The sequence below is a fragment of the Podarcis erhardii genome (genome assembly GCF_964252035.2).
Source record: "Podarcis erhardii genome assembly, chromosome: Z".
Classification (NCBI taxonomy): Eukaryota; Metazoa; Chordata; class Lepidosauria; order Squamata; family Lacertidae; genus Podarcis; species Podarcis erhardii.
Window position 1 is genome coordinate 5,965,515 of NC_138504.1, and position 72,089 is coordinate 6,037,603.

The following is a 72,089-nucleotide window of genomic DNA, read 5'->3' on the forward strand; positions in this document are numbered from 1 at the left end:
CTTGGTCAGTCGGAAGACAGAACAGGGAATGGACTGTGCTGGATGCACTAGCACTCTGAAGACACAGTTTCACATTTCCCATTGCAGAAAATGCTCCTGAACTCAGCTCTGAGCTTGGACTCAGCCCTAAGCATGGCTGCTCAGGTTTCTATGGTGGCCAAGAGTGCATTTGGACAGTTAAAGTCTGATTTGGCCACAGTGACATGTGTTTTAATTGAATCCCATTTTGATTACTGTAATGCACTCTGCATAGGTTTGACTTTGGAAAGTGCTTCAGCCTACTCAAAGAGCTGTGGACCAGGGCTGGTTATAGGGAGAATATGATTCCTTTGCTAGAACAGCTCTGCTGACTACCAGTCTGCTTCCAGGCACAATTCAAAGTGTTGGTTGTGACCTATAAAGCCCTACACAGTGTAGGTCCTAGCTAACCGAAAGACTGCATTCCCTCATTCAAACCTGTCTGGGTTCTGAGATCTTCCAGAGAGGTCCTTCCCTCAGCCATGCCACCCCATGGGAGATGACCTTCTCAGTGGCTGCTCCCAGACTTTGGAACTCCCTCCCTGGAGAAGCTAGACCAGGACTGCTGTATATCAACAATTTACGTCACCTCAACAATTTTGGGATTTGTCTTTAAATAGCTCAACAGTTTCAGTGGTTTCCTAGGAAAAAGCTCAACAACTTTTGGGGAGTCCTCGTTTTTTCTTTTTGAAATATGGCAACACTAAGTGAAGACTTTCTTGTTCCAAAAGGCCTTTGGGAACTGGCTTCTTCTAATGAAAGGGCTGATGCCATGCTGTTTTCATTGTAACCATCTGTATAGATTTTGTGTAGATATATAGTTTCACTTCTATTTATTTAATCAGTATTTAATATTGAGATTTAATATTGAGATTTAATGGCTTTTTAATTATTGCTTTTTTCTATGTTCTCATTTCTATATGTAAGCCACCTTGAGTCCCATAAGTAAAAAGGCAAAGTATAAATAAATATGCAATAATAAAAAATAGGGTTGTTGAATGCATTACAATTCCAAATGCTGATATTTAAAAAAAAAATATTTTGAAAACAAATCTGCGAAGGTTGCAGAATTTACCTTTTCTTGGCATGGAATTGAAGTTCCCATTGCAGAAAATATTTTATATATAAAGAGCAATGCATACAGACTTATCAGGCGAGCAGTAATTGTAACTCTGTGATACACCAAATAACGTAATATGGGAGGAGAAATCTTCTGGGGCAAAGCTTCTTTAACATAGACTGGGATTTTCTGCCCACACTGGCACTTTAAACACTTGCTAGTGGATTTGAGAATGTAAAAATAATTTTAAAGAATATGAAGATACATCTAAAACAAAACACATGTTTTGAACAGGTACCGCAAATACTAATGTAAATTGTTAATAGGGAGCAATTTTAACAAAAGATGGACGAAGCATGCTGGCCTTCCAATAGACACCTATATGTGTTTCCTCCCAGATTTTTTTTTTAATAAAAAAGAATAGGGTGGAGAGAATGAGAAAAATTTATAATAAACAAGGGTGCTTCGAGCTGCTTAAACACACACACACATATTTTTGCAACAAATGAAGTTGAATATCTGTGTAAACGAAGGCCAAGTTACCAATGCTGCCTATTACAATGTATTTGATTATTATTTTTAATGCAAAAAAAAAAAAAAAATGCAGATAATCTTGTCCTGTAAAAATACTGCATTTTCAAATTCTCCGGAGAGCTGACAAGCACCCTGGGTCTCTTAGAGCCAGAACTAGTACTGAGCCTGTGCTTCTTGTCAAAATTTAATGAGAGGACCAGTTCTAAAATAATTGAATTTTCATATCAGAGCAAGCCAGGATTACTCAGACAATAAAAATGCTGAGTCCTGTACTGTTACCGGCAAATACCTTTTGCTTTGCTCATGAAATCAGTATGTAAATGTTCGGGGCTTGTATTTAAGGCGTCTTATGCATTTAGAGTTGTAGTACCAGCAGTAATTTCAAATGGTACCCTTGATAAGTAGCTGTGCGTTTTCTCCCTTCACCAAACCCCTTCTTTTGCTTCATCTTCTTCCTTTTTTATAATGTTCCAGCTGTAATTTGTTTGGCGATTCGGGATAAGCAGCGGGTTTATATTTTATATAAATGTTAATGTAGCTGCAGTTTAATTATGTTTCTTAACTTTTTACATTTCAAAAGGGGGTGGGGGAGAAGGTTTAGAATTTGAAGGCGGCCACTCCATCAGATCTTCAGGCATGTAATAAGTACTTAAGTGAGGAACCGTCCCTCCTCCTGACAATCTTTCTTCCACGCCAGGGTTTTAAAGGAAGGTAGAACTGTCATTAAATCCAAAGAAGGAATCTGAAGGGTATCTGACTCATCCCTTGCTTCAAGGACTCAAGCCATATCATACTGGCATCTATGTGGCTTGCAGAGCTGGCACTATTACCGGCGCCACATAATATTCACTCCATACTTAGAAGAAATTAATATTTTGCTACACTTTGGAACTCCCAGCTGCTTGGCATCTGGGAGGGGTCTGCGCTCTTCTCTTTTTGGCAATGGCGTGAAACATTTTATTATTTTTATTTTTAGGCAAGCCTATCCAGACATGTAGAAGTAAACATGTGTTTCCTAATCCCTTTTCATCTTACTGTTGATTTTAATTATCTTTTGAAACGTTTTTGAATATGCATTTTTATTGATAATCATAATTGTTTCTGTAAACTGATTGGTGTTTTTATTACAATCAAGTGGTATGTAAATTCTGTGAAACACATAAATAAGACCACAAAAAGTCGTCGTCCCCCCATGGATCAGAGTAATGTAGTGTATCATCCTGTTTTTGCTGGATAGCAAGTTTCACATCTAATGATAATTGTTTTTCATAATCATTTTAACGATTTATTAATTATAATTTATATGCAGTTTAAAATATTTTCTGGATTTTAGCTGTTACCTACATCTTTATTGTGTGCACCACTAAGGCCCTCTTTAAGCAACTTGTAAAGCTTTCTAAAAAAACACCAACACACCAACATTTCCCCCCAGATTTTACTCCGTTGGGTATATCCAGGGTCATTGTTAGGAGGCCCATAAAAACCAACTATTTTGCACTGACCCTCAACCTCCTGTCTCTTTCTGTCTTGAAAACTTCAGCATACAGGGACATGGGGAGTTGATTTATACCCAAGGATTGAACCTGGGACCTTCAGCATGCAAAACAGATGAGCTATGATTCCCACTCAAATAAACAGGAAGGGCATTCGTTCATTTTGCATCATTGGCAGACGGACTGCCACTTCCTTTCCCCCACCACTCACTGCAGTCAGAGCCGGAGAGGCTGACTCCCCCCCCCCCCCCGCCTTTTCCCATTTCACCATTGACACAGTTTGGAGGACACCACTATGCATATCTCTCCTCCCCCCGCTTTTGCAACGTTTTGGAAAAGTAAGGTCACCTTTGGCATGATCTGAACACACCTGGGTTTCCTCTGCGTCGCCGGTGGAGCTTTCCACCAGAGTATTGCCCTTCTTGCAGTTTCCCCACTTTGTCCACCAGAGCTCACTTGACCAGTTGGCTTTCCAATGCGGCATAATTAAAACTGCCTTCTTCACTCTTCAGCAAAAGACAAATAACTTATTTGCACAGTGTATACTTAAACAATGGAATTTGCTCCCACAGGAGTCAGTGATGGCTAGCAATCTGGGTGGCTGTAAAAAAAAGGATTAGGCAAATTCATAGAAGAGAAGGCTATCAAATGGCTGCTAGCCACAATGGCTATACAGTGGTACCTCAGGTTAAGTACTTAATTCGTTCCAGAGGTCTGTTCTTAACCTGAAACTGTTCTTAACCTGAAGCACCACTTTAGCTTATGGGCCTCCCTCTGCCGCCCTGCCGCCATCATGCGATTTCTGTTCTCATCCTGAAGCAAAGTTCTTAACCCGAGGTACTATTTCTGGGTTAGGGGAGTCTGTAACCTGAAGTGTATGTAGCCCAGAGGTACCACTGTATTCTACCTCCACAGTCAGAGGCAGTAATACTAGTTACTGAAAACCATAAGCAGGGAGTTTGCTGTTACACTCGGGGCCTGCTTGCAGGTTTCCTATTGGGGCATGTGGTTAGTCATTCTGGTAACAGGATGCTGGGCTAAATAAGCCTTTGGCATGACCCAGCACTGAAGCTTGTCTTAGGAACTTATTCCACTGAAGGTGTTTTGATGATTACATGTACCTATTCTTTCGGTGGGGGGGGGGGTTAATCTCCCAGATTTATAATGCATAACCGTTTAAGATCTGCTTTACAGGTCACGTCCATACTATGTACATTTCAAACATATGCCTTCTCCCAAATCATCCTGGGAACTGTAGCTTGTCTGGGGTGCTTGGAAGTGTAGCTTTGTAAGGGGTTAGCTTTGTAAGGGGTTAGCTGTGCGGGTGGTGCTGTGGTCTAAACCACTGAACTTTGGGCTTGCCGATCAGAGGGTTGGTGGTTTGAATCCCCGTGACGGGGTGAGCTCCCATTGCTCGGTCCCTGCTCCTGCCAACGTAGCATTTTGGAAACATGTCAAAGTGCAAGTAGATAAAGTGCAAAGTGCAAGTAGGTACTGCTGCGGAGGGAAGGTAAACGGTGTTCCGTGCGCTGCTCTGGTTCGCCAGAAGTGGCTTAGTCCTGCTGGCCACATGACCTGGAAGCTGTATGCTGGCTCCCTCGGCCAGTAAAGCGAGATGAGCGCCGCAACCCTAGAGTCGTCCACGACTGGACCTAATGGTCAGGGGTCCCTTTACCTTTACCTAAGGAGTTAGCTGTGGTTCCCAGAATTCTTTGAGGGAAGTCATGTGCTTTAAATGCATTGTGTGGATGTGACCAAAGTCTCTCTGGTGCCAGCACTAGCCTAGAATTGGCCTCCACAGTCACTTACTGGCTCATTGTTAAGACCACATTTATGGAAGACAATCTTACTCAGCTATGAGTGATTGCCAAAGAAGAAAAAGAAGTTGTCATAGTGCTGTTGTTTATAGCTGTCTCCTTTAGTTTAACTGCACATTTGCTGTTCTTATGCTTTCTGTTGATCTTATGCTTTCTTCTGTAAAAGCTATTAAAAAGCAGGGTGTGTAAAATAAAGTAAATAAGCAGGACATAATTCAGCTTAAAATTTAAAAAGTACAGTAGCGGGAGGCAAGTGCTGCCTCTCCTCCAATGGGCACATGTAGGATGGTGAAAGTCAGCCTTTGTGGTTGACCTTACCTGACACACCTGACATCCCTTCTGTTTTTGCTGGCTTTTGCTTATGCTACCTCTGAGAGCTTAAGGCCCATCATCACCAGTAATTAGGTGTGACTGGGATGAGTGAGTGCATGTGTGAGAAAATCCTGTTGGCCCATTAGCTGGTGCTTTGCAAGTAGGCTAAAGTCAAGTATGCCTTCAGGTCAATTAGCAGCTTCTTGATTTATTCACTGGGAAATGTGAAGTTGCTCTCAAACAGAAGCTGAGCTGGTTTGTTGTTTTTTTAACCTACCTTTTGCAAACCTGGAACCTGTGTGTGTGTGTGTTTCCCTTTGTGTTTGTTTGTACGTATATAGCTAAATCGTTTCTTTTCCCCTTCTGCAAAATAGGTGGTCAAAGTGCATAACCACCCATCATGCACAATAGTAATGCCTCGTGGAGAATGTCCACATAATCTGTCCATGTCTTTGCCAAGGGGCTGGATAAGCAGCTCTGTGAGGATCTGGAGCACCTGAAGAAGACCTGGGTGCAATAGGGTCTGCACCACTTCTGTGGGCTCCCTGTGGCCAGCACACCAAAGCTGCTGGTTGGTTCGCCAGGTTTTTATCTGGAGGTTTTGTGCTGCATGGTGGAATAATGGGTGGTACGCCAGGGGGATTAGTGGGGATGGGGTTGGGGAGAGTTTGCCTATTTGTGTTTTCCATGCTTTGAGCATGGTCTGTGTGTACCTGTTAAGTGTTGTGGGAATTTTCTTTAGTTTGTTTGGGAGGAGTGGGTATGTTGTGGTGCAGGTGTTTTCAATTGTGTCCCTCTCTAGGTGTACCCATTGTTTTGTCTCATCTTCTAGTATATATGGGATTATATGGCGTATTTGGTTGGCATTGTAATATGCTTCTATGTTGGGGATTCCCCATCCTCCTTCTGAGGTGGGGAGGTGCAGGTATTTGGGGCTTATTCTTGGTTTTTTATGTGAGAAGATGAAGGAGTGTAGTTTTCTCTGCCAACTGCGAAGTTGTGTTGAGGGGATCCAGATTGGGAGGGTTTGGAATAGGTAAGTTAGTTTTGGGAGTGTGATCATTTTGATCATGGCTATTTTGTCTGAGAGAGTGAAATTCGTGTTATTCCATCTCTTTAGGTCTTTGTTAATTTGTCGCCACAGGGGCTTGTAGTTGTGGAGGTACAGTTTATTGAGGTTTCTGGTTATTTGTACCCCTAGGTATCTGAACTTGGTGTGGCAAAGTTTTATTTTGGTGACCTTCGTGAGTTCTTTTTGGGTGTGAGGAGGGGTGTTGAAGCACATAGCTTCTGACTTTGGAAAATTTACCTGTAGGCCCGACACCATTGCAAATGTGTTGAGTTCTCTGATTAGGGAGGTTGCTGTGCTTATGGGGTCTGGTGTTGTGACCATTAGGTCATCTGCAAAGAGCCCTAATTTATAGGTTCTGCCTTTTATTTCCACTCCCTTGATGTCTGTGGCTGCTCGGATGCGGATTGCTAAGGGTTCCAGAGCCAGGATAAATAAGAAGGGAGACAGTGGGCATCCTTGTTTTGTGCCTCTTTGGATAGCTATAGTATTAGAATCCATATTGTTAGTTCTGCATTTTGCTGAGGCTTGGGAGTATATTTGTTTGAGGATTTGTAGGAAGTTGGGGCCAAATTTCATGTTAGTTAGTACTGCTAATATGTATTTCCACTCCAAGCAATCAAAGGCTTTGAGGATGTCTAGGGACATGATTGTCAATGGGAGTTTCGTTGCCTTGCTGTGTTCGATCAGGTTCAGTAGTTTCCTGATGGGGTCTGTTATATTGCGGCCAGGGACAAAGCCAGTCTGGTCTGGGGCTATTAACTTGTGTAGGAAGATTTTTAGGCGGTTGGCCAAGATTGATGTGAATATCTTGTAGTCTTGGTTTATTAATGAGATTGGGCGGTATGATTCTACTTTGAGGCTGTCTTTTAGTGGTTTTGGGATGGAGACTATTTTGGAGTGGGTCCAGGTTTTGGGGATGGGGGCCCCTTTTATGATGTCGTTGAATAGGCGGGTCATGTAGGGCATCAAGGGTTCTTTGAATTTCCTATAGAATTCTGCTGTGAAGCCATCTGGGCCTGGGGCTTTGTGTGGTTTCAGGTTTTTGAGGACCGCATCTATTTCCTCTGGGGTGATAGGGCTGTCCATGAATTCCTGTTCCTCATCAGTTAGGGTAGGCATGGTCAGTCCTGCTAGAAATGTTCTGATTTCCTTCTCTGGTGGGTTATGGGAGGTGTATAGGTTGGCGTAGAATTCTGCAAATTCTGAGGTTATTTCTTCGGGGGAGAATGTTATGTTGCCGTCTTTTTTGGTGATGCAGTGTATTCTTGTTTTGAGTGCTTTTTTCCTACATCTATTTGCTAGTAATCTGGAGTTTTTCCCTCCATATTCGTAGAAACGTTGTTTAGAGTATAGAATGTTGATCATTGTTTTGTTAATTTCTAGGGAGTCTAGTTCTCTCCTTTTTTGTTCTATAAGTTTGAGGAGTTTTTTAGATCCTGTTTGTTTGTAGCGTGATGAGAGGGCTGTGATGTCTTGTTCTATTTTGCAAATTTTTGAGGAGGTTTGTTTTTTAAGGAATGTTTTCTCTTTTATGCAAGCTCCTCTGGTGACCGCTTTCATTGCGTCCCATAGGAGGGGGGTTGTTATATTGTTTACATCATTTTCCTTGAAGTAGTTTTGGAGGGTTTTTGTGAGACTCTCTCTAATTTGTTTGTTTGTAGTTAGGATGGGACTGAAGGACCATGATGGGGTGGTTTGTGTTCCTTCTCCTATTTTAACGATGACTTCTACTGGGGCGTGATCTGTGATTTTAATGTTACCTATGTTTGTTGATTCCACTGAGGGGATCAGACCCTGTGTGAGTAGAATGCTGTCCAGTCTGGACACTGTATCATGGCGTCCTGATTGGAATGTATGGCTGATGTCTCCCGGGTTTTGCTCACCCCAAATGTCGTAGAGACCCCTGTTTTTTAGCATTTTTAGTAACTTGTAAGAGTTCCTAGTTGTTGGGGGTTTCCTTCGGAGGAAGGTTGCCCATGGGGTTGTGGGGTGGATATCTTTCAGGGATAAACCTTTCATATTTAGATTGAGGTCCCCTCCTAGGATTGCTTCCCCTTCAGAGAAGGAGAGGAATTTGTTTAGTGTCTTCTGGAAGAATTCTAATTGTTTGGTGTTTGGGGCATATATGGAGCCGATTGTCAGTTTGATTTTGCCATCTAGTGTCCCTTTAGCGAAAATGAATCTGCCTTTTTTGTCCTTGAGGACTGTTGTGGCAGTGAAGTTCAGGTCTCTACTGAGTATTATGGCTACACCACGAGCTTTCCCTGAGCCTTGTGCGACCCACTGTTGACTGAAGCGGGGGTCGCTCAGGCTTATATCGCCTAATAGACTTTTATAAAAATAACAAACCCTTGTCAACACAAGAAATACAAGACAAACTAGAAGACACCCAAATGACCTGGTTAACACAACACCAACTACATGCCTTCTTAAACAACCCAACAGTAAAATCAGCAGCAACTAGGCCCCTGACAGCCTTCGAAAACCTCCTCCTAACAACAAAGGGAAACGGTAAAGGGACAGTATCCGCAATATACAAAATACTACTCCAAAATCCCGCAAATCCCCTAGACACAATCAAAAAACAATGGGAGAATGACATAGGCTATGAGATTAACCCCACTCAATGGACCAGAATGTGGTCTAAACCCCCCTTTAAATCCCTATCAACAAAAAGAAAAGAACTCACACTGAAACTCACCTACAGGTGGTACCTAACACCAAGGAAACTAGCGCTAATACACCCAGGAACCTCACCAAAATGCTGGAGAGGGTGCACCTCCTCAGGCACATACCTCCACATGTGGTGGGAGTGTCCCAAAATTCAACTATTCTGGACAACAGCCATACGAGAAATATGTAAAATAACTAAGCAAGTAATAGACCAAAGCTGCTGGTTGATGTGGCAAAACTGTGGGTGTCTCAAAGAAGATGGAAATCTTTGTGCAAACTTCCCAGTCAATAATCTTCAACAGATCAATACACAGTTCACCTGGTCACATTCTGTTTCTAAGCGAGTTCAGAATTTGTATTTATAGATATAAAGTAGCATACACACATTTTATGCAAATCTGTGTCCTCTTTTTGGGGTATGGATTTCCCTTCCCACCCCCTTTTTTTGGCAAATGGTCACCTTAGTATTCACTTATATGTGGCCTTCTGTCTTTTTGCTGTCACTCATTCCACCCACCTATATATTTTCAGCCAGGCTTGCTATGCTAAAGGAGGTCTAAGGCAGCTCCATATTTCTCTAGGCTTTCTCCACTCACCAAGGCCTTCCTGTACTCCAAGTAATAAGATATTCAATTTTATTTTTGAAAGCTCCATTTTGTACATAACATTTTGGGGTTTTTTTTAAAGTGACTGCCATCTCAGCACAGACAATTTAGGAACATAAGAACCTGCCTCATACTGAGCCAGACTCAGTTGGTCACTCAGGTTCAGTACCGCCTAACTCTGTGTAGCAGAGGCTCTCCAGAGTTTGACAGAGAGTGTCTCCCAGCCCTTATCAGGATCATACCAAGGATCATACCTGGCAATCTCTGCAAGCGAGGTTCTGCGACTGAAATATGCCTCTTCCCCAACATAGATGTTGGCATGGCCCCTTTTAGCTTACCATTGTGGTGTCATGGTTAGAGTGTTGGGCCAGGACCTGTGAGACCAGGGTTCAAATCCTCACTCATCCATCAAGCTCACGAGGTGAACTTGGGCCAGTCCTTGGCTCTCAGCCTAACCTACCTCACAGGGTTGTCATGGGGATTAAACAAGAAGGTGGAGAGCCAAATACACTATCTTGAGCTCCTTGGAGGAAGAGGTGAGATATACAATCAATAAAACATTCTAATATTTCTCTGATAAAAATAGAGGTGTCCAATTCAATAATAGTAGAAGTAATAGAAATAATAATAATTTCATTTGTAACCCGCTGATATGACAGTGTTGCCCCAGCCACTCTGGACGCTTCCAACATATATAAAAATATATTAAAACATTAAACATTTTAAAACTTTCCTATACAGGGCTGCCTTCAAATGTCTTCTAAAGGTTGTATAGTTTCTTATCTCCTTGACTTGGCGGGGTCGCATAACTCCATACCCTTCAACATTTCTCCAATGAAAATGGGGACATCCTAAGGAAAAGCAGGACATTCTGGGATCAGAAACTGGGGTGGCTTCTGAAAAGCTGGGACTGTCCATGCAAAATAGGGACACTTGGAGGGTCCGATAAAGGTATATATGCTTCTGTGAGCTGTTTTCCTAATGTTCCTCGAAAGTTTCTTAAGAAGTGTAACTCTGTTTTGGACACTTGGAGAGAGATTTGACCATTCCTAATATATGCATATTTTTAGAAACCCTGGTATCCCTTATAGGCAGGTCTCATATATTTGCATGGAGGTTTTTCCAGTTTGTATTTCCTCTCCCCCTCCCAGTAGTGTTCTTATAAGTGATTGCTAGCAACATCTTATAGTCTTATCTTGGCTTGTGCAGCTCCTCATTAATATTCCGTACATATGGAAGAGTTTTCTATATCATTGTCCATTAACAAGGCGGATAATCACTCATTCAGTTATCAGTTCGTCAGCTACAGCCCTCCCCTTCAGCCCCATGGAGCAGGGAATGCTGGGAGATCAAAGAAGGTTAAATGTGTCCAACATTGTGATCGTTACATTTTTATATAATTATACGTCTATAATAAAGTCGATCGAAGATAAGGAAATGGTATTAAAGTCTTTTAGGCCCAAAAGACCATATTAGCGACTCTTTACCTTTTGTGGTAATAGGACACGGGAGCTTGGGGGGGGGGCGCGGCGGAATATATTCCAGCCGATGTATTTGAAAAAGAGAGAGAGAGAGAGTGCACATTATTTCACAGCAAACAAGGAAAGGTCAGAAGTTTACAAGTAAATCATGTATTGTTTCCAACATGCATCTGTAACAGTGCAAGACCACGTGGTGTGGACAGGAGATATGTTTGCACAGTGAGGTTTACAATAAGGTTACCAGATTTTTTTCCAATGAATCCAGGGACACTTTTCAACTTCAAAGGATTTTCTATGGGGACTGATTTGTAAATCCGGGGACTGTCCCCGGGAAACGGGGATGTCTGGTAACCTTTTTTTACAATAAATAAGCAGAGCTGAGCTTTGCAGGCTCTGCTCTATAGAAATGATAGGGGAAAGTGGTGTGTGTGTGTGTGTGTGTGTGTGTGTGTGTTCATGTCTATCTGTCTGTCTGCCTGTCACATGTGAAGGGGACATCTGGCTGAGCAAGGCAAGAGGGGGTGGTCCCTGCATAACCATGGAGGGGGCAGTACTAAGAGCACTCTTCAAGAAACCCTCCCTAATTTGAAAAATCTAAGAAATTACTGGCCAGTTAGCAGTCTCCCCTTCTTGGGCATGGTTCTTGAGTTGGTGGTTTTGGACCGCATCCAGGCATTCTCAAACGAAATTCATTTTCTAGATCCATTTCAATTGGGATTTAGGCCTGGTTTTGGCACAGAAACTGCTTCGGTCACCCTGTATTATGATCTCTGTCAGGAAAGAGACAGGGGAAATGTGTTCTAGTTAATTCCAGACTCTCCAAGTGTCCCTATTTTCCAGAAACAGTCCAAGATTTACAGAAGCTATCCCATTTTCTGATTTGATCCTGGAATGTCCTACTTTTCCTTAAAGGTAAAGGTAAAGGGACCCCTGACCGTTAGGTCCAGTCGTGGCTGGCTCTGGGACTGCGGCACTCATCTTGCTTTTCTGGCCGAGGGAGCCGGCATACAGCTTCCGGGTCATGTGGCCAGCATGACTAAGCCGCTTCTGGCGAACCACAGCAGCGCACGAAAATGCCGTTTACCTTCCCGCCGGAGCGGTACCTATTTATCTACTTGCACTTTGATGTGCTTTCGAGCTGCTAGGTTGGCAGGAGCAGGGACTGAGCAATGGGAGCTCACCCCGTCGTGGGGATTCGAACCGCCGACCTTCTGATCATCGGCAAGTCCTAGGCTCTGTGGTTTAACCCACAGCGCCACCTGCATCCTTAGGATGTCCCTATTTTCATTGGAGAAATCTTGGAGGGCATATGATTCTCCTCAACCTCTCAACCATATCTTTAGGCTCAAGGCAAAAACATTCCTCTTCTCCCAGGCCTTCAAGCGAGTTAAAGAATCTATGGTCTTTTAAACTGTGTTTGTCTTGTTTTTGTCTCCCATTGTGTTATATACTTTTTGTGTTTTTATATTGCAAACTAACCTGTGATACTCAGATGAAGGCTGTTATAAAAATTAAATAAATAATAAAAAAGGATAAATAAATAATACCTAAATAAAAAGGTAAAGGACCCCTGATGGTTTTAACATTACAGCAATAGCACCAAATATCCCCAGCAACTGTTTTTCAGATGCATACTGCCTCTCTTACGGGGAGGTAATAAACAGCCATCATGACTAATATCCTCAATGAATTTGCCTAATCCCCTTTAAAAGCTACCCAAGTTGGTGCGCATCACTACATCAATTAGTTCCCTCTTGATTCAGGCTTCAGCAACTCTACTCACTGGATGGCAGGCATTGGAAATAATTTTTCCTGAGATCCCAGACAGCACCTGCCAGTCAAAGTTCTTTTTTAGCATGAAATATTTTATTGTAAATGATCCTGCTAATACAAATCCCAAAGCAAGATTGATAGGAGTTGTTCCTGAGAGACTGTTCCTTAAGACTGAGTTGTTCCTTAAGACTGCCTTGCAGTATAGTTAACACTGAGTATTACATGTCAGGCTTGGAGTGACTTACCACAGCCCTGCAATACTGTCCTATCGTGGCAGACCACTATTGTATATTGTAGATATACAATACAACACTGCAGTGTTATCTGTTGTTTTCATTACCACATTACACCGCAACCTGGCAGTATAGTTCATTTCTCCTCCTCTTGCAGGTTGTAGAACAGTACTGAGAGGGAGGGAACTTCTATGTTACAGAGCCATTGATTTGTTAAACTGCTCTAGGAACTGTAGTTATATGAAGAAAGGAGGGGGTCTCCTAAAAAGTCTCAGCACCCTAAACCAGGAGTTAGCAACCTTTTCCAGCCACGGGCCAGTCCACCATCCCTCAGATTATGTGGTGGGCTGGACTATATTTTTTGGGGGGGGAAATGAACGAATTCCTATGCCCCACAAATAATCCAGAGATGCATTTTAAATAAAAGGAAACATTCTACTCATGTAAAAACACGCTGATTCCCGGACTGTCCATGGGCTGGACTGAGAAGGCGATTGGGCTACATCCAGCCCCCGGGCCTTAGGTTGCTTACCCCTGCAGGCCTAAACCAACTACAGGTCTCAAGATTCTCTGGGGAAAGCTATGATTGTTTAAAGTGGTATGATACTGTATTAAATGTTCAGAGCAGATGGGGCCAGAGTAAATTAACCTCTATATAACAGAGAGTTGGGCATTCTTTAATTGCTCAAAGCTTCAGGAGAGAAAAATGCAATTTAATATAATAGACTGGAGAAGGAAATGCTACCACTAGAACTATTGCTACTAATGCTACTACTGTTACTACTACTCCTACTTCACCTACCCCCACATGGAACTATCTATTAATTATTAATTATTATTAGCTGGGAGTGCCCAGCACTGCCAAGGAATATTTAGGAACCAAAAAAATACTGTGATTTTTAAATGGATAGAGTTTTGACCAGTCATGCCAGAAGATCAGATGAAGTCACACCAAAGTCACATTTTGGTCCACCATCTTGATTCAAAGTGGTGCCTTGCATCTAAACAGCAACAAAGTCTTTGGACTTCCGGGTTAGCGCCATCGCCTAATGGCGGATTCCCTCCGAGCTCCGGAGGGAATCGGCTCAGTGGGAGACTGGTCCTGGCGACGCGGGGACCCTTAGAAACCACAGGCGCGGAAGCCTGTGGACCTGGTGACTCGGCGGGCACCATTTGCGCCATCCCCGACCCGAGAAGGAGCCTTTTTAAAGGCTTCGGAACGGGGGACGGGGGGAGGCGTGGTGCTGAGAGTCGACTGCTACTCCTACTGAGGGAAGCCGCATGCCATGGTCGGAGAGCGCTGACTTCTTTCTTTGAACATTCGGACTCAAAGTAAAAGCCTGTGAGTAATACGGAAATTGGATCTATAAAAGAAAGATTTTTTTCTGAATTTGGTACGATCAGGGAAGATGCAAAGAGGAAGTCCGTCTCCCCGCCTTGTAAACAACTTGAAGCAAGGACTAAATAATTAAGGTCGAGAGAATATCTCCTTTTTATTGGATAAAACTATTAATTACACGGATTGATACTATAAGTAATTGTGCTGGAGGATAAGGGCTAACTTTGAGAGCTAAAGGTCCCCCCCCCCCCGAGACCCGGGAGTGATCCACGAGAGGAGCCTGCTGAGGAGACATAGAAGATTTTGACAGCTGTCAAATTAGCTGTCAAAGTGGGGAAAAATAGAGAACTTTGTTTCTGATGTGTTTGCTGGTTACATTAGCTACAATATAGTGATAAATTCTTGAAAATAAAGAAGAATTGAAACAAGTTAACTTGACTTTGGGGCTGGAAGTGTAAGGAATACTTAATAACCAGAATCCCTCTAGAGGGGGTTCAGGGACACTACAAGAATGGAAATAGGTCAGAAAATACTAGCTGACCTGGACGAGGTTGCTTTTCTTGTGAGAAAATTGGTAGAGCAAAGTTATGTTTTGTCTACAGTCCAGGCAGCTGAACAAGAAAAGAAACTTGAGAAATTTGAGGAAGTGGAGAAAGAGATATCTGTTGAACAGGAGCAGCAGGAAGGAGGGGCTGAAATGCTGCAGAAGGCAAAGGAGAGCCGGAGGCCTGCCAAGATGGATATAAAAGAAAAAAAGGACTGGATGATGAAAATTTGGTTTGAATTGAAGAAGGAGGAATGGAAAGATCTCCCTTTGTGGAGATCTGAAGATTTTGGGACATTTGGACCTAAAAGGATCAAGAAACAAGCTCTGAGCTCCACCTTTAAATATGGAGGCCCGGCTGGAAGGAACATGGACACTTTTGGGACAGAGCCCTTCCGAGATTTGGTGGTTAACACAAAGGACTATCAAAAAAACCGGCAGATAGGAACTGAGAGAGAATTAAGAGCCTCTGACGTGAGGAATCCAGGTTGATAGCAGATGGACTAATGGACAATGGTCTAGGGATTGAAACCGGGAAAGGGAGGGTGGGGTTTGGGAATCCGAAGGGTGTACACAAATATTCTGATTCTTTCTATTATCTTTTTTTGCTTTGTTATTAATATAAAAATGGGGAATTCGTGGAAGGGAAATTGGGTCGATCTTAGAAAAAGTCTTTAAGCATAATGATCAATGTACATAAGTTAAAATATGATATATAAATTAAATTAAGTATAATAACAAACTAGGGTTAAAAATTAGGGATAAGAACTTGTTGAACAAATATTTGGACATGGAATACAAGAAGGGGAGGCGAGGGGAAGTCGTAGAAAAAAGTTATTGAAAATTAGGATTGTAAATGTTGAATGCTTTTTAATTCTGTCTTTTCTCTTTTGTTCTTTTTTTCCTCTTTTTATTTTCTTTTTGGAAAGTTGTTTTTGGTTTCTGTGTATTATTTGAAACTACAATAAATATCATTTAAAAAAAAATAAAATAAACATCAACAAAGTCTTCATCCCCATGACTTGGAAATGCTCATGCTGAGTTTAGCAACAGTATATTTAGACACAGCTGAACCCATGCCAAAAAAAGGGTGAAGTCACACCAAAGTCTTTTTGCAGTCTACCATATGGATTCAACATGGTGTCCAGTTCTCAAATGAAGTCCACTGCCCTCACCCTAAGGACTCTTGTGCTGGTTTGGGTGACAGTATTGCTAGAGGCATCCAAACACAAAATGAACAAACAGACAAATGGACAAGCCGTTTGCCAAAACATTTATTAGAATTATTTATTTTATTGACTATATATCCTGCCCTTGCTACCCAAGGAGGCCAGGGTGACAAACAGATTCACAGTTTAAAAACCAACAAAGCAAAAACATTCCAAAACAGTTAAAATATTCTACAAACAATTACAAGGAAAAACACCCTAAAAGCCGACTAGCAGTTGAAAACATTCTTCCATCCAATGGTTTTGGGGTGGCCAGGAACTGTATTCTTCAGCACTAAATGTCAGGGTGAACAGAAATGTTTTCCAATTGCTCCTGAAAGTGAATAATGATGGAGGCAGGTGCACCTCACTAGAGATTGGATCTTCTAGTGTTTTTGCATCTTGCGATTGTTCCCTTGAGGAAACTGCCTGCTGTTGCCTGTACTGTACCTATTAGAAGGCTCTGGCCTTCAAGCTTTCTCAGCCTGTTGCCTTCCTTTCACAAGCACTTCAACTGGCTTAATTAGTGGGAGAAGAAGAGGGAATGGGAAAACAAGAACTTTTCCTAACATTAAATGGCACTTAGATTTGCACCTTCACCTCTTAGCATTGAATGATGTCTTTCTCTTGAAGTGCCTTAATGTAACCACACAACAAAATATGTGCATTAGTGTAAAGTGAAAGATTTAGCAACATTTGAAATTAATTCAGGGTGACGAGCTAACTGCTGTTTCAAAAAAAGGGAGAGACAAAGAGAGATCTCTGTGCCCCTTTGTTTTTCTCTCCATCATCTTAGGAATTAAAGAATTGCTTAAAGATATTTTTTTAATAAGTAAGTAAGTAAGTAAGTAAGTAAGTAAGTAAATAAATAAATAAAATTAAAAATACAGCAGACACAACAATAAGGAGAGATCATAGTTGCAGTACTGTCCAAATAATGGGATTTACCCATGAAGTTTTAATTTTGGCTTGTTGCTTATGTCTAGGACTGCTATCCAATTTACAGTGAAATCCTGTGCATGTCTGATGAGATGCAAGTCCCACTGGATCTTCTCTTAGGGGAGAGTATATAGGATTGCACCCTGAAAATATTTCTTAATTGTGTTTTAGGGCACAGAGCCCTCTACATGAAATCCACCAGCTGAGGGCGTAAAGGATGTGGCAGAATACACATAAGCTGGTGAAATGAAATATATGTAGCCTAGACCCTGGACAGTTGGTCAGAGTGTGGTGCTGATAACACCAAGGTTGCAGGTTTGATCCTTGTATGGGGCAGCTGCATATTTCTGCATTGCAGGGAGTTGGACTAGATGATCCTCAGAGTCCCCTACCCACTCTACAATTCTATGATACCTCTCCACCATACACCTATGGCAGTAGACCCAGGCCCATCTGGTGGGGTGGAGCTGCAGCCACCCTTCTGACATTGGCTAACACCATTCATCAAGCTGGATGTGAAGCAATGTGAGAGAGGGTGGTGACGGGGGAAAAAGCTCTCTTGGTACTGAAGCCATTAGTAAAAAAAACATGTTTTCTGTGTGAATTTTGATTTAGGCAATTAAAGTTAACTAAAGTGCTCTGCCACCCCAGTGCACTTTGAATAAGAGAAAGGCTTCTTGCAATTAGGAAGGTGACACGGAAATGCATTGAAAACTGTGGGACAAACGAAACACCCCAAAATCAAATCAGGATGAATGCTCATTGTTGTAAAACATTCCTGCAAACAAATGCCCAGCAAAGACCAGGCTGTTTCCAGATGACCTGTTTTTTGAACATCCATCCTGATTTGTTCACAGGGATATTGTGTTGGCTATTTAATGAACATTCATCATGATATGTTTGTGGAGAGGTTAGATGCAGCTGCATCAAAGCAAGCATCATCCCACACTTTCCAGGGCCTTCCTGTGTCATTTGTTGCAAAAGTCTGATCCCTGGGGAAAGAATGTTCATTGCGCATATCCACCTATCAATTATATATTATATCAATTATAATTGTGCGGCTTGAATTTGCCGGTATGGGATTGAATCCTACCCCCCAAAATAGTTAACAACCTGTAAACTTCCAAAGTCTTAACCCAATGTAAGCTTTGTGCAAGTAAATCAGGATGAATGTTCAGTAAACAGGTTGTTTGGAGGAGGGCCTAAGCTCTTGATAAGCAGTTAAGAGGTGACACGAGAGAAGTGGACAGAGAAAAGTTTTCCTCCCTCTTTCAGAGCACTAGAACTCATGGACATCCAAAGAAGTGGAATGCTAGGAGATTTGGGACATATGAGAGAAAGTCCTTCTTTATGCAGCTCATTATTAAACTATGGAACTTAGTCCCACAGGAGAAGATGGTGGCCACCAGCTTGTATGGCTTTAAAAGAAGATTGAACAAATTCATGGAGGGGAAGAATATCTGTGGCTACTATCTGTGATGGCTCTGCTCTGTTTCCACACTCAGTAATGCTTCCTAATTCCAGTTGCTGGAAATCACAAGTGGGGAGAGTGATCAGGTCCAGCTTGCAGCCTTCCCACTGTTGACCACTGTGAGAACAAGATGCTGGACTAGATGGACCACTGGCCTGATCCAGCAGGGCTCTTCTTATGTTCTTAAAGACAAAATGTTGTTCCCATTAGAAAATAAATAAGCAAACTCCCATTTAATTGGCCCAAGCAGGAGGACATGACCCAGCAAAAAAGTAACTTGAGTTAGTTCAGGGTGCCAGTGATAGGTGCAGCGCTTAAGATTAAAATGGGTGAGTGGCTAAATGGGTGTTTTGCTTTCACACAAAGCGCCCTGCTACTTGCAATCCAAACACTGCGCTTCATCTCCTTCAAGGTGCAATGAAGAGATATAGCAGTTTAGTGTTCTTGATGTTGGCAAAAAGAGCCTGGGGAGATGGGGTGGGGGTGGGGGGAGAAACATTATCCAGGGAGAGCCAATCTTTCCATAATAGTTGAATAGTGCTTGCTTTTGATGATAAAGGTTTGGGTGAAAAGATGAAGTGAGAGAAATGGGTACCTATAGCTGGCTTGAGCAAAACATTCATTTTCTATAGCTCATTTCTCTCTCGCTCCCTCCCTCCTCCCCCGCCCCATTTCTCTTTGACCCCCTTTTGGAGTGTATATTCTGAATAACCCATTTGATGCTTTAATGCAGCTCAGTGACTGAATGGAACAGTCTGTGTAGCAAGAACTTTGGGACGACTTTGTCTATGAAATGATGCACAAAGGTTTTGTCGGGTTACGCATTAGTCCCATTAATGTCTCTTTCAAAGATAATGTGTGCAGTGGCAGCAGGGCAGATAAAGACTAGATAGCACACACCACATTCGATATAAAAAGAACATAAGAAGAACTCTGCTGGATCAGACCAAAGGCTCACCTAATCTAGCATTCTAGCCTCACAGTGGCTAGCCAGATGCAAGCAGGGCACTTTCCACTCATGCTGCTCTGCAACTGGTCTTTAGGGTCATGCAGCCTCTGATAAATGGAGATAGTACACAACCATCATGCCTAATAGCTACTGATAGCCTTATCTTCCCTTAGGGGTCCATTCCAACTCTATGATGCTGTGAAAGCCGCCAAATATTACATACTACAAATTATTACATATTGTGATAGGACATTCCATAGTTTAACTAAGTTTTGTGTTAAGATGTACAGGCAACTCCCCATTTACATGGGGGTTACACTCTGAGGCACCACTGTTTAAGTGATGTTGTGTATACAGTATTGGGAACACCACTGAAAAAGCCTGCAGACACCACAATCATTCCTTCTAGGAGCTTCCTTGCTCAAACTCCAACTCTCCACAGGCCTCAATGGTTGTTGCAAGAGCTCCTGGGATTGCACTTGCAGAGGCTTGTGAGATTGCTAGACACTGTTTTTCCATTTTCATGCTCTTTTTACCCCTTTTCATGCCACTTCTGGGTTTGCAGCAACCTTGAACACATGTAAATGAGATGTTGCCTCTACTTCATTTTCTCAGTTCTAAATCTTCCAGTATTCAGTTTGAATATTGAAGAAGACCCAATGACCCCACTGGGTTTTAGTATTATGAGAGGGAGGAAAACTTATCTTTCCACTTTTCGAACAAAATGCATTTTCCCCCCACCTCTATCGTGTCCTCCCTTACTCATCTTTTTAAGAAACTAAAAAGCACCAAAGGCTGTAAGTTTTCTTCAAAATGGAGTTTTTCCAGACAAAGAATAATCTTGGTTGCCTTTTCAAGCAACTCAATGCCATTTTTTAAAGATGTGGTGGCCATAATTGTACACAATCTTCTTCTTTGGCAATCACTCATAGCCGAGTAAGATTGCCTTCCATAAACATGATTTTAACAATGAGTCCATAAGTGACTGTGGAGGCCAATTCTGGATCCACATGTCCTTCCACATTGGGGACATTGGTTTCTGGGCGGGAGTAGATCATGGTGTGGATTTGCCAAGCGTGCCTTCCTCTTAGCACATTTTTCCCTTGCGTCCTAAGTTTGACTGTCTTCAAAGCCTCTGACACCTTTGGTAAAGGCTGTTCTCCAGCTGGAGCGCTCACAGGCCAGGGTTTCCCAGTTGTCAGTGTTTATACTACATTTTTAAAGATTTGCCTTGATACAGTCTTTAAACCTCTTTTGTTGACCACCAGCACCAGCATACGGAATAGAGTAGTTACTTTGGAAGATGATTATCAGGCATGCACACACCATGACCAGTCTAATGAAGTTGATGTTGAAGAATAATTGCTTCAACAATGGTGATCTTTGCTTCTTCCAGCACACTGATATTAGTCCGCCTGTCTTCCCAAGTGATGTGTAAAATTTTTCAGAGACACTGTTGATGGAATCTTTTGAGGAGTTGGAGATGGTGTTATAAGTGGTCCATGTGTCACAAGCATATAGTAAGGTTGGTAGTACAATAGCTTTGTAAACAAGCATTTTGGTTTCCCTGCAAATGTCCTGGTCTTCAAACACTCTGCGCTTCAATCGGGAGAAAGCCACACTCGCAAAGCTCAGGCGATGCTGGATTTTGGCATCAGTGTTGGCCCTTGTGGAAAGATAACTGCCTAGTTTAGGAGAAGTGATCGACCTTGAAGTGATCCCAGATAGAAGAAGTGAAACGCCATCATTGGATTTGTGGTACTGCAGAGGGGTTATTTGTACTTGTTGGTGCAGCACTTTGGTTTTTTGGATAATGAGTGATAGGCCAAGCTATTCGTAAGCTTCTACAAAGATATTTAGGATGGTTTGGAGGTCATTCTCTGAGCGTGTGCACACTACGTTGTCATCAGCATACTGAAGCTCTATGACAGAAGTTAAGGTAACCTTACTCTTTGCTTTCAGCCTGCTCAGATTGAAGAGCTTTTCATTTGTTCAATATATGATTTCTACTCCGGTGGGGAGTTTCCCTTTGACAAAGTGTAGGATCATGGCAATGAAACTAATGAATAGAGTTGGGGCAATAACACAACCCTGTTTAACACCCGATCCCACTTTGAATGGTTCACTTTGAGAGCCATTATTATCTGCGATTGTTGCTGTCGTATTATCATGGATGTTTACAAATTTATCTGGGCAGCCAATTTTCAGAAGGACAGTCCACAGGGCATTACGATTTACAGTGTTGAAAGCCTTAGTCAGGTCAATAAACGCCATATACAGGGGTTGGTTTTGCTCTCTGCATTTTTCTTGAAGCTGTCGAGCAGTGAAAGTGATGTCCACTGTCCCCCTAGAAGGCTGAAAACCATTTTGGGATTCAGGAAAGATCACCTCGGATATTGTTAAGAGACGGTTTGCTAAGATCCTTGCAAGAATTTTGCCAGCTGCAGCTACTAGAGAGATGCCTTGATAGTTTCCACAATCAGTTCTGTCACCTTTTTTTTAAAGAGATTGATAATTTTGGCATCCCTAAAGTCTGCTTGGATCTCTTCTCTTTCCCAGATTTTTTCAATGTGAAGTTGTTGTGTAAGTTCAATTCCGCCCACTTTGAAGATTTTGGCAGGTATCCCATCAGGTCCACTGGCTTTGTTGTTTTTCATTTGGTTAATAGCTGTACACAACTCTCCCAGATTTGGAGATACTGCAAGCTCATCTCTAACTTGTTTTTGCAGAATTTTTAAGAGGACCTCAGCAGCTACGGGGGAGTTGTGGTTAAGGAGATGTTGGTAGTGTTCTTTCCAGTGCAGTGCAATAGCTTCTGTATCTTTTAGAAGTGTGGTACCATCTACTGAGCATAGGGGGTGTATGCCATGATTTATTGGCCCATAGATGCCATTTTTTGAGATGTGGTAGCCATAATTATACACAGTAACCCAATGTGGTCTCATCATAAGTTTTGTATAATGGCATTACGATATTGGCAGTTTTATTTTCAGTCTCTTTCCTAATGATCTACAGCATGGAATTTCCTTTTTTCACAGCTGCCACATTTTGGGTCCACATTTTCATCATGACCCCAAGATCTTTTTCCTGTCACCAGAAATTCATACCATATAAATGTTTATGTGAAAATTAGGGGGGTGGGTTTGCCCCAATGTGCATCCTTTCACATTTGCTTACATTGTGTTGCATCTGCCATTCTACTACTCATTCACCTAGACTGAAGGGATTATTTTGGAGCTCCTTACAATCCCTTTTTGGTTCAACTCTGAACAAATTTCTGTCATCAGCAGACTTGGCCACCTCACTCCTCACCCCAACTGTCATTTCGTGTTAAAAACATTGGTCCCATTATAGGTGGTAAGAACATAAGAAGAGCCTGCTGGATCAGGCCAATGGCCCATCTAGTCTCACATCTTCTTATCTTAGTAGCCAACCAGATGCTTCTTTTGGGAAACCTGTAGTAGGACCAGAGCACCAGAGCCCTCTCCACTCCTGTAATTTCCAGTAACTGGGATTCAGAAGCATCACTGCTTCTGACTGTGGAGGCAAAGCATGGCCAACATGACTATTATCCATTGATAGTTATCATTCTTGGGAGATTCCAGATTACACTGCCTGTTGGGTAAACTGTCCATTTATTCCCACTCTCTGCTTCCTAGTCTCTAACCAGATACCAGCTGATGACCTGTCCTCCTCTCTCATACCTGTCAAGCTCTCACGTCTATGGTGAGGGATTTTGTCAAAAGCTTTTTGAAAGTCTTAAGTAGGTGCATGAGGTTTATTGGAGTGTGGCATTCCCATGCTCAGACTCATCCACACAACCCTTAATTCTGCTAGACCAGGGGACATGAGACCTCTTCATCTAATATTATGCAGACCTCTGCCTAATTTTCAAAAATCCCTCTGCAGGAAATAAGTTCAAGCCTCTGGAAACAAAAAGTCTGCTGTATGGGGAGGGAGGGAGGGAGGGAGGGAGGGAGAAGGATCCCACTCACTTTTTAATCTTCCCATACCCATGTTGGCTTCCCATACCCATGTTGGCTTCTGACCAACTTTGTCAGCATCACCTTTGCATCTATCTACTTTTTGCTGTTGCTCAGCTCCCAAACCTGAATCTTTGGGAGCTGTTAATGCAAATGCTGTTGCTGATATGCTAGGAGTTCTTCCTTTTCTTTCCAACCCAATCCTTAGAGGATTATGGTCATTAGGGAGTAATCTTTGGATGCTCCTTAATATGTTTCCATTGAAGGATGGCTTCTCTCTCTCTCATCACAAAAGAGAGAAAATGAGGTGTGAACAAGGACCCTTTTAGCTGCCTTTCCCATCCTCTCCTGCATCTGAAAAGTCACAGCTGGAATCAGGAAAGCCAGGCATTAAATTTCCATAACCACCAGTGGTCCAAAGTTAATGATTTAGACTTATTATATGCAACAGAGTTTCCCCCTTTATACTGTTGTTTTGCCATGGGAACACCTGTGTTCACTGGGAGTGTAATGGTATAACATCTGTTTTGCATGCAGAAGGTCCCAGGTTCAATCCCCAGCAGCTCCAGATAGGGCTGAGGAAGACCCCTGCCTGAAACCCTGGATAGCTGCTGCCTGTCAGTGTAGGCAACACTGAGCTAGATGGAACAATTTTCTGACTTGACATAAGGCAGCCTCCTATGCTCTTAAGTTGCAGTGGTGGATTCTAAGATTCATCGAATCATAGAGTTGAAAGGGACCCCAAAGGTGATCTAGTACAGGAATCTCAACATGTGGTTCCCCCACCCAATTTGAAACCATACTGGACCCTGATCCAAATAGAGATATACCACTTTTCTGGAAATGCCCCCCAGTGACCTTTGTATTCTGCATCCCATTTTACTTTTGCTCATCCTTCAAGGAAGTCAGGTTGGCATAGATGTTCCACCTCCTATGCCTTGTGATCTAGGAGGTGCTTCTAGATGACATCTTTGTTGATCATTCATTCTGATTTGTTTGCAGGAAGGTTTAATAAACTTGTTAAAGCAAGTGTTGCCTCACACTTTCCGCTCTTTCCAGCACACTAACCTATTGCTCACCTTACAAAAGTCCATTTGGGGTGGGTGGGAGCGAATATGTTGCATGAGACCTCTCAAGTATAATTGTGTCACCTGAATTTACCAGTATGTGATTGAATCCTGCCTCAGATGTCTGGAAGCACCTGAAAAGCAATGGATCCAAGTTCACCCAGGGAACTTTGCACCTGGGCCTCTGAAGCTCTAGCCTAACACTCTAATCACAATACAACCCTGCTTCTCTTAGCTAAGCATGGCTGTCATAGATGTTCCACTAGCAGACTGAATCTACTGGGGTACATAGGAATTTCTGCTGAGTTCGCAAGTGGTTGTGCATTAATTATTGGTAGTGTGGGAATAAACCAGTAAACCAGTGATGTTCTATGCCACCTGGTGCAAACTTCAATGAGTGCCCAGAGTCAGTTCCAACTTGTGGGTTTCCCATAGGCATCTGGTTAGCTACTGTGAGAACAGGATGCTGGACTAGATGGGCTGCTGGACTGATCTCACAGGCTCTTAGGGTTTTTTGTGTCCACAGCCACCTTCCACCTTAATTTGCTCAGAGGTCTGCATTTGCATCTATGCATATAAATTAACCTATGCAAACTTTATGCAGATTTATGCCACAGGGCTGGTTTTTATCTACCTTGTAAACTGCTGGACTCTCCTTCATAGGAGGTTTTTGGACAGATGTTTGGTGGCCATCTGTCAGGGATTATTTAGCACTGATTCCTGCATTCCAGAGGGTTGGACAAGATGGTGCCTTCTTACTTTACAAATCTATATGACCTAGCAATACCACACTAGATGGGTGGTAAATTCTTTGAAACCGGCAGAAGACCCATTTCAGTTTCATATCTTAACATGTCCATTGTTCCAACTGGAATAGCTTACCTTCTTTCTTTTCCTTTTCTTTTTTGCACCTTGGATATTGATGCAGGAACCAGATTACTTGGCAAGACTTCTGAAGCAGGTGTTTGGCATTCAGTTATCTTAAAGACTCTCTTGAAGAATGATGGCTGCATGATATGCGTTTCTCTTTAATCTCGCAGAGTTTGCAGAGGATGTTTTTTTCCTCCCTCCCTCCTGACAAATTGCACTACAGTTTATGGAAATGTAACATTTTCTGTGAATGGCTCCGAGTGGCTGTGATGCATGCTGATGAGTTAGACAAAGTAGCTCACTGCATACGAGCAACTGTCGCAGCCCTTTCCATTAGCAAATTAAAATCTGTTCAAATTTATTTACTAATATATTAGGAAGAATCTCCGGGCTGACCCACCGACCTGCATTATGGAGCAAACAACAGTGGTTGCGAAAATAATTATTACAAAGTTCGGTGCCTCCTGTTTGTTTCCTATTTTAATCATAACTTGAGGTCAGCAGCATGGCAGGTTTGCCATCTGCATTCTGTGCTCAGGCTACATTTACTTAAAAATTATCAATTACATTTCCCAGTAGCTTCTTCCACTGAACACCACTGAATCAGGGAAGCATAGCTTTGTTAAAAAAAATCTCCTTCTCTGCAAAACACAGCTGCCTGAAATATTTTTTCGTGGATTTATGGGGACATTTGTGACATCATGCTTTTTTCAACTGAAACTGGTGCCAGTGAGATACATTCTACGCAAGGGCCACAGATTCCAACATGGTGTTAAGGATGCTAAAGCCCTTTGACGTCTTGGGTAAAAAAGAACACAAAAAAGGGAGGCGTGAGGAAGTCAAGAAAGGAAGTTTCTTTAAGTATAAATTTAAAAGCTGGAATTTTTATTTTTAACTTTTTTCATGTGTATCTGTGATTGTTTTTGTTTATTTTTATTTTTGTGGTTGTCATGCTTTTTCTTTTTTGTAAAAGCAAATAAATATTTAAAAATAAATAAATAAAGCCCTTTGACGTCAATGAGCTGCACATTTCATTGGGCTTTAGCAGCTGTCTAGATCTGGGACAGAGCTTTGGTTGGGTGGCAGAGCATCTGCTCTGCATGCAAGAAGGTTCAAGGTTCAGTTCCCAATGGCAACACCAGGTAGTTTGGGGAATATCCACTGTCTGAATACCTGGAGGGCCACATAGCCAGTATGAGCTAGACTCCAGTGGTATAAGGCATTTTCCTGCGTCTCTGGCTAAACCCACACCTCTAAAGCTGCAGCTATCACATTCACTAGAAGCTTCCTTATTCCAAGTTGGACCACTATGCCAAGAGCCTGTCCCTTGCCTGCACAAGACCATTAAGTTCCAACTGCACTGTTCCCACTGGTCCATCGCACTTCGTATAGTTTACAGAGTTAGCCAACATGGCATCTCACAGTTGACATTGAACTACAAATCCTATCACCCCTGACTTTTGGCTATTCTAGCTAGGGCCAATGGGAGTTGTGGTTTAACAACCTCTGGAGGGTTAACTTGTTGGGTGCCTCTTGTGAACATTGACTGGTAGCAGCTGTCTTGGGTTTAGAAAGTCAGGAATTTTCCTCAACTCAACCTGGAGATGGCAGGGATTGAACCTGGGATTAGTCAAATTAATGCAGGATATCTGTGACAATTAGCTATTATGGCTATATCCTCCCTCCACTGTCAGGAGCCAGCATGCCTCTAAACACCAGTCACTGGGAATCACAGGTGGGGAGATTGCTGTTGCACTCAGGTCCTGTGTGTGGGTTTCTCATAGGCCTTTCCAGTTGTCCACTGTGAGAAAAGGATGCTGGGCTAGATAGATGAGCCATTGACCTAATCTTCTTATGTTCTTAGGACTCTCATTAAAATAGAGGTCTGTTACTTGTAATTAGGACACCTGGCTACCCAACTGCTAGATCACAATATGTTTTTTTGTGGGGGGGGCAGCTATCTCTGGGCTTCAGGGGGAGCCCCAAAGCAGCTATGGAGAGACAATTGCAATGGAAGATGTTGTATTTCTTTCTCTCTCTCTCTCTCTCTCTCTCTCTCTCTCTCTCTCACACACACACACACACACACTATATATATATATATATATATATATTGTGTGTGTGTGTGTGTGTGTGTATATATATATATCAATATCACGCAAGCGACTTCTCCCCCCAGTTGAATACATTAAGTGATTCTGCCCAATATAGTTTCAAAGAAATCAAAACCGTTTCGACAGTTTTTTAACAAATGTTTTCCAAAATATTCCAAACAAGGCTTCGGCACTGCAGGTTTCTGTTTAATACTACTACTACAAATAATGATCAAAACAAAATAAAAAAAAATTTCTTTCCAGTAGCACCTTAAAGACCAACTGAGTTAGTTCTAGGTATGAGCTTTCGTGTGCATGCACACTTCTTCAGATACACCCGGACAACACCATTACTGGCCCCAACAACATCACACATACCATCTCGGGACTATTTAATTGCTTTTTTTTTTTCAGTGTATCTGAAGAAGTGTGCATGCACACGAAAGCTCATACCTAGAACTAACTCAGTTGGTCTTTAAGGTGCTACTGGAAAGAAATTTTTTTTAATTTTGTTTTGACCATGGCAGACCAACACGGCTACCTATCTGTAACTACAAATAATGATGATTGGGGTGGGGGGTGGGGAGAGCTGGGTGTAAGAGAGAATGTTCAGACCACGGAATTTATTTGTTTTTAAGACTGAAAAACCTTGATATGAGGTTTGGGATGTGTTGTTGGTTCCCCCTAATGGCAAAGCCCAGGTATGACTTAGGAAATAAAATTCAGGACAGGTTTGAGATAGTTTTTTAAAGAAAAAAAAATTGCTGCTACCTCTTTAAACGTAATGTGGGGAGCGGGTGAGGGGGAATTCACACCTTGTCATCAGCAGCTGCAAATTCCTCCAGAGGATGATCTCAGTAGTTGTAAGGAGACCCAACATTCCTCTTGTAGAGCTACAATTCCCAGAGTCCCTGGGGAAGAGGGACTGATTATTTAATCCACTCTTGAGAACTGCAGCTCTTTGGGGGAAATAGGGATCTCCTAGCAACTTTAATCAGCCTTAACAAATTACATTTCCTAGGATTTTTTGGTTTAAAGTGGTATCAGAGTTCTTTAAATGTATGGTGTGAATGTGGCTTAATTCTTTGTCACCATTTCTCTTCCCGCTGAGTTCTACGTCAAGTGGAATCTTGAGACTAAGAAGGAGGGAAGCAGACAGCTAGGGCCAGCTCCTGGTCTTGTTGCTAGCAGGGAGGCAGCAATATGCTGAGACGCAGACTAAGATTAGTGGGGAAGGGCCCCATTCATTCTAATGGACCAGCCTCCATTGCTCCTCCATTCCTATTTCTTCCTATAGTGACCATTGGGATGCTTCCAATAAGCCCATCTTGAAGGCACAAAGGCAACCACTTTTCTCTGCTGTGTACTGCGTCTGGGAGACCGGCTTTGTAAAATAGCCCACACCAGTTACTAGCTTGCACAATTACTTATGAGCTTGCTAGCAGGCTAGTAGCATGGAAATGCAGACTACTAGTAAAAATAACATTAGTCACCACCACCACCACCACCAGCAGCTTCTGCCAGGTGGATGCTACAGCACTTTTTTCTTAGGTAAAGATAAAGGGTAAAGGGAACACTGACCATTAGGTCCAGTCACAGACAACTCTGGGGTTGCGGCGCTCATCTCACTTTATTGGCCAAGGGAGCCGGCGTACAGCTTCCGGGTCATGTGGCCACTTCTAGCAAACCAGGGCAGCGCACGGAAACGCCGTTTACCTTCCCGCCGGAGCGGTACCTATTTATCTACTTGCACTTTGAGGTGCTTTCGAACTGCTAGGTTGGCAGGAGCAGGGACCAAGCAACGGGAGCTCACCCCGTCTTGGGGATTCGAACTGCCAGCCTTCCAGTAGGCAAGCCCTAGGCTCTGTGGTTTAACCCACAGCGCCTCCCGTATCCCACTTTTTTCTTAAGCTTGCTCAATTTCTCAGTAGCTAGGCACTCCAGCTCATGGGCCAGTCATTGCTCAACTAGGGGGTCACAATTTGCCCTTGAGGCCATTTTGCCAAAATGATGCCCACCAGCTGTTGTCACTGGGTAACTGTGGAATACCTGCATTTGACACACATTTTATGGCATGTTACTGACTGATATTCTGGACTGCATCCAACAAAGTTTTACTCAGAGTAAATAAAATAATGGACTTGTTAGCCATGTCCATTAATTTCAATGGGTTTACTCTGAGTAGGTCTAGCATGGGATGCCACCCTATATATTTAGAATAAAGAACTAATAAAGTAGGAAAGGGACAGTGCCAAGCCTTTAAACCCATGGTTCCCAAGGTGGGGCATGCGCCCCATAGGGGGGCAATTTGATTTTTAAAAGGGGGGCAATTTGAGAATGAGTTATTAACAGTGAATGGCCTTTTGGGCTTCCTCCATGCGAATAGGAATTCACTTTTTGAATACAGCAGTACCTCACGTTACATACGCTTCAGGTTACAGACTCCGCTAACCCAGAAATAGTGCTTCAGGTTAAGAACCTTGCTTCAGGATGAGAACAGAAATCGTGCTCTGGCAGCACAGCGGCAGGAGGAGGCCCCATTAGCTAAAGTGGTGCTTCAGGTTAAGAACAGTTTCAGGTTAACAACGGACCTCCGGAATGAATTAAGTACTTAACCAGAGGTACCACTGTAATAAGAATTATATATCACAGGGGGTGGAGATGGGCATCAGGATTTTAGAGATGCTTATGTGGGGCATGGGCAAAGAAAGGTTGGGAACCATTGCTTTAAACAATGGTTAAGTCTCCTGAAAGACTGCTTTTCCATTTTTGGGAAAAGAGGCTCCCACTCATTACTGCAGGGAAAGCATACTCCTTGGACACTTTTTTCAGATGTGAATTTCAATCTTTTGTATTTCATCTGTAGGTGACAGTACAAGGTTCTCTGCCATGAGAAGAAGTGCTCAGAGAGGAAGTCCCTCCATTGTCATCAAGACCAGACTAATAATACAGGCAGGGAAGCCAATGTGGTGTCCCTCCAGATGTTGTTGGACTCTAGCTCCCATCATCCCCAGCTGTCTTGGTGCCAGGGATAATGGGAGCTGTAGTCCAGCAGCATCTGAAGGGCACTACTTTGGCTACCCCTGATGTGAGGCCACCTGTGCCCCTGCCCTCTTCACTTTCCTTTTGGGATGATGCTGTACTCCGCCTGCTCTTGACCAATCCCCACTGACCACTTGGTTCCAGTCTTTGTGCTTGCTAGTCAGAGTCTTCAGAATCCTCTTCACTTTTCCTATGTTTCACTTTTTTGTGTGAGCTTTTTTTACTTTTCGTTTCACCTTCCTTCTTCTTTTTAGAGCTCTTCTCATTCTTACTTTTCCCCTCTTTCTTATTCTTTACCTTTGATGCCACTGCCTTCTTGACCTTCCCAATGTGTTTCTGAACATTCTTGGACTTTGCGGCCTTCTTAATCTTCCCAATGTGCTTCTGAACAGTCTTGGAGTTCGCTGCCTTCTTAATCTTACGAACATGCTTCTGAACAGCCTTCGATTTTGCGGCCTTCTTAATCTTACCAATGTGCTTCTTAACAGCCTTGGAGTTTGCAGCCTTCTTAATCTTACTAACATGCTTCTGAACAGCCTTCGATTTTGCGGCCTTCTTGATCTTACCAATATGCTTCTGAACAGCTTTCGATTTTGCAACCTTCTTAATTTTACCAATGTGCTTTTGCACAGCTTCTGATTTTGCAACCTTCTTAATTTTACCTAGTTTCTTCTTTATTGCATGCCTTTTCCCTTTCTTCTTTTTCTTTGCTTTTCCTTCTGGGACAGAATATCCTCCTTCCTCCTCTTCCTCCTCCTCCTCCTCTTCCATTATTTTCTTTTTCCTTGTTTCTATAGTAATAATAATAATAATAATAAAAAACAAACAAACAAACAAACCAAAAAAACCCCATAACTTGTACACTGCCCATATGACTGGGTTGCCCCATGCATCTGTGTGGCTTCCAGCAAAACATAACAGAACACAGCAAAACAGCAAAACATTAGCGACTCCCCAATACACAATTGTCTTCTAGATCCTTTCCCAACAATTCATACTTCTTAGCTTGTACAGTGGTACCTCAGGTCACAGACGCTTCAGGTTACAGATGCTTCAAGTTACAGACTCTGCTAACCCATAAATAGTACCTCGGGTTAAGAAATGTGCTTCAGGACGAGAACAGAAATTGTGCTCCAGTGGCGCGGCGGCAGCAGGAAGCCCCATTAGCTAAAGTGGTGCTTCAGGTTAAGAACAGTTTCAGGTTAAGAACGGACCTCCAGAACAAATTAAGTTCTTAACCTGAGGTACCACTGTATAGTCAATTCATACTCCTCAGCTACAATATAATAGAACTATCTTAGAAAGATAAAACCAGACTAGCTGCCAGTATCACATCTAAGCCCAGTTATGATAGCTTTGGCCAAATTGTGTTATTTCCACTTAATTCCAAGAATAAGTTGGGGGATTTTTGGTGAGGAGGGGGCAGGCTTCTTGGGCTTCATCAACTATTTGATTGTGCCAACTCCAGCACTCAGCAGGATGTCTGACATATGCCTCATCTGCAATATACCGTATTTTTCACCCTATAGGACGCACTTTTTCCCCTCCAAAAATGAAGGGGAAATGTGTGTGCGTCCTATGGGGCGAATGCAGGCTTTTGCTGAAGCCTGGAGAGCGAGAGGGGTCGGTGCGCACCAACCCCTCTCACTCTCCAGGCTTCAGGAAGCTGTCCGCAAGCCTTGGGAGCCCGGCACGACTTCCCGCCGGTCTCCCAAGGCTTGCGGACAGCAGCCTGCAGCCCGAAACCCGGGGAGCACAGCGGAGCGCGCCCCGGGCTTTGGGCAGATATCCGCAAGCCTGGGGAGACCGGCAGGAGTTCCCGCCGGGCTCCCTAGGCTTGCGGATAGCAGCCTGTTCTGGGGGCTGGGGTCGGGGGAAGCTCGGGCTTCCTCCGTCCCAGCCCCGCGCCTGGGGGGGAAATAATTTTTTTTTGTTTATTCCTCTCCCCCCCAAAAAACTAGGTGCTCCCTATGGGCCGGTGCGCCCTATAGGGTGAAAAATACGGTATATACAAAGCAGTGTCATTCTAGTTTCAACATTCATAGCTTCCCCCCAAAGAATCCTGGGGATTGTAATTTGTTAAGGGCACTGAGAGTTGTTAAGAGAATCTTACTCCCTCTACAGAGCTACACTTTCCTGAGTGGTTTTGTGAGACAATCAGCCTCGTATAACCAACATGCTTAAATCTAATTAATGCATGAAGTTATCTGTAAGACCATAAAGCTGTCCTGCCAGACTTAGCTCACCTTGGAAGGGACTAGGTAATCAATCCTTTGCTCCCCTCTTAATCTACCTGGCTATTTCCTAGTTCTTCTTCTTTTATATTTTTATTTGTTTTATTTATTTTTATTTGTTTTACACACAACAACAGCAACAACAACAGATTAAATTCTGATGCTTGATTCGGAGACCATAGTGGACTAGCACCCACAAACTCATAACACTATATTTCCATGATTTCCATTGCTGTAGTTTTGGTGAAATAATAATAATAATCATAATAATAATAATAATAATAATAATAATAATAATAATTTTCTTGCTACAGTAGGTCAGCTGGGCAAACATGCACTCATATTCCAAGCTGCAGCAGTAATCTGCAGAGTTCAATGTTGTTGTTGACATCCATCTGTCTCAGGAGACAGTAGAAGAGTGCTCCACTGTGATTTTCATACTGAGAGTTAAAATTGAGTGTAAAGTAGCCGGTTTTCATTTGAGTTTATTTCCTTAAAAGCGTATAAGAATTATTTGGGAAATACTAGGAGGAATTATGACTAGAAGAAGTGAGTAATTTTTTTTGTCAGAATGTAGAGTTTTCATCTGCAGGCATTGTCTATCTGAGCTTGAGTCTGACTTGGATTTATTTGTCTAAGATAATTATTAAAAGGTGACACTGCTGAGTGTAAAGCATAAACAATCATGTTTAAAGCAAGGGAGAAGACTTCTCCCAAAGTTCTTAAATGTCCATAAATGATTAAAAGGAATCTCATATTGGACGTTGGTTTCCTCAGATTAGTTGGGTCAAGGAAGCCTTGAAAAGGGCGCTATTAGTTTCCCTCTCATTCTCTGTATCATCTTGCTATGTTGTGGCACTCAATGCTTGTAAAAGTGTGTTACTAGTTTTGTAAATTAGTTCAAGCGGTAGATTAGGATTTCAGCAGGAAATTATGGGATACACACTGACTGGAAATGAAGCAGTGTGATCACCCCAAAACTTCTGTAGGTGGAAATGCTTTTTGTGTGCATGTTTTAAGGCACTAACAGTATGGAATGTGGAATTGCATAGGACCACCCTGATAGCATCATGAACAGAAAGGTGTTCAAAGGAACCCCAATGCACTATTATTGTTGCACAATATACACACAATAAAATTCCTGTCTGGGGAGTCTCTTATCTCTTTTGCACCTGGCACCGGTTGGTAGGTTTCTAGTAAAAATCAAAGCAGATCTGACAATACTGAAGTCTTTCCACCTCAGGTCTACAGGTGCATCATTGACAACAGTCTTACCTGTCTTAGTTGAGCCTTCATATTCCTTTTCTTCCATTAGTTTTTTCCTGGCTGCCTCTTTTTCCTCCTGGACTTGCCTCAAAAAGAAATTTTGCGCCAGAAGGCGCTTGCCACGAGCGTTAACCCCCTTCAGTCGACCTACCAATTCACTGGAAGAGGAAGCAAGTTCGTCAAAGGAAGAAGGCATCTGAAACCCCGCCTCCCAACAGCAAGTGTGCCATTACTCCTCAGAGAAAGAGATGTGAAAGCACTGTTGGCCAACACCCATTTACTACTATGGCTAATGAACATTTATCCAGCAATAATATAGGGATCTGCCTTATACCGAGTCAGACTGGTCCATCTAGCTCAGTACTGTCTACACTGATTGGCAGCAGCTCTCTAGGGTTTCAGACAGGGATAATTCCCAGTCCTACCTAGAGATTCTGGGACTGAACCTTTGAGTTGCCGCATGCAAGGGTGATGCTCAAACATCAAGAAAAAAGAAGAAGAAGAAGAAGAAGAAGAAGAAGAAGAAGAAGAAGAAGAAGAAAAGGTTAAATTGTTTATGTATGCTGCTACCACAGCCATAATCCTGTATGTGTAGAAGTGGAAAGAAGGAGAAATTCCAACAAAGGAAGAATAGATTTTAAAGTTACTGGGCTATGCAGAAATGGCAAAATTGACAGCAAAAATAAGAGACCAAAAAGATGAGAATTTTGTCAAAGCGTGGGTATTTTTTTTTAACTATTTAAAGAAAAATTATAGTCAAATGAAATTGCAAGCAGGATTTGAATTATAGGCAAGGGGAGGAGAATAACTAAATGAATATTATGAAAATAAATGGTAGTTATGGCAGCAGATAAATGACTGCAACAGGAGCATCACGGATGTCAGAATGGGAAGTCAAAATGTAAGAAATTATTATATCAAAAGTGAATTGAATAACTTCAAATTTCACGTAAAAAAAACTAATTAAAATTTATTATTAAAAAATAGACATACTTACGAGAGGAGACACCACAAAGCAATCGCGATCACAAAGGCAAAACCAAAGCCTATAGAACCTTCGACAACAATCTTCGCGAAGGCGGGCCTGTTTGGAATCACTGTAAATTAAAGAAAGCACCAATGAGCCATGCACCCACGACCTCTCTTACACCAGCTCTCTCCAATTTGTTGCCCTCTAGATGTTTGGGACTACAATTTCCATCAACCTCAGCCAGCAGAACCATGGTATGGAGGAGAAATTAATATCATTTCTCATTTTAAGGTGACACTACTTACTTCACACTGTCTGAAGCAACATGGGAACCAAAACCGAGGCACCCACTTCTTCGAATTTTGCAAGGAGGTGGACCAGGCCCCGGGATTAAAAACCCATGGGGTGGACCAAGGTGAAACCGCAGGCCCCCCCCAGCACTACATTCTGCCTGCCATTGGCCAAATAGGGAGGGAAGCTGTGATCCACTTGCTGGCCCTGCCTGAAGCCAAATAGGGTTCACCCAAGCCCGCAAAAATCCTCTGCCTCCATTACAACTGCAATTTCCAGGGGAGGCATTGTTGCCGTCCCTGCAACGGCGCCTGACTTGGCAGTAAGCATCATTACACAACAGATAAAACTTGTACAAACGGTTTTTCAAAAATTTCTTCTCTTCTTTATGCTTCCACTACCCTCTTATTTTTATTCAACACCCCTCCAAAGCTACTACTGCCCCCTGTGTCACTCCAGTGCCCCCCAGTGGCGGTATTGCCCACTTTGGAAAACACTGTTTTACAGAGTTTAGATGTGTTGGTGAGTGAAGTAGCAGTTCTTGCAATGAGCTACCTGAACCAGCTGGTGGCAGAAGACTGAAAGGCAACCTGTGCTTCCCTCATTGATTCCTTCTCTTTAAGTAATTAATTGTGGGCAAAGCAGATCACATCTTCTCACTGTGTCCTTCCTTCTTGCTTCTCCAATTTAGTTAGTCCCCATATAAGTTGCCATGCGCCAGTGTAATTTCTGCGCTCCATCTTGGCCAGATGTAAAGCTTTGCTTGCCATGAGCAATAAACTGATTTTTTCTTTGTCTTGCCAGGCTATTTCTTTCTGTAATATATTTACCAAACCCTAGCAAGATGGTAGTGGGGGTGTGAGTGTGTGAAACATTCAAACATGAAATTTTCACACCTGGGAGGGCTGTACCACACACCTTCTCTAAACCTTTGAATCACTCCCCGTTCTTGCTATCCAGTTGTTCTTAGGAGTACAACAAATGCAACTTCCAATAATGCTGCATGACAATTAGATCTCAGCATAGACATATATGCATTGGGAAATTGCATGCCCTTAAAACATTATCTCCTAATAATAATAATAATAATAATAATAATAATAATAATTTTATTTATACCCCACCCATCTGTCTGGGTTTCCCCAGCCACTCTGGGTGGCTTACAACACATAAAAAATTGTAAAACATTAGACATTGAAAATTTTCCAATACAGGGTCTCCCATCAAACCCTTCCCACACCTTGCAATGTTCCAGGAGACATACAGTAGCAAATCATTCTTAAAGAGATAGTTAAATAAACACATTTACCATTGTTCCAGTTGATGGATCTTTTCAAGAGAACATGCGGTCGAGAGAGTCCAGTCTTGTGTGGGATGCTTCTGACTTCCACAAAAAGAACAGGTTGAAACAGTGCAAGACATGATCAAGAAGACAAGAAAACTATTGGACACAGGAAGATCCAAATCTGAGAAGTGCGTTAATATTAATTGAGCAACATTAAAGTGCATTAACATGCATTTTGAGAAGTTATTAGTTCAACAACAGTTAAGTTGCTAAGGTATGGCTAATATTTTTTACAATCCTTTCATGCCAGAAGACTTTTCAGTGTGCATTTCGCATGATATTGTGGGCAGTAGAAAGGCATAGGGCATTACTGATCATTTGACAAGACATTATCAGGTGAGCCCCAAGCATTCATTTTATAAAACTCTGTATCTCGGTTTCATTTTTAAAAATCCAAGTGGTACACAATGAGAAGTAGATTTTATTTATTTGTTTATTAGATTTATATGCCACCCTTCATCAGAAGATCTCGGGACAGTTCACAAGGTTAAAATACAAGATAAAAGAACAGATAAATAGTTAAAACAGAAACAACGAAACAAGAACCCCTCTCTCACAAACACATTTAAAAGGCTGTAGAATAATAATCAGCCAAAGGCCTGGTTGAAGAGGAATGTTTTGGCCTGGCACCTAAAGGTATACAAGGAAGGCGCCAGACAAATCTCCCTAGTGCGAGTAAGGAGATCCTGCAAGTAAACTGGTCCCAAGCAGTTAAGGTCTTTTTATACCTATAGCAACACCTTGAATGTGGCCAGGTAGCAGATTGGCAACCAGTACAGATGCTGCCCTCCAGTGGTCCTACCCATGTGCTATCCCAGTGACTGCCCCTGCCCCAAGGAATGTATGATTAGTGACAGAGAGTTCTGCTACTCCTTTGTTGTTGTTTAGTCGTTTAGTCGTGTCCGACCCTTCGTGACCCCATGGACCAGAGCATGCCAGGCACTCCTGTCTTCCACTGCCTCCCGCAGTTTGGTCAAACTCAGGCTGGTAGCTTCGAGAACACTATCCAACCATCTCATCCTCTGTCGTCCCCTTCTCCTCTGCTACTCCTAATCAAAGCCATTAACCACATATTGGTCTTAACCCCACCCCCCGGAAGTTTTAAACATTTTTGGAATGCATAGTAGTACATGGAAGTTTATTTAGCTAGTCTATTGTGGACACACACACACACACACACACACACACACACACACACACAAAATCATCTCACCCATAAACTCCAGAAGTGATTCCGAAGTTGGCTGAGCTGTCCCAGCATTGGCCTCTGGAGCTGGAGGACTCTTCCCAAGCTCTTCGTATGCCTTGAAAGGTGCTAAAACATTTAGAGGGGGAGTGGATGACTTCACTGGAAAGCAAGCTGTAGAACAGGGGTCAGGAACCTTTTCCTGCATGGTGGCCACAATGCCTCTTTGGTAACCTTTAAGGGGCCACATGGCATCCCCCCTCCCCCATAAAAAAACACCCTCTCCATCATCCACTCAGGTAAGCATAGTCATGATTCAATTTTTGGCCAGGCAAAAATACTTAGAATGGTAGAGTTGGAAGGGACCCCAAGGGTCATGTAGGCGAACCTCCTGCAATGCAGGAATCTCAAGCATTCAGGACAGATGGCCCCCCAACCTCTGCTTAAAAACCTTCAAGGGAGGAGAGCCCACCAGCTCTCAAGGGAGACAGTTCCACTGTTGAACAGCTCTTACTGAGGAGCATGTGTAGCGGGGCTGGTGTGGGGCATAGCCTCAGGAGAGGGGGCATGGCAGGGAAGAGTCCTGAAGGCCAGGAAGAGAGACTTGGAGAGCCACATTTGGCCAAAGGTTAGAGGTTCTGGTCTAGGATGTGGAACATAATCTAATTTTTTAGAAGCAAGCTAGGACAGAAGAACAAGTTCCCAGCTCTGCATTTACCTTATAAGGCCAATGTGAGGAGGGAAACACTTGCAAGGGAAAATCTCTTGGTAGGAGGGTACTATCAACCTTCTGAGGAAAGAAATGACCGAGAAGAGACATGATAGATTTGTGTGCCCGCTGCTGTCTCCTTGCTGCCCAGCTTATAGGCATTGGGAACAGCTGAAGAAGACAGGAACACATCAAGGCTGCATCTGCAATATACAGTGGCACCTCTGGTTGCAAACAGGATCCATTCCGGAAGTCCATTCGTAACATGAGCAGAACACAACCCACGTCTGCACATGCGCAGGTCGTTATTTGTTGCTTCTGCGCATGCATGTGACATCATTTTGCGCATCTGCACATGCGCAAGCGGCGAAACCCGGAAGTACTTCTGGGTTGCCGCGGGACACAACCTGAAAACGCTCAACCTGAAGCAAACGTAACATGAGGTATGACTGTACTTTTAAAGCATCCAACTTCAAATACCCATGGCTTTACCCCAAAGAATCCTGGAAGCTGTTAAAGATGCCCTGCAGAGCTACAATCTTCAGAGTGGTTTAACAGTCAATACCTGTTCCAAGCGAACTCTGGGAATTGTAGCTCTGTGAGGGGGATAGTGGTCTCTAACAACCTCAGCACCCTTAAACTACTGTTCCCAGGATACTTTGGGTGAAGCCATGGCTGTTTAAAGTGTTGTGATACTGCTTTAAATGTACAGTTCAGATGTGGCTGTAATCTGCAAAATGGAAAGAAGCATGCTATTTCATTGTCAGAAGATCACACAGAGTACTAGATTCCATGTTACACAGATGGACAGAACATCATTAACCCTGCCTAAGGGAGATTAGCTGGGGAAAGTTTTCCTTTACAAACTGCTGGAAGCCACAACTGCTTAAAGTTGTTGGCATGATACTGCTTTAAATGCACAGTGCAAATAGGGCTAATATCTGTCTACTCCTCAGTTGTTCCCAGTGCAGTTGGGCAGTGGGTGTGAGGACACATGGTGAGAGCTTATTGTTTGCAGAAGAATAATTTAAACTTTCCCATCCCAGCATGCTCTGATGGGTGGGTGGAGAACGCTGTGTTTGTGTGAGGGAAAGAAAGAAAGAAAGAAAGAAAGAAAGAAAGAAAGAAAGAAGAAAGAAAGATGATGAAGGCACTTCCAGACTCTTATTATTTTTGGATGGGTTCTTTCACATACTGGTAAATTCAGAACACACAATTGTAGTTGACTTGGGGGGTGTTGAGCAACAAACCCACTTCCCCCAAAGATCAGATGTTTTGCTTAAGGAAAATGATGGGAAACCATACTGGGGAGAGTGGGAAAACACTTGCTTTGAAGCAATGCCATCTGACCTCTGCTCAAGCAAATCAGGATGAATACTTAATAAGCAGGTTGCCTGGAATAGCCCTGCATGGGGACAGCTGCTTGGCCCCACTCCTTTTGGCTCAGAGGACCTAAGTGGGTTCTGCTGCCTAGTTATGGGAAAGACCAATTTCAGCTCACCTGAAAATGCATTTCTAGGACAGCATGATAACTCCACAGAAAGGATTGTGAAAAGGGATGGCACAATCTGGTTCATTGTCGAAGTGTCACAGGTTCTTTCTGGTCTGAAGATAACGGCAAGAGGCCAAGGAATGTAGAGGTGACCAAAAGCATCTAAATGTGAAGCTATTTCCACCCCGTCATTGGAGCTGCAATGCTTCCAATTGCTGCTTTGGTTTACCTTTTCGATCTTACACATTTTCATTCCATTACATCACAATGAACTGGACCTTTGAAAAGAATTCTAGAACTGAACCTATGGGAAATTCTGCTAGTGATGTAGCAATGAAACTGCTTGCACATTTGCAAAGCTGAGCAGGGACTGGTATAGTGTCAAATTGGATGGTAGAACTGCATGTTGAGATTCCTGCATTGCAGGGGGTTGGACCAGATGACCCTCAAGGTCCCTTCCAACTATACAATTCTATGATTGTAGGAACTGCCCACAGCAAAAAATATTGGTAAGTTTGAAATCTGACATCCCTAAAAGGGGAAAGTCTCAAGCATTATCTATATTATGGATTCATAACTTACCTATGTTACAGACTCATGTAGACTTTAGCTATCACAATGGCCCACAAGGAATTCTGGGAATTGTAGCTTAGTGAAGTTCTGAGAGCTCTGGAGCTCTCTATCTTGCCCACCACAGCAAGGAACAAGAAACAGTGTTTAAAGCCAATGTAATACCAGGTCTTTGTGCGTATAAAACAGTGTTATGGCAAGATCAGCTATAAATTCAGGATTAGCAAATGCTTGAATTAGGAGTAGGCTGTTGCACAAGAGAGGAGCTTGCCCTTTTAGCTACTGGGCTGAACCCAGACTAACTCGCTAGCATCTTGGGATAGGTTTTAGTTTCCAGTTTTTCTGAATTTCTCATTTTTCCAGTGAATTTTCTGCATTTTCACTATTTTTAATAAAATTAGTCCTCATTAAAACTAGCATTTTGGAGTACATTTCTCTCAATACACAAAATTTTTGTAATGAATCACCCCTAATAGAATTAATTTATTGTACGTAGGTTTTGCTAATGTAATTGTTTATATGCACAACTCTCCCCTTGTGTATGGATTTTTGAGTACATTGTTTGCCTGCAAAACTGTATCGCAGAATTTGAATTTTGAATGTTAGCTGCATTTCAGTGCAGATATTGTTTCGCGAAGTGCAGGTCTGTTAGGTTTGCAGTGAAATGCAAACTGATCCCAATTTCTTCACCGTCTCATCTTGCCTTCCCTTGAAATCAGTACAAACAGTTACTTACCCAAAGGAGAGCTAACCTTGGGTGGATCCAGACACAGGGAAAACCATAAATAAGCCAGAAATTAGATGTTCTAACAAATGGGAAAAAAATCTGTGGAAAACCCCATTAAAAAATTTCTTGCTCTCTGGCGACACCTGGTGTTGCATGTTTATAACACATTCAAATTGCTGTATTTTGACTAATGTAGCTGAGTCCATAGTATAGTTCCAACCCAACGTTTTAGAAGACTGTGGAGAAGGCAGAGAGGTGTGATTTGGTTAAAACTGGGGGAAGTCAGAGGAGTGGTGGTTCTGATTAATGCAGTGCAGCCAAGTTAGAGAAGTTGTCCCCAGGATACAGATCAGTGATAGAGCATCTCCTTTGCATACAGAAAGTCCCAGGTTCAATTCCTGGCACCTGCAGCTGGGCTGGAAGTGACTCCTGCTTGATGCCAATAGCAGACCCTCCAAGTGACCATATTTTCCAGGAACACTCCTGGATTTACAGAGGCTGTCACAGTTTCTGATTTGAACCTGGAATGTCCCTCTTTTCCTTAGGATGCCCTATTTATATCAGAGAAACATTGGAGAGTATGGTAGGACGTCCCTGTTTTCATCCGAGGGTGTGGAGTTATGTGACACTGAGCCAAGGAGTTAACTATACAAACTTTAGAAGACATTTGAAGGCAGCCCTGCATAGGGAAGTTTTTAAATGTTTGAAACTATATTATTATTATTATTATTATTATTATTATTATTATTATTATTATTATTAAGCCACCCAGAGTGGCTGGGGCAACCCAGTCAGATAGGCGGGGTATAAATAATAAAATAATTGTTGTTGTTGTTAGAATCATAGAATCATAGAATCATAGAGTTGGAAGAGACCACAAGGGCCATCGAGTCCAACCCCCTGCCAAGCAGGAAACACTATCAGAGCACTCCTGACATATGGTTGTCAAGCCTCTGCTTAAAGACCTCCAAAGAAGGAGACTCCACCACACTCCTTGGCAGCAAATTCCACTGTCGAACAGCTCTTACTGTCAGGAAGTTCTTCCTAATGTTTAGGTGGAATCTTCTTTCTTGTAGTTTGGAACCATTGCGCCATGTCCGCTTCTCTGGAGCAGCAGAAAACAACCTTTCTCCCTCCTCTATGTGACATCCTTTTATATATTTGAACATGGCTATCATATCACCCCTTAACCTCCTCTTCTCCAGGCTAAACATGCCCAGCTCCCTTAGCTGTTCCTCATAAGGCATCATTTCCAGGCCTTTGACCATTTTGGTTGCCCTCCTCTGGACACGTTCCAGTTTGTCAGTGTCCTTCTTGAACTGTGGTGCCCAGACTGGACACAGTACTCCAGGTGAGGTCTGACCAGAGCAGAATACAGTGGCACTATTACTTCCCTTGATCTAGATGCTATACTCCTATTGATGCAGCCCAGAATTGCATTGGCTTTTTTAGCTGCCGCGTCACACTGTTGGCTCATGTCAAGTTTGTGATCAACCAAGACTCCTAGATCCTTTTCACATGTACTGCTCTCAAGCCAGGTGTCATCCATCTTGTATTTGTGCCTCTCATTTTTTTTTGCCCAAGTGCAATACTTTACATTTCTCCCTGTTAAAATTCATCTTGTTTGTTTTGGCCCAGTTCTCTAATCTGTCAAGGTCATTTTGAAGTGTGATCCTGTCCTCTGGGGTGTTAGCCACCCCTCCCAGTTTGATGTCATCTGCAAATTTGATCAGGATGCCCTTGAGTCCATCATCCAAGTCGTTGATAAAGATGTTGAATAAGACCGGGCCCAAGACAGAACCCTGTGGCACCCCACTAGTCACTCTTCTCCAGGATGAAGAGGAACCATTGATGAGCACCCTTTGGGTTCGGTCAGTCAGCCAGTTACAAATCCACTGAGTGGTAGCATAGTCAAGACCGCATTTTACCAGCTTCTTTACAAGAATATCATGGGGCACCTTGTCAAATGCCTTGCTGAAATCAAGGTAGGCTACATCCACTGCGTTCCCTTCATCTACCAGGCTTGCTTCCCTTTTTGTTGAATAGGCGTCCCTATTTTCATCGGATAAATCTTGGAAGGTATGCAATAGGCAGAGGGTTCCAGAGTTTGGGTGCTGCCTACCAAAAGATCGATTTCTTACAAATGTGGAACAATTATTATGTGTTGTTACCTGTAACTGGGCCAGTTATGCAGGTCAAAGCAGTCCAGTGAGCGTACTTGGGGTAAGGCAATTTTGCAGGTAAACTGGTCCCAAGTTTTTAAGGGCTTTATTTACCGTATTTTTTGCTCTATAAGACTCACCTTTTCCCTCCTAAAAAGTAAGGGGAAATGTTTGTGCATCTTATGGAGCGAATGCAGGCTGTGCAGCTATCACAGAAGCCAGAACAGCAAGAGGGATTGCTGCTTTCACTGCGCAGCAATCCCTCTTGCTGTTCTGGCTTCTGAGATTCAGCATATTTTTTTCTTGTTTTCCTCCTCCAAAAACTAGGTGCATCTTGTGGTCAGGTGTGTCCTATAGAGCGAAAAATACGGTATATCCTAATAGTAACAACTTGAACTTGACTTGGTAGCAAATGGGAAACCAGTGCAGATCTCTGAACAGAGGGTGTGTTCTTACATGCTGACAGGGTCTCAACTCCTGCCAGCAATCGTGTTGCAGAATCCTGCATCAGCTTCCAGATCAAGCTGAAGGGAAGCCTCACATATGGAAAATGTTTCTGTGTGTATATGGGTGATTTGGGGTGGGGGGTGGGGAGAAAACACCTTGCTTGAGCTTCTTACAACTAATTATAGCAACCTGTGTTCTGGATCTGCGTGTAGCTGGTTGGTTTGGACCGTGAACAGTAGCGTTTCTGCTAGGAGGTGGGGCTGTTCTTGCCCCTTTGAAATTCTGTCTTGCAGCCATGTGTGCGAGCTTGGGTGCTGTTCTCCAGACTCAATAAATAGGTCATGCATAGCCTTATAGTTAGCTGGTTTTATAAACTCCCTTTGAAAACGACAGGTTCTTCAGCATGGCCACTAGATGGCAGGGAAAGACTTTTTAAAGGTTTTGGAAGGCGCATGAGGTTGGCGCAGCACATTTGAAGAAACCTGAAAGTTTCCCAGTGAGGTGACAAACAAATAACACATTTCAGATTTGAGGGTTGTAATAGCCTTCTTCAGACATTCAGTGGGGGTGTGTGATGGGGAAGAGGGTACTGCATTGAAGCCACCCTAGACTCCTCGGATGACACTTCTTAGGACAGGTGCACATCCTACTGAGATACAGTGGCAGAAATTTTCTTACTGATGGTGATGACATATATATATATATATTGTCCTCCATCAGAAGAACACAGGGCATACAGTATACAATGCAAATGCCACTACACAGTGTACTATCTATGCAACAGCAACAGCAAAATGTATGTATTCAATCATAATAAGAAATAAATAACAAAATACAGATTCACACAACAGCAACAGCATAAAAGGAGAAAAATCAGCAGTGAAGATGGCACAAAAATACAGTCTTCTGTCAAAGGTAGGTCTTCATTTCTGGCCATGCACAGAAAAGAACGGCTCATCCCAACTCTCACCTGGGAACTTACCTTTCCTCTTCCAGTCTCTTCCCTTTGGAGATCTGAACTTTCCTACCAACTTAGGTAAACAACACATTATGCTAGGCATGTTCTTTAGAGGATGTGTTTAAAACAAAGGTTCCCTCTCTTTCTTCCAAAGAAAGTTGCTGAAGTAAACCAGGGTCAGACTACAAAATGGAGAGAAAGTGGAAGGGTTAATGATTTTCTCGCTTTGCAGATAGAACTTTTAGGCCCTCCACATTGCTTACTGGGCTCTGCAAAGAAGGGCTTTGGGAGCTCCTAGGAGATCTAGTGAGAGCCTCCAGAGTCCGATAAGCAAGGATCTCTTGTCCCCCACCCCCTTCCTTCCTTCCTTCCTTCCTTCCTTTCTTGGTGATCCACATAAAGTGTAAGCAAAGTCAGTGTAAGTTGCAATCCCACTGTAGTCTTGGAAAGTCTTAACCTCGAGTATACATTTAATAATATTTTCAGTTACATATTGTGTTTTAATTTTAATTTCCAGTTTTGTTCTGCACTCAGAGAACTCCTGTTTGGAGACACAATATAAATGCAGGGAGAGAGCTTCATTGAATTCAATATGACTTATTTCGGAGTAGACATGGGCTGAATCTACACAGATATAAAAAAAACGCTGTTTTTTTTAAAAAGTTGTAAAGTAAATATGGAATTTGCCATTAGCTCATCAGCGTCATTTAGTGTCATTTAGTGTCATGTTTGTATAATGCACTTAAAACACACTTAAAACATTATATTTGCAGCTGTATAGCTGAGTTCATGGTAAGAAATACAGCTTTAGGTAGCCACTAAACCCAATAGAATTGACTTTTTCATGTTGCTACCTTCTTATGACCAGCTATTCCATGTTGAACCAATTAAAATAAGTGAGGTTGGTTTACCTTCATTCTTTTAAAGTTTGGTTTGATGCAGCAGAATTAGCATTAGCAGGAAGAGTGCCAAGTGTTCTAAATATGACTGTGCACATGAATTGCAGCCACAGAATTAACCTCATGTCTTGTTAGGTGTTGGAAAACAACTTGCTGATGAATGAGCTACAAAGCAGACAGCGAGTTAAACAGAATGGTTGCCAAAAATTAATAAATAACTTCCTTCCCCACAGTGAACGTGTTGATGCGGCCCTCTTGAATCAATAAAAATGCAAAAGCATGACCCTCCTGAGTGGTTTGAGTTTTGAATCTTTGACTAGATAATGTTTCTGGCAGCTGCTGAATATAGGCTCTAACCTGGATGCTGAACCAAACTTCAAAAGCAAAGTCACCACATGTCAGAACCGCGTTTGATCCTCACGGTGTATGAATTATTCAGCCCTGTTCTCCTAATGCCACTCACTATTTATACATTTCAGCAGCCTGATTTTGACAGAATGCCTTGAAAACAAAAGCCTTCACGACTTCCCTGCAGTTTGATCCCCTCCCCAGTTATTAAAGTGTAGACATTTTTTGTTAGTACATAAGGAACCAATATTAATGCAAAAGCTAATTATGTACTTGATGCTTTGTAATTGCAGATACTTAATCCCCACTGCCGAGCAAAACATTCCCTGGAGACCCTGTCAACTTTTAAAAAATTTGTTGACAATTGTTAAACGGAATTTAAAGATTCTAACTCCATAGTCTTGAGTATAACCACCTCACTCTCTCTCTTTTTTATTTAAATGAAATTTTCATGGCTTTAAAATCCAATTTAAATATTCATGATGAGAATGCTTCTGATTTAGGGAGAAACGCATGCATTAGTCAGCAACCTGATTAAATTCGACGCTGTTTTAATGGAAAACAGGTAAACACTTGATTAGTGGCCAGTACAAATCTGCTTTAATTTACATTAAAACCACCTCCGCTCTTTGAACCCCTCACTTCATTTTCAGTTCCTTGACATAAAGAAAATTTCAATATTGTCATTCTGTCCCTAATGTCATTCAGCGGAATCTTATCACATATTCCCACACAGGATTTGGAACTTTAGGACCCCCCGCCCTTTTGAAAAACGGAAACAAGTGAAACAGAAGAGGAGAAATAGGAAAAAAAAGAAAAAGGTGCTTCTTTGAGCCCAACCTTTTCTTATTCTTCAACTATGAAAAAGGTCAGCTTTCTGCAAAAGGTTCATTTTGCACTTTTTGGTGTAGAAAACGACCTTGGAGTGTAAAAAAAAAGTTTTAGATGGCCAGCAGAGAATTCTAAGATGTGACATCAGTTAGGAACGGAGGAAGCTGACTTCTGCTGAGGCAGACTACTGGTCCATCTTCTCAGTGTTGTCTACATAGACTGGCAGCAGATCTCCAGGGTTTCAGACAGAGGACATGGCCACCCCTTCTTTGAGATGCTAAGGACTGAACCTTCTGCCTGCAAAGAGGGTGCTGTGCCACTGAGCCATGACAATTTGATTAATTGCACGATTGAAACGAATGTGCGTATTTTTTTTACAGTAAGTTCACAACTTGTGCTCACTTTGCTTATGTGACTGCAACCTTATGCTGTTGGGGAATAAATAAATAAGTGAAGAGTAAGGAAAACCTGCCATTGGGTTTATGTATTCCTCCTTCCCTCCGTGCATCCAGTGGGTTTGTCCCAGTAAGCAAGGCGCCAGGCTTTGGAAAGGAGAAGCGAAGGAACTGCAACACTTATAGAAGCCCTCTCACCTTCTTCCCAAAGTCTGGCACCTCAGCTAGCCAGCTTTGGAAAGCACAAGGGCTTTGGAAGCATTCCAGAACCCTTGCACTGCTTTCCCAAAGCCTGAAAAGCATGACAGCACCTTCCTTACTGGCCTCTGCGAAGGAGGTATGACGGCTCTGGGAGCATCTGTGAGGAGGCCAGTAAGGAAGGCACTGCTTTGCTTATGGGGTCTGCTACTTTCTGGACCCCAATTAGCAACCACCCCACTCCTTGGAGGTGTGATTCTGTGGGTTCCTGACTGCATGACTTTGCCTTTCAACGCAGACCCCTGTTTACACTTACCTCATAGCAATCGTCACAACTTTGTGTGGCTAGCTAGGAATTGGGTAAGCCTTAGTCTTGGTTGGAGGGGAAGTTGTAGCCCCTGCCTGCTCCTCCAGGGTTAAGGGTATCCTGTTAAAGGGATCCATGAGGAGCTGCTGCTGTCCAATGGCCAGACAGGGGCAACGGCCATAGCACTCCTCCAGTAGGGATCCCTCAGGGTTACCCCCTATTTGATGTAGGTCATATCTCCTCCCCAAGTGTGGTTTACTCTTAGATGCATTCCGAGCAGACAGGCTGGAGGTAATTAAATGGCTTTACCCAATGCCTATGCCAAACCCTTCACATCTGTAACCAATAAAGTTGTGGTGTATTTTGAATCCAATATATTGTTGTCTTGTCTGGTTATTTCACCACCTAGGGAGTGACGGGATCATGGGGGCTTGGGATGCAATAACCTTAAGACTGCTTTACTGCAATGCAGTAACTGCCCATGTGTCTGGTCAGGAAGCCTCATCACTGTGAGAAGGTTGGTGTTTGCCATCATTTCCATGTTAACCTTTAGTCACCCCCCCCCCGTGTAATGCCGCCATTAATGAGAAGAAAGGTTAGACAGCCCCTGTGGTGTTTTGCCTTTTCCTCCCCTTCATTTTGCTCCCTTCAGTCACTATTTGGTTTTTGTTTAAAAATGTACATGACAGCAATCACATCCAAGTCAGCCTGAATTAGTTTCATATTTCATAAAACAGAATCTGTGACTGAATCTGAGTTTCAACCCAACATCTGTGTGCCTTTCATAAACTAATTTTGCCGTTGGGTAGTTCTGGGGCACAGCAAACTGCCGTCACAAGAGACAAAGGGTTTTTTTAAAAAAGGGGGGGGGATTGCAAAATCCAGTGGGAAATGTGCATATGTGGCATGAGAGGGCATATGCTAAAATCTCTTTCACAAGTGGTATTAAGAACATCTTTTTTGTCTCATGTGGGTTCTTCCAAATCTCCTCAGGCAAAATGCTGTTTTGCAGAAGAAAAAGAAAAAGTAAGAATTGCTTAGTGGATAAGTTTGCCAAAATCCAACCAGCAGAGAATCAAAGAGTGTCCTCTATTACAGGACCATCATTTAATTATTAGAAGTCTCCCACCACTTCCTAATAGTTTTGTGTATCATGCACACACCTTTCTAGTATTGCTCTGATGTTCTTCCACTTCATCTCTGTTACTGTTTATTGGTACAGATAAAGGCTGATATTTAGAAAATCCCATTGGGGAAGAAAAGAACCCTAGGTTCAGGTGCAGCAAAATAGGACAGCTCAAGGTCATACAGCTTGATGTACCAGACACCTTCATTTGTACACCGTCATATTCTCTGTAAGGTGGTGACTGCAAACCCTGCTTTTGGCAGGGGCCAACTCCACTCAGGACTTGCAAATTTTAAAAAGTGCTGAATTTGAATAGTCCTAGAGGAAAGTGTGTGTTTGTTTTGTGCTAGGATTCAGGCCCTACAGACAAACAGCCTATTCTCATCTTCTGCTGAACACACGTAGGCTAGGGTGGGCCATTCTAATTCTCTCTTCCATTGCATATGTTCACTCAGTGAGAGAACAGACCTGTGAGAACAAGTCTATCATCCAAACACCTTACACATGTTCAGTTCTGCACAGTGGTCAAAGGCCTGGAAACGATGCCTTATGAAGAATGGCTAAGGGAGCTGGCATGTTTAGCCTGGAGAACAGGAGGTTAAGGGGTGATATGATAGCCATGTTCAAATATATAAAAGGCTGTCACATAGAGGAGGGAGAAAGGTTGTTTTCTGCTGCTCCAGAGAATCGGACACGGAGCAATGGTTCCAAACTACAAGAAAAAAGATTCCACCTAAACATTAGGAAGAACTTCCTGACAGTAAGAGCTGTTTGACAGTGGAATTTGCTGCCAAGGAGTGTGGTGGAGTCTCCTTCTTTGGATGTCTTTAAGCAGAGGCTTGACAACCATATGTCAGGAGTGCTCTGATGGTGTTTCCTGCTTGGCAGGGGGTGGGACTCGATGGCCCTTGTGGTCTCTTCCAACTCTATGATTCTATGATTATATGAAAACCTGGAGGAGCACAGGTTTCCCATCCCTGCATTAGGTGCATTCAAATTCTTAGTTTTTCCCAGACCAGACTTGATCCCATCTTGGTCTTTTCACTTGTGTGTTGCAGGTATGCAAACCAGCAGCTTTGCGATAGAAGTTTATAAAATTATGCATGACTGGAGTAAGTGGATAGAGAAAGCCTTTTCTCCTTTTCTCATAACAACAGAACTTGTTGACATTCAGTGAAGCTTAATGTTGGATGTTTCAGGGCTGATAAAACAAGTACTTATTCAGGAAGAACAAAGTTAAACTACAGGATTTGCTTCCACAGGAGACAATGATGGCCACCAACTTGGATGGCTTTAGAAGAGGATTGGATAAATTCACGGAGGATAAGGCTACCAATGGCCACTAGCCAAAATGTCTATACTCTGACTTCCAATTGCTGGAAATCACTGGAGGGGAGAGTGATCTGCTTCACTTCTCCTTGCCTGCTTCCCACAGACATCTGTTTGGCAATTATGAGAACAGGATGCTGGACTAGATGGACCATTGGCCTGACCCAGCAAGCTCATCTTATGTTCTCAGGATCACCCAAAGGAGACATTACACCTTTGGGCCATACCTCAGTGATATGGCAGGAAAACATGCACACAAAGTCTGAATAAACTTGACAGTGGGCGTCAAGAAGACCCTTAATGATAGTCCTGCTCTCTATAACTGATCCCTCCTTTGAGCTCCATTTTAAGAAGCTGAAGTGGTAGAGATCCATTAAGGCACAAGTACCTGCCAACAGCATAGCACCTTTCTGGGTAAGTTGTGTTGACTTGGGAGCAGGGATAGAGACTATACAAAGGTCATTTGAAATGTCCCAGTGGGATAAAGTTGTGGAGACCTGGCAATTGGTTTTTCAAGTAGCCTGGAAACACCACCACATTTTCCTTGAAAAAGAGGAACAGAATAAGGCTGTTTCAGGGGAAACAATGTTTATACCACCTTTGTGGGTGTGTTAAACCAGTTTTATTGATTGCTGTGCAAGGGATGGAGCACACAATGATCTGCCAGTTGAAAATTAGACAGACTGAGGTAGAGAGTTTAGGGATAAGTATTCCTGATTCCTACACAAAGTTTCTCCCTGACCAGCAAAAAATAAGGCAGAGTACACATGACCTTATATTCTAGCATCAAAGGATACTAAGAGTACTTGCTATTTATATGTAGTCCACACACCATCTAGATCAATTGCATGTTGGGTTTTCTTTGCCCCTGGAAAGCACTTCTTGAGACCCTGATGTCATTCCAAAAATAAAAGATCATAGCAATACACTGATTCATGTTACCCTACAGTGTGTGCATTTGAAAACGTAATGGAATCAGATGTGAACAGTCCAGGCAACGAGTATGTGCATTTTGGGTGGGTGTATACCAAGATCACAGTCACCTTTCTTCATGCAGGGTGGAAGAAATGCAGATAACCTGAGTAGACATGCATGTGTTTGCATTGTTAAAGTTCGTTCATTGGCTGTACGACAACGAGGCATTCATTTCATTAAATGCATAAAATCCAATTACATTCCTTTTCATAGTGCATTTTGCCAATGACACAATTTTCATGGACAAGAACCTCTACTAAAATGTTCTCCTTTAGAGACAGAGAAAGAAAATTCACCTGGTGAAGACAAATGTATATAAAATCCTAAATGGCCAAGTGGGAAATGACCCTGACTATGAATAGAACTAAAGATTCCAGATTGTGGCTGTAAATGCATCGGAAGTGTTCTTATAATACATTATATCACTTTATAAAATTAGATATGAAATAGTCATTACTTAAAGCCACAGGACACCTTGGAAATGACAAGTCCTTCCATTTTGTTGCAAATCAATATCTAATTTACCTTTGAAAGGCTTTAAGGAAATTCATTGAAAATTACACAGGGTTTATAGTATGAAAATCAATTTCATATAAATGCATTACAATCAAAAGACACAAAAAAGCTAACATGAATAGTTAATCATGCAACATTTTATTTCTCAGTATTTATATTAATTTGGCCCACTATGTATATAGAGTAATAAGAAAGCACCCTGATATACAGTAAGGAGTGACCCCCAAGAAATAGTGAGTGGTAGTAGCACTCCCCTCGCAAAATATTTCTTTGCACCTTATGCTGAGTTTAATGTGTGCTGCAAAATCCATAGTCCTCTAATAGCGGTCTTTGGCACTTCTTTGTACCCCAACTTAGTTTTTCTGGAATCAGCCCTGCTGAAAAGGCTGTTATTTAAAATGAAATCTGTTTCCCCTAAGGCAAACAACATCCATTTGCATCATGCCACCTAGAGTTCTTCTTGCCAGTTGCAAAATTCAACACTTTTCTCCGTTGTCATGTTGCAGGCCACAACTTTTTTCCAGCCGCTGTTACTGTCTAGTGGTCTTTTGCTTGCCACCACGCCTGCCGGCTCTCTTCCGGCCAACGCTGCCAATGACCGATCTTAAAAACTTGGGGTCAGTGAGATTTGGCAATCGCAGCACCTTGCGCCTGCTGGACCTCCTGAGCGGAGCAGGTTGTGTCTTGCTCCTCGTGAAGTAGGGTGAAATGTGAGGAGTGTTGCAAGCCGGTGCAGAGGCAGAAGGTCTGGCCGAGATGGTAGAGCCCGGCTTCTCTGTCAGGGGCTTCTTCCTAACCCAGTGGAACACCAGTATCATACGCCTCTTAGATGGGTTGGACATGCTGAAGAAGGTGCTGGAGGCCCAAAGACCAGGGTGACTTCAAAGTGGTGTCGCAGCTGGCAGTTCCCTATCAGTGGTGCCAAATCCGAGCAAATGTTAGCTCCAGTCCTGTTAAATCAATCCAGCAATTATGAACGTTAAAAAAGGGATTAATTCCTCAGGCAGTATGAAAAGACTTTCTGTGGCTTTTTAATAGATGGGAGCCCCCAACTACTGCCACTGTTGACAGCCTGTTGCACCTTCACTCTGCTTGAATGGGTTATGTCACAATGGTTCCTTCATCAGGTGTTTGTGAGCATGAAAATGCTGTTGGGAGTTTCAGCAATGAAGGCTCAGGCATAACATACTGTTTGAAAGTCTGAACATTTCCTCTTTTTTTATTTAACAACATTTATATACCACTTTTATAATTTATATACAAATGATTAGGAGAGTAAGTTAAAAATATACTGTAGTTTATTCACTTAGAGGCTAGTTTACATACTTTATTCCTTCTTATACTTCTATCCCACCTTTCCTCCACAGAGCATACACACTTCAGCCTCCCCCTTCTCCATTTTATCCTGACAGCAATATTGTGAGCTAGGGCCATAGCTCAGTGGTAGAACAACTGCTTAGCATGCAGAAGGCATCAGGTTCAGTCCCCAGCATCTCCTGGTGGGACTGGGAGCGCTCCCTCTGCGCTTCGGAGGCTTCGCGTTGCTATCGCTGAAGCCAAGGAGCCTGCATTCGCTCCATAGGACACACACACATTTCCTCTTAATTTTGGAGGGGGGAAAGTGTGTCCTATAGAGCGAAAAATACGATATATGTACAGTAACAGAGGGAGAGTTTAAAAGTGTTTGTATAAATGAAAGTCAGCATGAAGCAATGCCCGCAAGATGCCACTTCAGCACAATGAATCTATGGCTCTGATCAATGCGGAACAATGAAATTTTGACAGAAGAATGAACGGGGAAATGGATCTTTCCTGAGCAGAATTGGTAATTTGGCTGCAAATTGATGCTCAGTACTATTTTTCTGGAAAAAGAGGTTCTGGAACTCACCATGGACGCCTCCCTGAGAGGTACTGGAACTGAGTTCCAGTTTAAAAAAGCCCTGCACATACCTGTAGACAAATTGTGTCCTCCCTAAAAGAGGGCACGTGTTGCGGTGAGACCTGGAGACCTACCACATGTGTTGTGGGTGGGTAAGATTGGTCAGCCACAACACCTGATTGGTAGGTCCCTCGATATTGGGTTCAATCTGGCCAATGGGGCGCAGTTTAAATGGATCAAGGGACCGATATATACCCATGCACGTGACTCAGAGCTTCCTCTTTCGGTGAGTGCATTGGAACAACCATCCACCTCTCCCTAATTTTAGGGCATTTTGTGATTGACCTTGTTATGCCGTCGTCTGTTGTTGGGACAGGGGCACGGCAGGAATTTCCCCACTTGGCTGATTGGCTGTTCCATTTGGGTTTTGCCTGCCATGTAGCAAATCGTCACAACTTGTAAGGTTGCGGATAGGCACTGGTTCATGTGATAGGGATGGGAGAACGGTCTCGCCATCCCTATGTGAAGGGTATTCCATTAAAGGAATCCAGGGACTCAGCTGGTTTGGTCAACCCCTGGGTGGGGGTTGTGCCTGTGCCTGAGTCCAGGGGGGCATCTGGGTGGTGAACATAGTCTGTTCCCGGCTTTTCACCTACCCAGGTGTTCACCCTTGGCTGACCTATGCTGGTGCCCTGGGCCAGCGCTGCCTGCAAGGGTGCAGGGAGCTAGTCGAACCAGAGCCTATGCAACCACTCACCTTCTGTAATCAATAAAGTTGTGGCCTAAATTCTGCCAAAAACCAAAACTAAAATTTGAGTCAAGTGTGAATTTATTTAGGGGGGAGGTCTCTGGGTCTGAACACACAAACCTGCAAGCAGGACTAGAGTGTCTCTGTAGGGTTTCTAGCTTTCACCCCTCGGCCTGTGTCTGTCTCTGTCTGTCTGCTTCGCTTCTTATCCCTTCAACCTTTATCTCTCCCTCACCTCTGCTTCCCTGTGAGTTGTGACAATTGAGGGAGCCCATTTGCTGCTCCTTATTCTTTCCACCTGACCATGATCCTCAATTTTGTTTTTATTTTTAACCAGGGCTTGCCTGGGCACACCTGGCACACACCATGCACATGCCTATGCATTTGTCATGGGTGGATACCTTTTTTCCTTGGCTGACTATACACTAATAAACATTAGTATTCTCCAAGAACTGCTTTTTTTGCAGTTAGGTGGAAGCAGCCTTGAAAAAGAGGTTCCACTCAGCATTTTAATGGCGCACAAGATCCGCTGTTATGTTTACGCACCAGTCCTGCTCTGCCAGTGTCCCTGACAACTCCAATTAAAAGTTTATCGCTTGCAGGTTCAGCCTGTTTTATTACTTCCTGTTGATCCCGCCTGGAGAATTAGCGATGAATAATAGCCTGCTAATTGTTCCTTAAATAACCTCTCTCATTTGCCCCAAAGTCAATTTCTATTTCTGGTGTGTGTGTGTGTGTGTAGAGACTTATTTTCTGATTCTGTCCCATTTCTTTCTTTCTTTTTGCCTCTTAAACAGCAAATTAGCAATTAAAAATAGCCTAAGAGAAGCTATTCAAAGGGCAATAAAGGGGCAATTCATCATCACCCTCCCAGCTGAGATCAACAGAAATCATAAGAACAGATGGAAAGCCCTGCTGGATCAGTCACAGGCCCATGTGCTCCTGCATCCTGTTCTTGCGATGCCCACCCATTAAACATAAGAAAAACTTTGTACTGATTTGCCTTCACTGACTGGCAGTAACTCTCTGGGCTTTGCCGGCATCTTTCCTAGCCATACCTGGAAATGCTGCGGATTGAACTTGTGGCTTAACATTAAGCTATGACCTTTCCCATAAGCAACCCATTTGGCTGAACCAGTTCTGTTGCCTGATGCATTAGATAAGATGGCAACCCCTACTTCAGGGCCGGCCTGCCATGAGGTGAGGTGTGGCAGTTGCCTCAGGGCAGCCGGCTCCAGGTAGTTGGGAGAGGCAGCAGATCCACCTCATTTTTTTTTTTTTAAAATAATTTTTATTAATTTTCAACAAACAAAAATACAAACAAAAAATATAACCTGACTTCCCCAAACCTCCCCTTCGCTGCATCCTTATTTTATCAATTTTTTTAGCATTCTTTCATCCAATTCTTAAATATAATTCTTATTAAAGTTTATCAAACTCAAATTTTACAACTGTAATTCCTTGTGTCTAATCCCTTGACATCTTAGCATTCCATAATATTACAAACGTCCTTAAGATAAATTTTAAATTTTTCCCAGTCCTCTTCCACCGACTTTCTCCTCTGGTCTCGAATTCTGCCGGTCATCTCCGCCAACCCCATAAATTCAGTCACCTTGGTCTGCCATTCTTCCAGAGTAGGTAGTTCTTGTGTCTTCCAATACTTTGCCAGGAGGATTCTTGCTGCTGTAGTTGCATACATAAAAAAGGTTCTATCTTTCTTTGGAATTGTTTGGCCTACCATGCCCAAGAGAAAGGCCTCCGGTTTCTTTACAAAAGTCCATTTAAGGATTTTCTTAATTTCATTATAGATCATTTCCCAGTAAGCCTTAATCTTAGGGCAGGTCCACCAAAGATGATAAAAAGTTCCTTCACATTCATTACATTTCCAGCACTTGTTGTTGGGCAAATGATATATCTTTGCAAGCTTGACTGGGGTCATGTACCACCTATAGATCATTTTCATTATATTCTCTTTTAGGGCAGTACATGCCGTAAACTTAATGCCTGTGGTCCATAACTGCTCCCAATCAGCAAACATAATATCATGTCCAATGTCTTGTGCCCACTTAATCATTGCTGATTTAACCGTTTCATCCTGTGTATTCCATTTTAGCAGCAAATTATACATTCTAGACAAGTTCTTAGTATTGGGCTCTAGCAATTCTGTTTCTAATTTTGACCTCTCCTTCTGGAAACCTAGTTTCTTGTCCTGCTTGAAAGTTTCGTTGATCTGGTAATAGTGTAACCAGTCACGGACTTTAGGCTTTAATTTCTCAAAACTCTGTAGTTTCAACTTTTCACCATCATACTCTATAATTTCACAATATTTTGGCCAATCTGACTGCAGCAGATCCACCTCCTACAATTGTTGGCCTCCTCCACTGTGCACCCTCTGCATACCTGCACTCAGAGGCATAGCAAAGGGGCTGCGGTGGAGGTGGACTGCTGGGTGGTGGTGGCAAAATGGTCGGCAGCACTCACTGCAGGGCCTGCAGCGCATCCGAGCCACACATCTCTCCTGGGAGTGACGCAGTGGCTTGGGCGCCCTCAGGCTCCGCTCTGCCCCAAACAGTCCACCCACTGCCTCCCCCTCAGCTGTAGGGCAGCTGAGAGGGAGGAGGCAGGCAGACTCCTCAGAGGCCCTGCAGTGCCCCCATGGGTGACTGGCCCCACCCCTGCAGGTAGCTGGCTCTGCCCTCAGGTGACGTCCCAGGCGCCCGATCGGCTTGCTACACCACTGCACCCACTGCCACTGCTGCTGGGTGGGTGCACGATAGGAGTGCCGCACAGGGTGGCATTTTCTTTCTTGCCTCTAGCAGCAAAGCATTCAGGGCCATACACTGAAATGGACTAAACTGGCAGTAGAATATTATTTCATCATGAGACTGTCCTCTACTGCATGCAAGAGGTATAGGAATTCTTCAGTGGGGGTGGCATAGCATGGTAGTGGCAGAGCACGGTGACTCTTCCCATTTCACCTCAAGTTCTGAAATGGGATGCATTGCCCCTGCTTGCAACACATCTTCTAATGTGTTGAATTTCAAGCTGTAAGTGGCCCTTAAAAATTATAATCCACATATAATGCACATTGAAATCCAGCACCGAGGGCCTTCTGGCCGTTCCCTCACTGTGAGAAGCAAAGTTACAGAGAACCAGGCAGAGGGCCTTCTAAGTAGTGGCACCTGCCCTGTGGAACGCCCTCCCATCAGATGTCAAAGAAATGAACAACTATCAGACTTTTAGGAGACATCTGAAGGCAGCCCTGTTTAGGGAAGCTTTTAATACTGGATGAATCATTTCATTTTAATATTCTGCTGGAAGCCACCCAGAGTGGCTGGGGAAACCCAGCCAGATGGTTGGGGTATAAAATAAATATAATAATAATAATAATAATAATAATAATAATAATATTTAACATTGTACAAGCAAGCGCTCTCCAAATACATTTTCTTTTAAAATCACAATCTGGTCTCATAAAAACATAGGAGTATACCATGGTATATACTGTATTGCAGCGATCCAGAAAAAAGGTGACCCAACAAAGGCTGGAAATTCTGAAAAAAAAACCATGTCTGGCTTTGAATTTGTTTGAGTGAGTGGGGATCTTTTCAGAAACAAGCATTAGCAGCTCCAAGTATCTGAACTTTGCTTCATACATAAAAGTATATGACCCTTACACTGTGGGAGGGGAGGGGAAAACCAAAGAACAGAATTTATTTTTATCTCGTTTTAACATTTATGCATTGTTAGTCCATTGCAGACACTTAAGATAAGTGGGATGGTGGTGTTGGTGTTAATGGCTTGGAATCCCTTACAGGGTAAATTCTTATAAATGTTATATTTTGTAATGGAGTGGGTTTAATTATTTAGGCCCTAAACACTCCTTTTATAATTTATCTGGGCACTTGATGGCACTTTTGAGGCTTGGCTCAGGAGTTCGATTTAGAAGCAACATGAGTTCATCCCTAAGGAAGGAGAGTGAGCTACATAGATCAGTTTCAAAGATGAGTAGTGAATTCACAAGGTAATGAAACAATGGCAGTCTCTGGTGTTTAAGTGGCAACACATGTGTGAGGTGAGTTGCCAAGCCAGTTGGGTTTTTGGAAACTTCCATTACTGGGCTATTGGTATTGTATGTTGGTTTTGTATGTTGTATGCCAAAGTCACATTATGGTCTGCCATCTTGAATAAAAATGGTGCCTAGTATCCAAACATCACCACAAACTGCCACCCCCACATCAGGAACCCTTATGCCACATTTTGTGATGATATCAAGATGCAGCTGAACCTATGCCAAAAACCAGGCAAATTCATGTTGCAGTCAATAATCTGGATTCAAAATGGCAGCTAGCATTCAGACACCAGCAATGACCAATTTCCCCAGCTTGAGAACCCTTGTACCAAGTTTTGTGATGATATCTTTTTAAAAATAATTTTTATTAAAGGTTTTCTTGGTTTACAAAATTACATGCATTGTCTATTTTTGTAAAGTCTTTGATGGTGATATCTTGAGATGCAGCAGAACCTATGGAGAACAGACAGATTGACAAACCTCTTTCTAAAAATATAGTAGATGTCTGATATAGCCGAAGAACCCAAGTTCAAACTGATGGATGTCAGTCTTGTGTTGCACAGCGATGAGTTTGGGGCTGGATTAGGTTTTTATTGGGTCATTTTGGGGCGTTCCCAGAATGTCCCAAATTCTGTGATGTTTCTGGTATAAAAAGGCAGCTGGCTGGAGCAGTGGGGGAGCTAGCCACTCGGGCACCCAGAGCGGCACACATGCCGTGCACCTGGGGGCAGCCACACATGGGGGATTTTGTCAGCCCCTCTCAGGGATGACACCTGGGGTGGACCACCCCCCTTCTTACGCCCCTGGACTGGAGCAGCTGCCAAATTTAGAGCTGCTGCTGCTGCCGCCACTATATTTGATTGTGCTAGTTTGCGGCCTTTCATGAGAGGTGCAAAAGAGAGAATTCTCCTCTGTCAAAATGGGACTCAGACCTGAAAGCAGAACTTTGACTTTAGCCCATTCTAAAATCCCATTCTGGAAACAGCATCATTAAGTAGCAAGAGCAAGTAACCTTACACATATATTAAGGTGTAAAGAATAATAGAAAAAATAGAATTGTAGAGTTAGAAGAGACCCTGAGGTATCCAGTCCACCCCCTGCAATGCAGGAATATGCAGCTGTCCCATATGGGGATTGAACCTGCAACCTTGGTGTTATCAGCTCCATGCTCTAACCAGCTGCGCTATCATATGACTAAATCATTCATTCATAGATTAGGGTGGTCAAAAAAGAGGGACTGCATTACCCAAGAAGGGGAGCCCCAATTTGCACAAAATGTGCATATGCTCATTTATATGTATACATGTTTATTTAGAAACATTTACTGTAATTTAAATAGCAACACAATGCCTCTCACCAACGTGGAATCAGATGACCTGTGTGCCTGCCTGGTCTGCCTGCCTTCCAGGTATTAACTACAGATGGGAATACTTCAAGGCCCCTGCTGTCTTTTCTTATGGTTCTTTATCTTTAACGTGCAATTTAAAGGACACGTTTTAAAAAAGGACTGCCCTCTGACAGTTCTTCAAATAGAAAATAATGTCCTCTGTAAAGGAGGATACATGGCCACTCTCATGTAGAGGGGTTGAGGGAAGCCTTGTACCATACATTGAAAAACATTCCTCAGGCAAAAAAAGAAAGAAAGAGGAACAACAGCTTGCAAATTATCAACTGCAGCTCCTGGATTAGAAGAGAATAGGTCATAGAGAGATCAGTGAATGCACACATTACCAGAGGTGTTGGATATACAATGTTGTTTCATGCATTATACACGATGACAGCAGCAGCTGTAGCTTCTTCCTTATTCAGGAAGCATCCATTCTGAATCGAGGAAAAGAGTTTTGTAAAAAGAGATATTTCAGGGAGGCAGACAAAAGCTTTGTATCCTCTGCTTATCTGTCATTGAACACAACATACACCGTAAAGTTTTATATGAAGTCATTGGCAATGGTCATTAGAAGATTTGGGGGCAACACTGATGACATCTGATGGAAGTTGTGATTCAAAACGTATGGAGGACATGTGGTTGGAGAAAGCTACTCTGCTGAATTCCTCCTTTGTGCTCCTCCCTCCACTTCTATGAGGCTATGCAAATCCTAAGCTTGATCATGACTATAGATCTCTATAATTCAGTATCATCCTTATCATTATAATTTATTATGATATTAAGTGATGGCCCTTTTCCTCCACCGTTCCTGATGTACAGTAGATCTTCACTCACCCCTGCCTTATTGTTTCATCTCTTGGTTCATCTTTTGTGGTTCATCTCAGGTGCCAAAATGTCTTGGGCCAGCCCTGGTCCCAGGTTCCCAGTATCTCCATGTAGGGCTGGAAGAGACACTGCCTGTCAGGATAGACAGTACTAACCTAGAGGAACTGAGGGTATGATTCACTGTAAGACAGTTTCCTATATTTCTAGGGGACACATTCTTGGTGGTCTCTAGCCAGCTTTCCAGAATGCCCTCCTGCTTAGAGGAACACATGGCCAATCCAGTCCAGCATCCTGTTCTCACAGTGGCCAACCAGATGAAAGCAGGACCAGAGTACAAGAGCACTCTCCCCTCCTGTGGCTTCCTGCAGCTGGTATCCAGAAATATTTACTGCCTCTGGCTGTGGAGTCAGAGCATAGCCATTGAAGCCAATAGCCACTGATAGACTTACCGTTCATGAATTTGTCCTATCCTTTTTTAAATACATCTAAGTTGGTGGCTAGAGAAAGTCAAACTTCTTATGGTCAGCTTGTAACATTTGGGTGCCTGTGGTTGAAACTCTAATCTAATTAACTTGTTGCATGGTCCATTGGTAAGTTCTCCTGTGCAACCTCTAATCAGCTGTGTCCAGTTAAATGGGCCTCACACAGGATAGTTTCCCAATGGCTGGCACCTAATGACAGATGATAAACCTGCCTGCTTCCTGCTCTGCCACCCTAAACAGCACCCAGAATCCACTGCCTTGCCATGCCATGCCATGCCTTGCCTTGCCTCACATCACAGTAGGACCAACTCTGAACCTTCTAGCACAGTGGGAGAGGAACAAATGACTCCGTTTAGTCTCCTTGTGGACACAGATGGCCGCTGCACCTGTGCAGAATTAGTTGGAACAAGCTCACTGTTAATTCTGACCATGGTGTTGACAGCAATTAATTATGGCACCTTAGGGGAAACCACAGCAACATTAATGATGTCTGGATCCTAGCAGCTGGCTGACAGTGCTCTCTCAGATGCTTATGTGCATCTTCTCCCCATGTAATATGGCCAGATCTTAATTACTCTGAAGTGCAAGCCAATGCAGGTTCCGCTATGATGTGGTGACCACATGAGGGGAAATTTAAGCATTCCCCTCCTTCACCCCCCCCCAAAGGAAGACTTAAACTCTTTGTGCTTAGACTACTCCCTCCTCATTCTTCACCTCTTGAGACAGCAGTGTGGGATTTGCATGGTAATTGGGGCGCATCCAACAAAGGGTTTAAAGAGTGTGCATCACAGGGCACACAAAAAACCCCATGTGGGTTTATGTCCAGGATGCTCTTTTGTACCCCATTGTGCCTTTCATGTTACTCTCATTATCATAACCTTGACCAAACAGATTGGTAATCAAGTTGTCCAAGAAACGTTTCTTTCAAAAAGGCACAAAGGTGCTGGGTATAGAGGGTGCTAGGGGCCCCAGCCCCCTCAATATTTTGAACCAGGGGGCCCAGCCCCTCAATATTGAGGGGGCCGACATCCCCTGCTACTACCAGTTAAGCACAATACCATCTTCTTTAGAAGACTTTGCAGTACTGTCACTTTCCTCGATATCCTCCTCTGTATGTTTTGCAGAAACTTCTAATTTGTGAAACTTCTGTTTATATTATTTGTAGTAGAAGCCCCACGCCCAGCTTCCTCAGTACTAGTTTCAACAAGAGTGTTGTCCTTCAACTGCTTGCTCCTTAGTTTTTTCCTCCTGTTGTTTGTGGTGCTGAGCTGATAAAGAGGTGACTGTAAGATTTAAAATTAAGTTCATTTTCACTTTTTTTTAAAGTGTGTGTGTGTGTGTGTGTGTGTGTGTGTGTGTTACATAACCTTCAATCAACTCGATGGTCTGTCTATTTCAAATGCAGGCAACAACCATTTTGCACGCTGCCAGTTGATGCATGACTGCTGCCGCATGCAACACTTTCAGCCCTGGAAGGTGGCAGGTGTGGAACGGGAGGCTGCAAGGGCAAAACAGGCTTACATGTGACTGCTGACATATGCAATGACCCAGAACATAACTCCCATGCATATGGGGAGTTGCCTGTATACATAAAAAAATATTAAATGTATGGATTACTTCAAAAATGATAAAATGCTCCAAGATATAAAATATAAACAGAAAATTACCAGATATATATATATATATATAACCAAAACTAATCTGTATAATATTGTGCCCCTCAAAGGTACTGCACCCATCTGAGATATGTGTTCTAGGTAGCTGTCTAGTTGGCCTAATGATAGCAGCATCCCTGCTCCCATAAACCCATAAGCCCATGCTGGCTGGGGTTGCTGGAAGTTGGAACATAGCAATGTATGGAAGGGTACAAGTTCCCCATCCCTATACTATCCCTTCAAGCCACAACTCTAAAAGGTTTCTAATAGAGAGATTCAAGGGTAAATCAAGGTCCTTGTACTCCGACCCCCCCCCCCGCAACTCCTCCCATCCTCAAATAGAGTTGGGTTGCTAAGAGCCTGAGCCCAATTTTATTTTCCTGTGGATTTGTTTCAGAAAATGCTCTTACACACATCCCATTGGCTTCTATAAATGGGGATTGACAGATTTTAGACAGAGATGGAAAGAGCATTAATTGGAGCAACATGAGAGAGCGAGAGAGAGAGAATGAAAGAAAGAAGTTGCCCACCCACACAGCAGGAGACTTTGCTATCCAATCCTTTCATGGATTTCAGACACTTTCACTGTCTAAAGGAACACACACACACACACATACACACAGATAATACATGTGAAAGAAATAGAGTGAGAGGAATAGGGGAAAAACATCACGCTCTGAAAGTACTGGGCCAAAGGAAGAAATGTTCCAGATGTTGTTGATGCGCAGGAGGAAAATGTTAGTTCTGGAGAACAGCACTATATAATCTGGGACATTTTAGCTCAGAAAAATGGTGAGTTTGGGGAGGGGAGATGACAGAGTAAGATGTTTATAAAAAGATGCACTATCTGGAGAAAGTGAGCAGGGATAAATTTTCCTCCATCTCTCCTAATGCTAGAACCCAGGGTCATCAAATTCATTATTATATTTATACCTCACTGTTCCTCCAAGTAGCCCAAGGATCATACATGGATATCTATATCTGTCTATCTATCTATCTATCTATCTATCTATCTATCTATCTAGGGACGCGGGTGGCGCTGTGGGTAAAACCTCAGTGCCTAGGACTTGCTGATTGTAAGGTCGGCAGTTTAAATCCCCGCAGCGGGGTGAGCTCTCGTCGTTCGGTCCCAGCTCCTGCCCACCTAGCAGTTTGAAAGCACCCCTAAGTGCAAGTAGATAAATAGGTACTGCTTTATAGCGGGAAGGTAAACGGCGTTTCCGTGAGCGCACTCATCTCGCTCAAGAGGCCGGGAGCCACTGGTGCTGGCTCGCTAGTGCAGCTTCGTCACACTGGCCACGTGACCCAGAAGTGTCTTCAGATGGCGCTGGCTCCCGGCCTCTTGAGCGAGATGAGTGCGCAACCCTAGAGTCTGTCACGACTGGCCCGTACGGGCAGGGGTACCTTTACCTTTATCTATCTATCTATCTATATCTATCTATCTATCTATCTATCTATCTATCTATCTATCATCTATCTGTCTGTCTATCTATCTATCATTATTAGTATATCCTGCCTTTCTCCAAGGATCAAGGTGGCATACACTGTTCTTCACTTCCCCATTTTATCCTCATAATAACCCTGCAAGGCAGGTTAAGCTGAAAGGAGGTAACCAACCCAAGGTCATCCAGTGAGCCTCATGGCTGAGTGCTGGATCTGAAACCTGTTTCTGTCTTCCGCATCACTGGTATAAGGACATGAATTCTGCTCAATGTCAATCCTAAACCATGCATATAACTCAGCTTTCATGAATTGTCAAGTTATGTTTTGTCAGCTGATCTTCGACTTGTAAAATTCAGTGTGAAAACTAGTATGCTGTTTCAGATGGTGATGGTGGCAGTGGTGTATGTCTGAAAAGCGTTTTAAGATTTACAGCAATCAAAGTTCAGATGTCCATGCCTGGATAAATTCAAGAGTAAATTGTTATAAAACAAGAAGTGCATTCTAAGAGCAGTTGTTGTGGTTGTTATGGTTATTTATTTATGCCTTATAATAACTACAGCAATGTCAGTGCAGGTCAAACAGCCACAATTTCCTCTGCTTTTTGAGCAAAGAGGGCTTGAGTATTCGACACATTTACAGCAGCAAACTACTCAGATCCACAAATCCCCCTCAATTCCCCTCCAAACTGAGAAGACAATTCCTCTCCCCTGATTGCTCCTACACTCTTGCCAAGCTAGTAGCCAGTGAAAGCATGCCAGTGCAAGTAGATAAATAGGTACCACTGCAGCAGGAAGGTAAACAGCGTTTCCATGCACTCTGGCTTCTGTCACAGTGTCCCCTTGCACCAGAAGCAGTTTAGTCATGTTGACCACATGACCCAGAAAACTGTCTGCGGACAAATGCTGACTCACTTGGCCTGAAACTAGAGATGAGCACTGCACCCCATAGTCAAGTGTGACTGGACTTAACTGTTCAGGGGTCCTTTAACGGCTTCTCCAACTTCATTTCCCTGAAAAAAGAATCCAACACACCAAAAGACTGGATAATCACACTGACCTGCTCTGCACTCTCTCAGCAACTCCTCCCCCGATCAATATTAGTGCAGCAACACTGAGCTACTTTGCAGAGTTGATGTAGCACAATCTTTCTCAAGCCCAATACCACAACGCGCTCCTAGAACATAAATATGGCAATGATGGTTTTACAATGGTACCTCAGTTTTCAAACAGCTGAGTTCACGAACAACTTTGAACCTGAACAATGCAAAACTGGAAGTAGGTGTTCCAGATTTCAAACTTTTTGGGGGAAGCCGAAGGTGCTCCGCTTTGAGTCACCCTGTGTTTCCTGTTGCACTGCACATTTGCATCCCCCTGGGTATTTCCTGTTGTGCTGCTCATTTGCACCCCCCGTGTGTCTCATTTTTTTCTTCCACAGGAACATAGGAAGCTGCCTTATAATGTCAGACCATAGGGCCACCTACTTCATTATTGTCAACACTGACTGGCAGTGGCTCTCCAGGATTTCAGAAAGGGAGTCTCCCCCTGCCCAGCCTGAAGATGCCAAGGATTAAACCTGGAACCTTCTGCATGCAGAGCAGGTTCTCTGCCACTGAGCTACTGTGGCTGCATTGGCCCCACTCTACTTTGGCCCCCCCATGACAGCAGGTTCTTGACAACACTGTGCAGAGCACTGCATCCAATAATTAGTCCAGAAGGTGCTGATCTTCAGGCATACAGCAGTGACTTACAGTGTTGCTAAGGAGGAAAGAAGAAAGTAACTAGGGTGATTGCATTTCCAAAAAAAGAAAGAAAAAAGTCACAAGAAACATATTTATCAGCGGAACACGTTCCCAAATATTTGCTGATCCCAAATTAGAACCCATTGCCATGACAACCTCTAGCCGAGAACCATCATCCTTTCATTTTCCAATAAGGAACAAGCAATCTGTTCAATTTGGTTTTAAAGTATATCAGTTTCTGTTTAATTTGGGAAACAGGAGCCCATAACCCAAGACAGGTTGTATTGTTTACATGGAAACTGTAAAAGCAGATGGGACCACAACCCACACTGCAGTTGTGCAAAATTATGTGCTGCGGCTCATTTAGAGAACCAGAGAAGTAGGTTTGAGAGTTTGTCTACATAGAAATCCAACCACAAGGGGCGCTTCTAAATGTCCCTTTTTATCAAGCATTCATCATGAGCATTTCTCATATTATCGGGTGCTTATCACACATACAATTTCATTTGCATCTATAAATGTTTTGGGGTGGTCATACTGCTTTGTTTACAGCAGGTGTATGTCCTGCTAAAACTCTGTAAGTTCTCATACCACAAATGTTCTGAGTTAGTTCTTGTCCTGCTTTAGTTGCAAGAGTGCCTGCCCCCCCCCCCGCAAAGGTGTGCATGTAGCATCTGTGCACATGCCCCATTGGTACCCAATTGGCATAATCAAATCAAGATATTAGAAGGAGCAGCAAACACAAAAGGGAATGCCTACCAGTATGATTGGGAAAGCGCAAAACGGCTCCTTATAATCAAATGCAAATACATTCAGGTATGGACTACTCTAATCTTACTGGAGTGGCCAGGGAGTGAATTAGCAGATAAATACTGTAATGCTCAGACAGGGACAAGTCTATTGTCTAACCTTCTTGCAAATAAACCAGAATGAATGCTCTGTAAATAGATGACATGGTCCAGCTTCCTTGCAAACTTTGCACAAAGAGATCAGTATGAATGCTCCGGTTTGAATGTCTGAAAGCAACTTGCTTTCCTGGTTTTGTTGTTGGCTCAGTTTTCCTATTTGGCTTTGAAGAATCCTGCTCTTCCCATGTCTCCACTGTCCAATGCTCTGCATGTGTCTGATTTTAGATGTAAAATGACTAATTATTTTGTTGTGTAACTGCTTGCTATAGTTAAGCTGTTCCTTTTGCTGTAACCTGTGTATTTATTGCTACCATAATAGCCTCAGCTGTCTCTTGTTTGCAGACTTATTAGTAATTACCACAGTTCTCTGTTGTCCTCTGTTACTGAGCTTTGATAAGGGGCAAACCGTACTTTAAACAACAGCCACATGTTGCCTCTGGATGCTGATTGCAGAGAATCACAAGTGGGGAATACCGCTGTTAAACTAATGTCCTGCTTGCAGGTTTCTCATTGGGATCTGCCTGGCCACTGTGAAAACTAAATAGGCCCTGCCCTCAACGCTACTGGAGCTGACCCAAGTCCATAGGAACCAACTCCTAGAGGCCGAGGTCCCTTTGCCCCCTCCCCCAATAAAATATTTGATGCCCCCCAGGTTGATGGGCATTGCCATTCAAATGATGTGTTCATACCATGTATTGTGATTATGTGCAATGGGGCTTACTTGCCCCCCTATTTTATTCAAGTTGGCCCCCCTGCCCAGGCCTGTCTCTTTCCATTTAAGTTGTTGTTGTTCTTACCAACCCTGCCTACCCACAGACCACAGCCCCCTGGAGCCAACTCCAGGGGGCTGTGGATGCTTCAGCACCTGCAATAATATATTTGTGGGGGCTGCCCACCCCCAGAGTCAATGGGCAAAGTTGAAGCCCTCCATTGCGGGCACCCACAATATTTGGTGTGAGATGGCACCAAATGCCACAGACCCTCCTTCTACACCATGGGTAGGCAAACTAAGGTCCGTGGGCTGGATCAGACCCAATTGCCTTCTTAATCCGGCCCACGGATGGCCCAGGAATTGCCGCGTGGATCGCCAGCGCACACATTCTTTCCCTCTCCCTCCCTCTCTCTCACATGGCGGTGCCACCTCCGCCCCCTCCCTCCTCCCTCCTCCTGGCTTCTCCCTGCCCTGCCTAGAGGAGGAAGGGGGCTGGGCTTTGTTGGTGCCAGCAGCAGCAGTGCTTGAGCAGCTGCCAATTTAAGCAGCCCCTCTCTGGAGCCCTTTCATGCACCACTCATCCTTTCTCCTCCGCCAGCCCCTGCCACTCACAAGACACAGGTAAGTAGCCACCGGGGCTCATGGTGCTCTTACATCATCCCCCCCAAATATAGTCCAGGCCCCCCCCCAAGGTGTGAGGGACAGTGGACTGGCCCCCTGCTGAAAAAGTTTGCTGACCCTTGTAGTCTACACCTTATCCAAACCCCCACCCATCACAACTCTTTCAAGCCTCCCACCCTGCAATTGGAATTGTACTTGTGATCACGTATAAGCACCCTGATAAATATGAAAAACACACAGATGTGTTTACCAGAATGGGGTGAGGTGGTGGTGAGGTTGGGAGAGCTCTGGATATGCAATGTTGACATCTTGCAAGTGAACCTGTGGGGCTGCTGCCACCAACTTGCCACTCCTCCAGCCTCATCCTTGTGAGCATCAGCACTCCCACCACCAGTAGGAAGGCACCACTTCCATTGCTGAATCATATACTGGAAAGAAAGGGCTGGCTGGAGTTTCATAGTCTGCTGTCTATCTTGTTTTCTATTTACTGCACTGACTTCATGTATGGCTTCTTTCAGGATTAGGCAAACAAACAACACCAGCCATGGTAAGTTTCAGAGTCTCCTGGGAGCCTTGCTGGGTTGTCCTCCTCAGAAAGAAAAAGTCTGTAATGACAATAGGAGAAGCAAAGTCATGTTTCATGGAGTGGGGAAGGAAGCAATTCTGGTGAACATCAGCAGAGAAACCTAGGGTGCTTCCAGACTGTTTGGATGACTTTAAAAGAGGATTGGAGAAATTCATGGCTATCAATGGCTACTAAACCTGATGGCTGTGTTCTACCTCCACTGGAGACAGCATGCTTCTGAATAGCAATTGCTGGAAACTACAGGAGGGAGAAAGTATTGTTGAGCTCAGGTTCTGCCTTCTTGTTGTTGTTTAGTCATTTAGTCATGTCCGACTCTTCATGTTCCCATGGACCAGAGCACGCCAGGCACTCCTGCATTCCACTGCCTCCCGCAGTGTTGGTAGCTTTGAGAACACTGTCCAACCATCTTGTCCTCTGTCGTCCCCTTCTCCTTGTGCCCTCCATCTTTCCCAACATCAGGGTCTTTTCCAAGGAGTCTTCTCTTCTCATGAGGTGGCCAAAGTCTTGGAGCCTCAGCTTCAGGATCTGTCCTTCCAGTGAGCACTCAGGGCTGATTTCCTTAAAAATGGATAGGTTTGATCTTCTTGCAGTCCATGGGACTCTCAAGAGTCTCCTCCAGCACCATAATTCAAAAGCATCAATTCTTCAGCAATCAGCCTTCTTTATGGTCCATCTCTCACTTCCATACATCACTACTGGGAAAACTATAGCTTTAACTATACGGACCTCTGTTGGCAAGGTGATGTCTCCTGCCTTCTACAGGTATCTTAGTTTACCTGTGTTAGTACAGGATGCTGAGGTAGGTGAGATCCAGCAGGATCTTCTTCTTGGATGGGAATCAACTACGTACTGGAAAATTTAGATGGGACAATGAATTATACTTGATCTTGCATACGAAGATTTGACTTTTCATGTTACGGAAAATGCCCTGGAAAATGCGAGATAACGCTGGTTGAAACATCATCTAACTTCCCTGCAACAAATAAGAATGAACCCTCCCTCCCCCCAAAAAACATGACTTCTAAGAAACATAGTCTCAAATGCAGGCCTAGGGATTGTCATGAATTCATTGACAGCAGTAAAGGTCTGCATTGCTAAGAATAATAAATAATAATAATAAATTTTATTTATATCCCGCCCTCCCCAGCCGAAGCCGGGCTCAGGGCGGCTAACAACACTAAAACAGTACAACATTATAAAACATTATAAAAATGGATTAAAATGAATTAAAATCAAAATTGATGGCAACCATAAACTAAAGTTTTGTAAAGATTGCCAGAGGAGGGAGTCAGGCTGCGCCCTGACCAAAGGCCAGGTGGAACAGCTCTGTCTTGCAGGCCCTGCGGAAAGATGTCAAGTCCTGCAGGGCCCTTGTCTCTTGTGAGAGAGCGTTCCACCAGGTTGGAGCCGCAGCCGAAAAAGCCCTGGCTCTAGTTGAGGCCAGCCTAACCTCTCTGTGGCTTGGGACCTTCAAGATGTTTTTATTTGAAGATCGTAAGTTCCTCTGTGGGGCATACCAGGAGAGGCGGTCCCGTAGGTACGAGGGCCCTAGGCCGTATAGGGCTTTGAAGGTTAAAACCAGCACCTTAAACCTGATCCTGTACTCCACCGGGAGCCAGTGCAGCTGGTATAGCACCGGATGAATGTGATCTCTAAGCGAAGACCCCGTAAGGAGTCTCGCTGCAGCATTTTGCACCCGCTGGAGTTTCTGGGTCAGTCTCAAGGGCAGCCCCACGTAGAGCGAGTTACAATAATCCAATCTGGAGGTGACCGTCGCGTGGATCACAGTGGCTAGGTCAGGGCGTGAGAGGTAAGGAGCCAACTGCTTAGCTTGGCGGAGATGAAAGAATGCCGCCTTTGTTATAGCTGCAATCTGCGCCTCCATGGAGAGGGAGGTATCGAAGATTACACCCAAACTCTTAACGGACGGTGCTGGCACTAATTGCACCCCCGCAAGAGATGGGAGTTGCCCCCTCAGCCCCCTGTCGTCCCGTCCCAGCCAGAGGACCTCTGTCTTCGAAGGATTTAACTTCAGCCGGCTCCCACGTAACCATCCAGCCACAGCCTCCAAGCATCTGATCAGTGCGTCTGGGGCAGAGTCCGGGTGGCCGTCCATCAACAGATAGAGTTGGGTGTCATCAGCATACTGATGGCAGCCCAGCCCAAAACTCCGGACAAGCTGGGCGAGGGGGCGCATAAAGATGTTAAAAAGCATTGGGGAGAGTATTGCACCCTGGGGCACACCACACACCAAGGAGTGGTGGGATGACAATTCCCCCCCAAGCGCCACCCTCTGTCCCCGACCGGAGAGAAACGAGCGCAGCCATTGAAGGACTGTGCCCTGGATCCCCACGTCGGCAAGGCGGTGGTCCAGGAGTTCGTGATCGACCATGTCGAAGGCTGCTGACAGGTCTAGAAGAATCAGCAGCCCCGACCCGCCTCGATCCAGCTGCCTGCGGAGATCATCTGTTAGGGCGACCAGAGCCGTCTCAGTCCCATGACCAGCGCGGAAGCCGGACTGGAATGGATCCAGAGCCGATGTTTCATCCAGAAACCTACCAAGCTGTTCAGCAACCGCTCTCTCAATCACCTTACCCAGGAATGGAAGATTCGAAACCGGGCGGTAATTGGATAGATCTAAGGGATCTAATGATGTTTTCTTTAAGAGCGGGCGCACCACTGCCTCCTTCAGTTCCCCTGGGAATGTCCCGGTGCCAAGGGACAGATTGATGATATCCCCCAGGGGGGCCCGCACCTCGTCTGGACACGCTCTAATCAGCCAGGACGGGCACGGGTCGAGAGGACATGTGGTGGGCTTTCCAACTCGGAGGAGTCTGTCCACATCGGCTGGGGATATCCGGTCAAAGTGGTCCAATACTGAACCCGAGGGCAGTCGAGGGGCCTCCAGTTCCTTTATTGTATCCAAATTGGCAGGGAGGTCATGGCGGAGCAACAAGACCTTCTCCGCAAAAAAGCTCGCAAATGCCTCACAGCTGTGTGTCAAATTGTTATTTAAATTTGGCTGTCCTTCGAGGGACGTTAAAGACCGAATTATACTAAATAATTGCGCCGGGCGAGAGCTAGCGGATGCAATGGAGGCCGAGAAGTAAGACTTCTTAGCGGCCTTCACTGCCATCTCATAGGTTTTCATAAAAACCCTATAAGATGTTCTTGAG

At 43.4% G+C, this 72,089-nt stretch overlaps 1 protein-coding gene across 1 annotated transcript; it reads right to left on the reverse strand.

Moving 5' to 3' along the window:
- Positions 1-30,369: 30,369 nt before the first annotated feature.
- Positions 30,370-40,322, reverse strand: LOC309333980 (uncharacterized protein; the record flags this gene model as incomplete). Its single annotated transcript, XM_081848110.1, has 6 exons — positions 30,370-31,367; positions 34,086-34,234; positions 35,074-35,173; positions 36,647-36,721; positions 37,896-37,997; positions 40,079-40,322. The coding sequence occupies 6 exons, from the start codon at positions 40,320-40,322 to the stop codon at positions 30,733-30,735; spliced, it is 1,305 nt and encodes a 434-aa protein (XP_081704236.1). The 3' UTR covers positions 30,370-30,732.
- Between the last annotated feature and the right edge of the window lie 31,767 nt (positions 40,323-72,089).